This window comes from Polyodon spathula, chromosome 11 (assembly GCF_017654505.1).
Source record: "Polyodon spathula isolate WHYD16114869_AA chromosome 11, ASM1765450v1, whole genome shotgun sequence".
Classification (NCBI taxonomy): Eukaryota; Metazoa; Chordata; class Actinopteri; order Acipenseriformes; family Polyodontidae; genus Polyodon; species Polyodon spathula.
In genome coordinates, this window is record NC_054544.1 from 29,828,763 (window position 1) to 29,900,851 (window position 72,089).

General features: G+C 38.5%; 5 protein-coding genes across 8 annotated transcripts in view; 3 read left to right on the forward strand and 2 right to left on the reverse strand.

Moving 5' to 3' along the window:
- Positions 1-17,891: 17,891 nt before the first annotated feature.
- LOC121323591 (G-protein coupled receptor 55-like) lies at positions 17,892-23,834 on the forward strand. 2 transcript variants are annotated; one of them, XR_005951149.1, is made up of 2 exons: positions 17,892-18,107; positions 19,290-20,341. XR_005951149.1 is itself a non-coding variant. In XM_041264731.1 (2 exons), the coding sequence occupies exon 2, from the start codon at positions 22,518-22,520 to the stop codon at positions 23,424-23,426; it is 909 nt and encodes a 302-aa protein (XP_041120665.1). In that variant the 5' UTR covers positions 17,892-18,107; positions 22,511-22,517; the 3' UTR covers positions 23,427-23,834. The 2 variants fall into 2 exon arrangements, 1 of the variants encoding a protein (XP_041120665.1); XM_041264731.1 differs by lacking the exon at positions 19,290-20,341 and adding an exon at positions 22,511-23,834.
- Positions 23,835-28,561: 4,727 nt separating this feature from the next.
- Positions 28,562-36,816, forward strand: LOC121323593 (lysophosphatidic acid receptor 6-like). The gene is made up of 2 exons (XM_041264736.1): positions 28,562-28,716; positions 35,237-36,816. The coding sequence occupies exon 2, from the start codon at positions 35,246-35,248 to the stop codon at positions 36,302-36,304; it is 1,059 nt and encodes a 352-aa protein (XP_041120670.1). The 5' UTR covers positions 28,562-28,716; positions 35,237-35,245; the 3' UTR covers positions 36,305-36,816.
- An 8,183-nt stretch (positions 36,817-44,999) lies between these two features.
- LOC121322693 (lysophosphatidic acid receptor 4-like) lies at positions 45,000-47,974 on the forward strand. The gene is given in 2 exon segments (XM_041262898.1): positions 45,000-45,763; positions 45,765-47,974. Coding segments are annotated over 2 exon segments (927 nt in total). The 5' UTR covers positions 45,000-45,221; the 3' UTR covers positions 46,150-47,974.
- A 533-nt stretch (positions 47,975-48,507) lies between these two features.
- LOC121323592 (integral membrane protein 2C-like) lies at positions 48,508-56,255 on the reverse strand. Of its 3 annotated transcripts, XM_041264735.1 has the most exons (7): positions 56,017-56,104; positions 54,642-54,745; positions 53,479-53,616; positions 52,076-52,267; positions 51,692-51,802; positions 51,115-51,265; positions 48,508-49,304 (listed from the first exon to the last, which is right to left on the reverse strand). In XM_041264735.1, the coding sequence occupies exons 3-7, from the start codon at positions 53,557-53,559 to the stop codon at positions 49,198-49,200; spliced, it is 642 nt and encodes a 213-aa protein (XP_041120669.1). In that variant the 5' UTR covers positions 53,560-53,616; positions 54,642-54,745; positions 56,017-56,104; the 3' UTR covers positions 48,508-49,197. The 3 variants fall into 3 exon arrangements, with proteins under 3 accessions (XP_041120669.1, XP_041120667.1, XP_041120668.1); XM_041264733.1 differs by lacking the exon at positions 54,642-54,745 and having other exon boundaries at positions 56,017-56,255; XM_041264734.1 differs by lacking the exon at positions 54,642-54,745 and having other exon boundaries at positions 52,076-52,264; positions 56,017-56,254.
- A 3,540-nt stretch (positions 56,256-59,795) lies between these two features.
- The window catches only part of LOC121323338 (calcium-binding protein 39-like), a 15,600-nt gene continuing 3,306 nt past the window's right edge, over positions 59,796-72,089 (reverse strand). Inside the window, exons 2-9 of the mRNA XM_041264343.1 lie at positions 70,028-70,188; positions 67,280-67,444; positions 65,173-65,291; positions 63,329-63,501; positions 63,077-63,132; positions 62,788-62,853; positions 62,289-62,432; positions 59,796-60,520 (exon numbers count right to left, since the gene is read on the reverse strand). Of these exons, the coding sequence (XP_041120277.1) occupies positions 60,332-60,520; positions 62,289-62,432; positions 62,788-62,853; positions 63,077-63,132; positions 63,329-63,501; positions 65,173-65,291; positions 67,280-67,444; positions 70,028-70,141 (1,026 nt within the window). The 5' untranslated portion in view covers positions 70,142-70,188 and the 3' untranslated portion in view covers positions 59,796-60,331. The remainder of the gene's footprint in view (positions 60,521-62,288; positions 62,433-62,787; positions 62,854-63,076; positions 63,133-63,328; positions 63,502-65,172; positions 65,292-67,279; positions 67,445-70,027; positions 70,189-72,089) is intronic.

Genomic DNA, 72,089 nt, shown 5'->3' on the forward strand with positions numbered 1-72,089 from the left:
TGTCATGTTTGCAAATACAAGTTCATTGTTATGCTTGTTTTATTCCATTAGGTGGTAGTTTTTCACAAAGAATGTGTAATTCTAGGTATTATTAATTGTACATACAAACAGAAAGAAATGGATAATGATTGCAGGCTTGGCAGTTTCCTTAAGAAAATAACCACTAATAAAACAGGATGCATAATGTTTCAGCTTATTATTTTCCAATGGAATTGTTCATCCTTTACTGCTCTTTGTCTAATTATTATAAAGTATGAAAACTATGTAGTATTGCTACTTACACAACCATTTAAAATGTAAGCAACATTTGAAAGTGTCATAGTCTGCAATGTAAGGAAATGTACATGGTCATGGGACCTATTATGCGATTGTTAATGTTTGTGTGTCATTCACACTTTGACTCATAGTTCAGTGGTTAGAAACACAAGAGTTCTATAATATAAATGTGTAGTGAAAAATATTAAGCTGACAAATGGTTTTTGATTCAAAAACACTTTATATACAAGAAAGGTATACCTCCAATACAATCATATAAGCATGATATTTAAACTGATTTCGGACAAGGCCTCAGTACAGTTCTTGCATGCGTTTGTATCAGAAAGCACGGATAACCATGGAGTCAATTCGAAAGAGATGAAAAGACTGAGAAAACTTTACAATGTTGGGTATTTATACCTTTGTAAACAATTGTTGACTCCACTCCCATTTGTTTTACTTCTGTACAATGATAGGGGTTTCCACTCTGTCATTGCACAAAAAGGGGGGGCTGCATACCACATTGTACCTGGCAAGGTGCATCCATCTTGTCTTTCAGTTCCCCTCCCCCATCTCACACTATCTCTGCTAATCTCCTGCCTTTTGGTGTTTAGCTCAGACACCCATCTGTGACTTTCAGTTGTGTTAGGCTATGTAAAACTGCACGTAGCTGATTTTGCCAATGGGAAATGAAAGAACTAAAATCGTACACAATACTGTATAGAACCTTAATATAAAAGCATATTAAAGCAACTGAATTAGTAAGCACATTAAAAAGACTATAAAAACACATTGACAAACAATTTAAACAATGATTAAAAATAACTTAACTATAAAAGACACACATACACAATGTAAAACTTACAATTAATAACATCATTAATACCTCATGCAGAAAGGCATCACTACAAATGTTTCCATTTGTGTTGTGTCTTCCATTTCTGTTAGAGGGGCCAGACATTCATCCACTGAGTAAGGCTTATTCTTGGCAGGGGAAAGGAGGCGATTTTCTTGAGAGTGTGAACAGAGGCTGCTCTATAATATACAGTACCCGTGATCGGTAAGTGGGTTTTAGTAGGGATGCAGCATTTGAATATGTATATACAGTTTTGCACCACCTAGAATTTTAAGATAATACTTAATAGTGTTACAGTTTCTTTTTTTTCTTTTTTTTTTTTTTTGCCTTAAGGGGAAATGCTGAATGACCAGTTTATGTAGAGAAGTGTTACCGCTGGATACACAGAGGTTTCATGTGCATTGGGATCTATTGTAGGTAGGAAAGTGTAAAGCCAAGCACTGTGAAGACCCTTCAAAGGATTAATATGGAGTCTAGCCAGCTTTCCTTTTGGGGAGGTCGCTGTCTTCATTGTGTTATTGGGATCCACATGTCGCTGCTCATGCAGTATGATAAAGGGAACATGTACTATATAAATAAATACAAATATACTAAACAAACAATATGGGTTCATTTTAAGGGGTATCTCTCATGGCTTATTGCATGGCATGTACAGCTCTGGCCAAAAGTTCAGCATCACCTAAAATTTTGTATTGAGACATAAATAAATATAAACAGTTGAAATCAAAAGTTTACATACCCCAATGGAAATTTATAATTTCTAGAAATTTCTCAAAAACAAAGAATTTTAGGAAAAATCTTTGGTAGTAAGTTTTGCTTTTGTGGATGACGAAAAGAGTTACAAGAAATAGATGTCACAATTATTTATTTAAGCTTTTTTTTTTTTTTTTTTTTTCAAAACTCCAAAAATGCTAATTCAAAAATGTTCATACCCTGACAAGGAAAATGAAATTAATAGCTAGTTGAGGCACCTTTAGCAGTAATAACCTCTATCCTTTAACCTGTCTCCCCTTCATCTGCACTGATTGAAGTGGATTTAACTGGTTACATCAATAAGGGATCTTAGCTTTCACCTGGATTCACCTTGTCAGTCTATTTCATGGAAAGAGCAGGTGTTCCTAATGTTTTGTACACTCAGTTTATATACACAATATACAGTTACTCCATGTGACCCTTCCTCACCAACTACTCCACGCAACTCCTTGTCCAGGCCCTGGTACTCTCCCACCTAAACTACTGCAACTCCCTCCTGGCCGGCCTCCCTGCGTCCGCCACCTGTCCGCTCCAGCTCATCCAAAACTTCGCTGCTCGTCTGGTGTTCTCTCTGACTCCCATCTCCCTCGCTACTCCACTGGCTCCCAATCGCCACTCGCATCCAGTACAAGACTTTTGTACTTGATGCCTTGACCAGACTGCACCCAGCTACCTCCAGACCATCATTTCTCCCTACACCTCCACCCAACCTCTGTACTAGAAGACTGGCTGTACCTCCTCTATGCTCCTCTGCCTCACCCACAGTGGTGGAAAGACCTTTCTACGGATGTCAGGATTTCCCAGTCCCTCACTACCTTCTGACGTCTCCTCACGATACACCTCTTCAGACAACACCTGGAAAACTCAACTCTTCCCTTCTGGACAACATAGCACTCTGCCTTGAATGCACTTTAACTTATCTGCTTCCTATTTTATTGTATTTACTCCTGCACTTCACCCAATCTGTAGTATCTTGTTTTTCACTTGGACCCGGTTCTAACCCTGATGTAACTATCAACACTGTTATCTGCTCTTGATCTGTCACAATATCAAATCGTACTGTGTTTTGTATTTGCTCTTATTAGGACTGAAGTCATTGTATTTTGTATCTTGCTCTTAATTGTACCGTCGTTCTTGATATGGATTTTATTTTGTATACAACTGTAAGTCGCCCTAGCTAATAAATAAATACATACATACATTAAATAATAATAATAATAATAATAATAATAATAATAATAATAATAATAATAATAATAATTACACATACAGTATCTTGGTTGTAAAACTCAAGCCTGAAAGAACCTCATCAAGTAAGCGCTATGTGGTTACAGCAGACTATTTTAAAACTCACGCCCTGCATGCATTTTGTTAACTATAAACTTCTGACCCCATTGTAACCTGAAAATCCGTTACACTGTGTACCACAACACAGTGTCAGAGTAATATAGCCACACCCAGTGGTCGTTCCAGCCCCTATGCTTTGTGCACATTTGTATTTCACACATAGAAAACACCCTGACAAAATCATTTACATTAATGAGACCATGTGGGCTAAGACTGCCACCTTTAATCCCATAATCATTGAACAACGAATATCACAGTTAAGAAGGATCTTCGAGGTAGATATAGAATTATGAATAAATACAATTCTTCAGGTCCTATTACTTTAAGAGTAAGTAGCAGGATTCTGAAAAAAAAAAAATCACGTTACACATCCCCACATGTTGCTACAGATGTTTAAATAACATACCTGTAAACACACTTTCCTTTCAGTGTTAAGTTTTTACACTTATAACTTTAAAGTCTGTTTCAAAGCTTTTTTCAAAATGTCTGCTCTAGTGCACTGATAGTCTAAGGATTATTGCCCATATTGTCAAACGGGCAATAATGTTATGGTTATTTTTTCAAATCGCTCTTCCTACAGTGATTTAGAGGACAGATCTCAAACCCCAGATCACTAGGGCAGACAATTTGAAAAGAGCTTTGAAACAAACTTTAAAGTTATAAGTGTAAAAAGTTGTCAGGATGTTAACAATGAAAAAAACAATTACAGGTACTCTCTGGGGTGAAATTCTCGACAATAAAGTGCAGAGACAATTTGGGTCACAATGAATAAATACTTTTGAAATGTGTACATGTTGGTAAAATACTAAAAACTTTGTACCCTCTGCATGTATCACTTAGTCATGTACTGTAATATAACACTTAACTTAAACCATAAATGATAAGTATCAAGAAATATTACACTGTGCAGTAACTGATGTAGAGAGGGTTTTGTTTCAAGATATCCTAAAATAGGTATGTTATATAAAAAATAAAAATAAAAACTTTATATAAAAAACAGTACACAAAAAGATATATGTCAAACAGTGCACAATAGGGGCTAAAACACCCCTCTGATTTTGAATGCACAAGGCACTACTTGCAGTGATGCAGTGACTTGGCCATTTTAATCTCCATAGTATTCTCTGAAATCATTCTCATTCCAGACCCAGGGTACACTCCAGCAGTGGGACCTGGTCGTGCTACAATTATAGCCTAGGGTTAGAATACATAGCCCTGTTACTTATTTTTCTTTTACTTGCTGTGTTACTTATCCTACAATAATATATTACGTGTGCTTCTCTGTTGTGTTTATGTGTAGATTAATTGCCATAATCTATTCCAGAAAAAAATTAGTGTTTCAGGCAGAAACTGTATAAAAGTAGACATCATTTTTATTTATTTTTTTAATCCGTGGCCTTGAGATTCCTTGATCTGCAGCAATGGTCATTCGAATATTCAGATAGTTTCTCTGAACTTATAAAAATAATAGTTACTCCTTGCCGCTGTTTTCACGTGGCACTGCTAAAGTCTTCTCTCCTGATTAACCATTGAGCAGTGACACCAAACAAAATGGGTGGAGATTTATGACGCATGTCAAAAAGAAATCTGAACAGACAGTAATACCATTTTATGATTTCCGAACAAATAAACTTGTCTTGCCTTTCACATTTGTATTTCTAATTGTTGGTTGAGCAGCGGCTATGAGCTCATTAAGAGAAACTGAACAGCAATCTGAGCTCACACCTCCCACTGCGATAACGATTCAGGTTTACTCAACGTTTCACCTGGTAAGGACACAGCAATCTGGGGTTCGCAAATTTTAATCCCTGACCTGCTTCTGCCTTTGTGTTCCCACGTGTAATGATGGAAAATCAGCTTGGATTTGTTTGCTGAAAAGGGTTACAAAGCCATTTCTAAGGCTCTGGGGCTTCACCAAACCACAGTCAGAGCCATATTGTCCAAATGGAGAAAGTTTGGGACAGTAGTGAATCTTCCCAGGAGTGGCTGTCCTGCCAAAATCTCTCCAAGAACAAGGCATAAAATCGTCCAGGAAGTCCCAAAGAACCATAGAACAAAATACAAGGATCTGCAGGCCTCTCTCATCTTGACTAAGATCAGTGGATCAATTTTTTTTTTCTTAAGAACTACATATAGTTTTAATATACAATAATATGCAATGTTTACAGTGTAAGATGTGCAGTTGTTTTTCTTTTAGCTGTTTGTTTGTTTTTGTCACCCCTACAGATGATGTTGCCTGGCAATGCCACCTGTGGTAATATGGAACTGTGTTGGGCAGAGCTGTGGTTTTCAGCACATGCCTGGTGAGGAACTGCAGGAACAGAGAGAGAGAGAGAGAGAGAGAGAGAGAGAGACAGCTAGCTAGCTAACTTTACCACCCTTCAAAAGCACATGAGACAGGCAGACAGGCAAAATTGGCCAGGGAGAAATAGTGACTCAGACATGTCTTGGTATCTGAGCATCACGTAGCTCCTATCCTTAAATGTACCTTTGTAAAATGAGGGTCCGGTATATGGTTATGTAGGCCTCATGAAAGTTTCAGTTTGGCCCCCAGAACAGCAACATCTAGCTGAACTGAAACCAGAAAGCCTGATCTCATTTATTCATCAGTATTTCACTGGGTAAACCTCCTGTGTCAGGAAATGTGTCCTGCATAACACAGTAGAGCAACACAGACTACCAGCCTTCAGCTGGAGGAAACCCAAACTGAAAATGTATCTATATCACACGACTCCTGTGTGATTTACACCTACTGCATGGAGGTACCAGGTCAAACCCAAAGCTATGACTGCAGTATGCATGCATGCCCGCAGACCACAGCCCATATCGGGCAAGATCTAAACTGCTCCAGCATATTGACTTGCTGAGGTTAAACACTCTGACTTACCTTTCTACAAGCCACGTCAATGCTGAAACTAAGGTGACGGTTGCACCAGAAGATGTTCCTGTCAATCAAATGATCATATTTGCAGGTGTATTTAGAGTTCCTTCCTGGAACTTTACAGTCTCTCTCCATATATATTACAAATATTAATGCATTTCAAATCTTATGTTTAAGAGAAATGCCGTGATGCCGTGATAGGGTGCAAACTGCTCAGAGGAGCAAGTTTCAGCTTACTTCATGGGAAAATCCATCAGCACTCAAGAGCAGAGCAGTACAGTATGATTAGCATGACAGCTCATTTTTATACTAATGTAGTCACATTCACATGGCAATAAACACTACCTTGAGCACAGGTGACTACAGCAGAGCCATTTTTTGGTTTTAGTTTGAGTCCCCATGAAGTTGATATGTTTTTAATTGCATGTCGGGGATGGGATGAAATGAATCGCTGTGATTGTTCCTTGGCAGGCTATTTTAAGGTGACAGGTATAGGGACACTAAGAGAGCCAATCTGGAGCCTTTCAACAGCATTGTAACCCTCCTGCAGTTCAGTGATCTTTCACAGCTATCTCTGTTAAAAAATAAGAAGACAAGCAGATCCTTATGGATCACAGTTTAATAATTCATGCACAAAATTTATAAAAAACAACAACAACCCTCATAACAGTGATGAGGTAAAGCTGTGGCCCCTACACCACAGAGAAATTAGGCTGTAGACGTTAATCACAACCTGAATTAACCACCGCAGCTAGGCAACTCCTGTATCGTACACTGCACCAGTGCACAACGCGCCATCATTGTGTGCTATCTGCATTACAACAGGGAACCTATTTTATAAAGCTTTAACTTGTATATATATATATATATATATATATATATATATATATATATATATATATATATTATATATACTAGATACACATACCACATGTGTGTGTGTGTGTACGCTATGTGGTGCATGCGATACAGACGTCTGCCTAGTTACTTCTACCCTGCTATTCTGAAGCCAAACATTTGCAGCTAATTATTATAGAAATTTATCAATATAAATATTCATATTATAGTACAATCATAACAACCTAGGTCTGTATGAATATGTCTCTCTCTCTCTCTCTCTCTCTCTCTCTCTCTCTCTCTCTCTCTCTCTCTCTCTCTCTCTCTCTCTCTCTCTCTATACCTCTATTTATTGTTGCTGGTCTTGTTGGATTTGTTTGTAGTTCAGATCCTTTGGTACTTTCCATCAGCATTACAAGTTCTACCAGAGACTGTCATATAGACAGAATAAATATAACCTTTACATATATACAGAATAAATACAACCTTTACATATAGACAGCATTAATACAACCTTTGTAACTGGTGTTGTAATAATTGAACATTAACAGATGCCATGATTCTTATGAACAAGATAAGCTTGACGCTTCAGCATTTAAAACACTGTTTGGTAAAAAAAAAACAAAAAAAAAAACACCGAAGCAGAATTGAGCACATGATGAGCTAGCAGTGAAAGAAGGATGTGGCTAAACCCACAGAGCACGCAGAGAGGCTGTGAGCAGCTTCGTTTCAGGCTTCTTTCCTTCACACTCAGAAAGGGTCCGTTTTGGAACCTGGTTCTTCCTAATAATAACATTTTCTACTTGCATTACTGATCAAATCACTCAACACAAAGTGGTCACTAATTATTACTATGGTTAAAATTCATTTTCTTAATGCATATACCTTTAAACATATGTTTGTTCATTGTATTGTACAAATATATACAAACACAATCATGTCACATATGTTTAACTATTACATAATGCTTTGATGTATTCCGTCCTGTGAATAAAAGGATTTAACAGTACAGGTAGTTTTTAAAAGCCGATGTCTGCCACTCTTAACAGTAATTGTCTGTCACCTTCTCTTATCTTGTCTAAGCTATACAAAACAGGATACAGTGTATATAAATACACCAAATCATTGTTATCAACTAAAGCATGCGGTTTACACAGCTACAGCTAGCATTTATGAAATGAATCATTGTAAAATCCCGGTCAAGGCTCCCAGCAGTATAGATTTTTTTTTTCAACACATACTTGCTCATTACAATCCACTGTAGTCTAAAGTCCCTTTTCACATAATCACTACACAGCTGATCATTATTACAAACCGCTGCTGTCTGTCCTGCTGCCAACACAATCTGTTTCTACAGTTATCATACCAGGTTTGAGACGGTACTTACCTAGCGCAGTTTTGTTGGGTGTAAGTGAGAGGACCTCTGTCCAATGTGTTCTTTTTATTGGTAAATATCAAATAATAATTAAAAAACTAAACACTGCCACACACGCACTTCAATGTATATGTTTTTTAAAACAATTGGCACATGTCTGATGTAAAGGTAACCAACTGCTTACCACACAATGGCACTGACTAGCAACTTGCCACGTTAAGTCATCATATTCAGTTAAAGTAACCCGACCAGCATAGGCACACCACTGCTCTGCTGTTTCCTGCTAGTTTTCTAATTTGACAGCTGCATTTTTTTCCACTCTGCACTTTGGAATGGTTGTCCACTATGAAAGGTCCTATATAAAAATAAACATATTATTATTAAAGTGTCACGGATGGCCAGATTGGTGCGTGTGGGTGGTGACGTCAGGTTCAGGATGCAGCACAAAACAGACTGAAGGTACAGGGCTAAAACAGCGGCAGACGTATTTTTATTAAATAACAAAATAATGGCTGACAGCATACGTTCTCTCCTAACTCTCCTTAACTCTCCTCTCAACTCTCCTTAACTCTCCTTTTAACTCTCTCCTTAACTCTCCTTAACTCTCCTCTTGACTCTCCTCTTAACTCTCTAACTCTCCTTGACTCTCCTCTTAACTTTCCTTAACTCTCCTCTCAACTCTCCTTAACTCTCCTCTCAACTCTCCTTAACTCTCCTCTTAACTCTCCTTAACTCTCCTCTTAACTCTCCTCAACTCTCCTCTTAACTCTCCTCTCAACTCTCCTTAACTCTCCTTAACTCTCCTCTTAACTCTCCTCTCAACTCTCTCCTTAACTCTCCTTAAACTCTCTCCTCTCAACTCTCCTTAACTCTCCTCTTAACTCTCCTTAACTCTCCTTGACTCTCCTCTTAACTCTCCTCTCAACTCTCCTTAACTCTCCTCTTAACTCTCCTTAACTCTCTTTAACTCTCCTCCTAACTCTCCTTAACTCTCCTTGACTCTCCTGTTAACTCTCCTCTCAACTTTCCTTAACTCTCCTCTCAACTCTCTCCTTAACTCTCATCTCAACTCTCTCCTTAACTCTCCTCTCAACTCTCCTTAACTCTCCTCTTAACTCTCCTCTCAGCTCTCCTTAACTCTCTTCTTAACTCTCCTCTCAACTCTCCTTAACTCCCCTCTCAACTCTCTCCTTAACTCTCTTCTTAAGTCTCCTCTCAACTCTCTCCTTTTTTATACTGTGGCTGGAGCCTTAATTACCCATTAAACAATTACCTTGTTAAGGCTCCAGCCACATTCCCAGTGGCTTTATCAAGATGGGGATTTAGCCCCATCCACTCCAGCTAACCTTTATAAGACCAGCTTTTCGCCAGTCTCTATAATAATAATTAATATTGGCGGATGGCTTTCGTCTGTCTACACACACAATACACACAACAACAACAACAACAACAATAATAATATATACATAAATAAGTAAATAGGCACACGGGGAGGGCACTCCATCACAAAAATATATTATTTTATTATTAGCACACTTCTAGAGGTTAACCAGTGTCTGCTGTCAAGACTTTTCCAATAGTTGAGTTTCGGTCAATGTATCTTTTGAAACATCAAAAACTGTTTTTTTTTTTTTTTTTTTTTTTTTTTGCTGATTCTCATTATAGATCTGCGGTTTACTCTTTCTTTGCTGATGGTCTGTATTCTGCAACCGAAGATACAGCAGGTGCCCAGATGCCCTTGAATATGCAAAAGTGGTGTGGCTTTTCTAATCTTCTGAGATTGTTCTAATTTTGCTTTTCAAATGTCATTTGGAAAAATACATTTCAGACACGCAATCTTTAGCTTCAGCCCGAAGTGGTAGGCTGCATTTGTTTTCGGTATGAATCACACACTTTGAAACAATGCTTGGGGTTTTCATGGGAACAAAATCAGCACTGCTCTGCAAGTCAAAGTTGCAATATGTATAAAAACATAATTATTATTAATTTTTAAAATTAGTCGACAAAAAACTAAAAGGTTCATGAATATAAAACAGCTGCATTTTAGCAGTTTTTTTTTTTTTTTTTTTTAAATGCTGAAATCAACAGTATAGCTTTTTCACTCAGAATAGCATTGATGGCATTTGATTTTAAAACACCCACAATCTGCAATAAACATGTCCTACATTACATCTATGTGGGCTTAGAAGCAATCTTAGTTAGAAACCATTCATTTCAGAATTGCAGTTTAAGTTTGTGCTTCCAATTATTATTAAGGAGGCATGTATTATACAGTGCTCCTCTTTATAGTGCTATAGTCAGAAACCATAGTTAAGTTTGTCTTCGCCTTATAAGAAGAATACTAGTGCTAGTGTAATGGCATTATGGGTTTATACTAGGTCTACAGTATAAACACTGGGCATTGACTAACACTGCCAGGGATACAAGCCAGTGTGGGCTCAATAAATTCCATGTTCCCCAAATACAAGCATGCTGTCTCTCCTTCAGTTCATAAGGGTTATATCAAGGCCCTTTTCTTTTATGTGTTTTTCTTGGCTGACAAACAAATCTCTTGCTTCTAACATGGGAATTTTAAAATGGACTGAGATTCAGTTTGAGTGCTTTTAATCTATATACAGTATCATTAAAAAGGTACATGAATTTGTTTGTGTGTGCGTCTCTGTCTGTGTACGTGTCTGTTTGTGTGTGTGTAAATTTGCTTTTGCACAGGACATTGTGTTAACTATGATTTTTTCCATGCAGCACACACACAAACAAAAAGATGAACTTGTGTGGAAAATGGCAGCTGCAGTATGGCTGACTGAAACCATTATTTCCTCTGATTTACAAATAGGTGTAGTAGCAGCAGTATTCTAGTCCTTGCACTTTTCTGTACAGAACAAGGGTAATGATATCATAAGTTTTTAAAAATATAAAAACTACATGTTAACAAGGAGAACACTTTATTTTTCAATGCAACAAGGGCACAAGTGCGCTCTGTGCAGCAAACGAGTTGAGGCATAAAATCAAAAATTTGTCATTTAGAGACAAGGCGATGAGAGAATGCGGCAGGAATGCAGGAAACGGGGGTAGTACTTGGTTAATTGGTTTTCTTAATTTATAATTAAGAGTATTTTGTATATTTTGCATTAACCAAAAATAAAATATAACCTTAACCCCACCCTATCCCTAACACTTTTCTGATACAATTTGTGTACTTACATATATTGTGCAAACATATTTACACATTTAATACATTGTTACTAAGCTTACTGACATTGTAATTACGAGTAACTACTACACGTATTTACTAAGTAACTATGTAAATGCACAGAAATTAGAGACACTTCTTGTAAAGTGTGACAAACATTGGTTTATTTTGGTTCCCTTTGGTTCAGAGGGAATTTGCTGCAGTATCTAAGGCTGTTTTTGAGCGACCACAAAAATAACCAAGGCTAACAGCTCTGTCAACATCATATTTCCTGCACTTCATTTTATACAGTCTTCCAACCACATGGTTAGAAGTTCTGCAGCTTTTACAAGTTGTTTTTCAATGTATTGTCATGCATTATTGACGCTTTGTTGGTAAGAAAACTAGTATACAGAAACGTAAAATAAGAAAAGGTAAGTCACGATAAACAGTGTGTGAGAGACAAACTGGGTGAACTATGCACATGAAAATGACTTGCTCTCTTAAATGTCACAGAGCTGCAGTAAGAGGCCTTGCTCATTGCACCTGCCTCAGTGCAATAGCAAGAAAACCAGCAGCACAGCTTCATTTTGTTACTTTATTATCTTAATTCTACTTTATTATTTCTGTCAAACCAATGGAGAAACGGGATGTGCATTTAGCATATAGACAAAGAATTGCACATGAAAATGTCACTTACTTAGCTAACATTACATGAACATGGTATCTATTAGTTAGCAGTTTCATGGGTATCAACATTCTTTTTGTTTTCCTAAAAGAAATCTTTCTGCTGTTATGAGCCAATGGGCCAGTATTTCAGGGGTATCGATATCTTTTGAGACATTTACAACGTCAGTGTTGATATGCACTCACCTGGTAATGTACTCATCTGGTAATGCACTCATCTGATGGTTTAAAACCAAAGGGAACAGAAACTGTCATTAGAAGACTTTATTGTGATAAATAAAACACAATCTCTTATATATGTTTGTCTTTTAAGTGCTAGATTCTCAAAGTTCTTTTTTCCGACCTCACTTGTTGTATTCAAGATCAATCGTTGGCCTTTAGTCTTTGTCAGGCATTAGATTTTCATTACATAAGTGATGTGATGTGTTTATATTCTTTGGGCAATTATACAAAGATATTTATTGAGGATGTACATGTGCTGCATGATCCACAGAGAGGTTTAGGTTTGGATGCAAAGCTGTGTTCAGACTAGGTTGAAGAAACAAAACCAAGACTGGCTGTTCACACTAATATTTGGTTTCTATGAGCACGGATCTGAGCTGCAGTGCCAGTTTGACGGCTGTTGGCGGTTCTTGTAATTATACCATAACTGATCCATTCCAGTTCAATTACACACCTGTCTAAGCTTAATCATTTGCAGTTCTGTGTTGTGTTGTGTTTTTATGTAATTTCTAGTGACCCCATTTGTTGGGAAACAAAAAAATGTTATAGTACATTTTTGTATTTGTACCTGGTCTGGTCGGAGCTCGGATATAGTCTAAACACAGTTTAAGAATCACCTGAGCCTGTTCATGGTTAGTCTTGAATGCTAATATAACACAAAGTGTAAACCAGAACCCGCCGAAAAACTGTCAGCATTGTTTTTCAGGGCTGTTTCAAGTAATAGCATTTACAGAATTTTAAAAATACAGGAGATAAACAAACAAACACAAACAGGGAGTTGCACTGAGTGTACTGTACTTAATCAAACACTGAAGCTGAATCCCCCCAACACAAATACACCAACCCATGAGTTATTGAAAGACTGCATTTCTTCTTCAACTACCAGAACACTTCAAGTATTGCTGGCAAATTCAAAGCTGTATGGTTACTATGTCTTGAGTCATAAAAGGGCTCAAGGGTAACCTTGTATTTGCATGATGGTATATTTGTGGCAGGCTGTGTGAGGAGCTTTTCCAAGCTCTGGTTAAGCTCCAGACCCTGTAGGCCTGACTCTTTTGGACACGTACAGGTGGCTGTGTGTGCCGGTTCGTGCGTCTCTTTCACAGAAGCAGGCTTACAGTACAATAAAGACCCAGCGTGCAAATTGAACACAGGGACATGGAAACAGCAATTTTACATAGCAAGTGAGAAGCAAGCCTGGCCAAGCTTTTCTTCTTATTTTGTGTCATTCCCAGTGTGTTCATTTACCAAATATCAGTGAGAATTGTACCCTGTTGAAAAAAAAAAGTCTTCGGTAAATAACAACCTACTCAGATATTCGTTTAAGGACTCAAGTCTGCCTTCATCATTTGGTACAACTGTGGTGTAAGACGAACAGTTTAATCTTTCATTTCACGATTGTGTAAAGACCTTGATAAACCTGACCATTAGTGTCAGCATACTGTATATGTACATATGTCCCACTGTATTGACCAAAATACCCATACAATTAGAGACACAAATGCACCAAAGAGACACGTACACACTGTCAAGTGTTTGAATTTCACTAGAGAGCCCTGTATTAATAATTTAAACAGTAGCAGTGTTTGGATACTAGACTTTTTGGATCAATTGACATTTCAGTAACTGACATTCCCTGGATATTTGATTGGGATGCATGGTTCCTGCTGCCAATCCACAGCCCATACTGTGTCCAGACAGTTCTGAATTCAATCAGGCATTGCAGGATTGAGATAGAGGTTGGTCAAATGAAGCCAGTTCAAACTGATCTGTTGAGAAGCATGGCAAAATATATCTATAGAGGAGTGAAAAAAAAAAACATGTGCAAGCTATGTCAAGTCTACTACTAGTAATTTGTGCAAAACCAAACAAATAAAGATTTTAGACACTGTACAGTTATGGCCAAAAGTTTAGCATCACCTACAATTTAAGGATTGGGACAATTAAAACAAACATATATGAACATAAAACCAAAAACAGAGCTAAAAACCTCTCTCTAATGAAACAACGCCCTGGGGAACGAGTGGTTCTGTTCGCTGTAGTCAACATGGATTCTGTTCTGTATATTTTACGGAAACACAGCTACACCTAAATGTAAGTTTAAATTACAGATTGTGCTTAGAAAAAACACCTGCTTGTTGTGTCATGCACTGTCTGCTATCTGTTTTTCTTGTGTGCTGTACTAGGGTTTACAGCTATGACCAAAAGTTTTGCATGACCTAGAACTTTAAGATTGAGAGGGTTAAACAGAAAAAAAAAAACAAAGCTATATGAACATAATACATCATGTGATCAAACAAACTGCAAAATGATATTGCAAAAGTCTACCAGAAGCCATAATCGTAGTATTTCATGTTAGTTTACGAAATGTCACATTTGTCAATTATTCGATAAGCTGGCGGTATGTAATTCAGTGCGTTAACGTGCATTATGCTGCAGGTTTCATTCGACTTTATAAGCAAAATGTGTTAATTCTATAGGGTGATGCAAAACTTTGCCAGAGCTTAAAACTTTTTTTTTTTTTTATTATTATTTTTTTTTTAAAACGCTGAGAACACGAATGATTTAACAAGGCAAGCTTTTTCTAGTAAGGATATTCCTTTTCTTAGTTAGCCTTTCATGTTTACACCCACTAAGAATACGTGTTTTAACCCCAAGAAAATAAGCTTTCACGCATATGTAACGCTTGCCCGTCGAGACAGTGCAGAGCGAGCGCCACAGAATGGACAAAACAGTATGGCCTGACTACGCCACATAGGGAATTTCGCCCTTAGAATTAAAAGACGTCTCTTAAATTCTTTTATAGGGCGTGGAACTGGGATACAAAATCAGGAGCACAAATATGCACAATAACAAACAATTACAACCATCAGACAGCATATAACCACGCAAACATGATGGAAGAGTTAAAAACACCTGGCAACAAATCAACTGTGCAAAAACGCTAATAAATACTAATCATAATAGTAAAACAAATACATCAAATACACCAAACACATCTTTAAAACATGCATATACAAACCAATAGAAACAAATGTGCAAAGTGCAACACATTGCTATTATAATTAACTATTCCATTTATACACACAAAACAAGTGGGTTATCACTGACAGTGCAAATCATTTATCAAGTAATCATATTGCGAGCTGGAGTCTAGTCCTAATACAGGAATTTAACAAGCAGTCATAATAATGATTTACCTTACATGAGTAAAACAAAAATGTACAACAATACAGTACATAAAAACAGAATCAAACAGACAGGGGGTTATCTAAAAGAACAGAAGCTTAAAACACAAACTAAATCGGGGAGAATGGCAGGCTGTCAGGACATTATCAAGAGTGTTTTGGTCCAAGAATAGCCAGCCACGTAATGTAAACAAACTTGCTGTTTTGAAACAATAAGTTCTAAACTAGTCAGTTCATTGAAGGATTTCACAACAACCAACGAAGGCTGTAGCTGACTAAAAAAACTAATCAAACTGGCTTACTCGCGTCTCATACTTAAATGTTACTGCCGCTACTCGCGACCACAAACAAAATCCTTTTAAACACACCGCCATTGCACAGCCGACCAGCCATTCTGCCGCCGTCACGACAGCCTCCCATTCCCTTACATTCCGCTCCCTATTCCGTCCTCCTGTGTCTGCAAGACGAGCCTTTTAAATCATCCAGGTAATAGGAATCCTCATTTGACTGGCGCAGGGATAGGAACGAAAGATAAGAGGGCCTTCTAAAATGAGAACAATGAAAACGATAAGCACAAAGTAGCGCCCTGCTACACATACATGTTTAAAGTGTGACATAAAATGCGTGAAATAAAAACAAAAATGTTACTTTTCGTTTTAAATCTCGGAGAAACTGTTACCAGCGATCACTGCTGCTATCCTTGCAAAAGATAAGAACAAGGGGGTAAAGGTCTTGATATATTAGTACGCTTATTTTTGCTTCAGTGTGAAAAAAAACAAAAAAAAACAAAAAAAAAAACGTTCTCAGTTCAGTTGCGAACGTCAAGTGTACCAAAGTGTCAATTCACTAACTGTTGGAACTCAGTTGGAACTAAAACCAGAAGAATCTTGTGTACAATAGTATTATCGCCATCACTGGTGCACACCTTGAAATTGAAGATGTCACTTCATGGAGACGAAGAAAATCATTCCGTTGCTTCTTCTGCAGCTGTATTAATATTGTACTTATGTTTTAGCTAACTGTGATATCGGATGGTAAACTTTGAAAGGTTTTTTTTTTTTTAAAGGATTTAAAAATAAACCCGCCACATTTAAAACAATCGAGAATTAAGAATATTTAACTATGTCATATATGTTGTATTTGGCGGGCCTATATAATAAACAAATGATAACTTGAGATTTGTTTTCGTATTAGTGCCAGTAGCCGAGAGACTACAAACTCCGGGTGAGACTTTGTGCAAACAGTAGATCCCACAAGAAGATGGTCTCAACACGAAGTAGGCTATAATAATAATACCGAGTTTTATTTCATTCACGCTTCTTAATGCAGTGGTTTCATTTGAATGGTAGTTTTACTTTCATTTCTAAATTCAGTGACATGAATACATGTTAATTAAGATCCGTATTTGTCCCAGTGCTATAAAGAAAACAATTGCGTTGTCTTCGGTTTTGCCAAGATCGTAATATTGCTACTGCATCCTATAGATCAGCTGCATAAGGACCTTTCTACCACAGAATAGAATATGTTTAAAAAATGCATGAGATAAGTGGTTTATGTAAGTAAGTGCAAAACGTTGTATATATGAAATAACATTATATTAAATTAAGGCTGGCAAATGTTAAATTCATATGTTTTTACGTATCATGTAACAAACTGTACAGAGTTTTGTTTTATTTGCTATTTATTAGCTATTAGCTGTTTTTTTGTATTACTGTGTGTTCTCAGTACAATTGCAGATGTGTAATGTGCAAGGGAAGTGTTCTCGGTACACTTGAAAAGATGGAAGTGAACTCAATACATTTCCAAGTGTACTCAGCACACATCCAGTGTGAAAGAGAAACGATCCGAGGAGGTTTCCACTGAAAAGCGCCGAGCACACTTGGTAAGTGTACCGTACTCGGTACACTTACAGGTGTTCCCAGTGTGAAAAGGGGGAAGGCCTGTCACTATTTCTGAGATTTGAAGTGTGGTCTTTCATTTACTCTATGTGTGACGAGTGCTAAAAAAACAAAACAAAACAAAACAAAAAAAAACCCCACTGGAACCCAAATAACAAAGTACCTGTTTTTGCAGCCCGACGATCAGATCAAACAAGAGAACAGATCATTAAGAGGTTTAAATCAGTTTATAAAAACCATCCTCCAGTTTCAAAGTATTTTTTTTTTTTGTCTGAAAAACGTCACGAGACAGAATTCTAATCTTTACAGATATTTCATTAGACCTGTTAACTCTGAGTTAAAGTTAACATTTCAGATTTTTTTATTTTAAGGAAGTGGTTATTGGACTCGCAGCGACTTTGTGACAATCTGTGACAGATCAATCAATCACAACCACCATAAAACCTGAAGTCCCTTCGACACCAGTATTAGTGGCGCTGGTGGAAAGCTTGGGTTGCATAATGCCCTTCTAAACTCCAATTTAATTTTTTTTTCTTCTTCTGAGGAAACGGTTATTGGAAAAGTTGCTACATCAGATGAGAACTCAAGCAGAGACCTTTAGCAACGTTCGTCATTATCTGCCTCTGTGAGGAATCGCAGGTAAAAAATAATCTTAATTCTGCAATTATGTAGTAACAGAAAATCCAGATCTGTTTTTTTTTTTCTGAAATCAATTTAACGGGGTTTCTTTGTATGTTTCTAGTGTAAACCTTTTTTTTTTCTTAGCCCTAATCAATATTAATAATAGCATAAAGCGTTACACCTTAAAAAAAAAGAGAGATTGGAAGAAGAAGAAGAAGAAGAAGAAGAAGAAGAAGAAGAAGAAGAAGAAGAAGAAGAAGAAGAAGAAGAAGAGGTATACTTGCATCAGATTAATAACTGCAACAGAACTGGAAAGGATAATTAAATTCGTCCAGAGAAACAATGCACTGACCGTTCTAATTTCCAAATTAATTATAATTCTTACTGCACAGTAAACAGGTAGTTTACAATGCTCAGGGTAACCGAGGCAAGTGTTCTCTACTCACTCAACAGAAACAAGAAAGTGTTGCGTGTGTCATTTTATTACTAAAACCAAAGATGAGAGTTCAAAATACTACGTATTTCTGAAATCACATGACTGTTAAGGAATAGCTTTATCGTACCTCTCCAACTCACTAAAGATGAACGAGTAGTTTGCCTGTTCTCTGTAGTCAGCATGCATTCTGTTCATTACAATTTAGGGAAACGCAGCTAGATATACGTCTAAATTACTTTAAAATAAATCATGCTATGCAAAGAAATAAACAGCTGCTAGTTGTGTCATACAGTCTCTGTTGTTTCTTGTGGGGTCTACAGCTCTGGCTAAAAGTTTTGCATCACCTAGAACACTAGGACCTAGACATAAAAAAGCAACTACATGAACATAATGTAGATATTTTATTTAACATCATGTCATCAAAGAAACCGCAAAATGAAATTGCAAAAGTCAACTGAAATCCATGCACATTTCATGTCAGATTTCAAAATGGCACATTTCTCAATTTTTGTCAGTTATTCGATGAGTATATGAAAAACTACCAATCGGTATGTAATTCAAAATGTTAACGTAACATTATTCATCAGGTTTCATTCTACTTTATGAAGCAAAATTAGTTAATTCTACAGGGTGAAGCGCTCCTCCCCTTGTAAGAAGTAAATCAAAGAATAAACTAATAATAATAAAAATAAAAAAAAAACAATCACGTCTTTTATCTAGCAAGTCTAGGAGATTGAAACGGTTTGCTTTTCTTTTGTTTTAAGGAAGTGCTTATTGAACACATTTCAGAACCATGACAGCTCACTCACAGTTACTCTGTATCAGGGTAGTCTGTGAGCAGTAGGGTGGCCGGAGCTGGAGCTGGGCATGCCGGAGTCGGAGCGGAACGGAGCCAGAGCTGGGTCAAAAGAGCGCTCCAGAGCTTGGAACAGGAGCTGAGGTTCCGGAGCAGCTTCACTATTCCTGCCTTTCACATTTAACAAATCCTTCCTGAATTATTCAGTTCAACATCTGAATGAACACAATAAATATGTATATAAAATAACTGAATGCAAATACAGAAGTGCTTTAATGTGCATCATATTTCTGTTCAGACGTCCAAAATGATCAACTAAGATCATGTAATCGCTATTTGCAGCCATTCCCTTTTATGTAGTCAGATCATTACATGAAATGTGTAATATATATTATCGTAATACGTATCATACGGTATACTAGATAATGTACTTTATAGAACACGGATTCTATCCATGTAACTATACTGCTGGAACGACCATGGTATTTTCATGTACAGATATCTGCTTAGGATTCAGACATGTATTTGAATATCTGTTAATCTGCAAAACGTTATCAAAGTCATTATAATGTAACACTATTAAAGTTGAACGTTATCCCAGAAGTAAGCAAGTCCTGACTTTACCCTCGAGAATTAATTACAAAACAAAGGATGCTATACAATAGTTACAAAATAACAATCTTCTGTGCATTTCAGTTAAAAGCGTAAAGTATACAATGGATATTTGTATAATAACCCCTGGCACCCCTTCCGCTGCACGCGCAGTTTAATCTGTTTTTGACAGCCAGAATTAAACAGCGGACCAAGGCAAGACTGGCTGTGTTGATCTTCGGTTGTTTTATCCATAGAAATCCCACAAAGTGATATTTGTCCTATTGCTAATTTAGAAACGATTGGCAACTTTTGGCAAGGCTGTAAATCGGTACGAGGCAAAGCAGACTGTGATACGTATTTCTCATTTCTGTCAACTGACAGACAATTTTTCCCCTTAGAATACATTAAAAAAGTTTTTCTCAGAATAATAATAAAAAAAAAAAAAAAAAAAATTCTCAGTCTAAAAGAAAAATACAAGGAAACACACACAACCCGAAACTACTACCAAAACAGAGTGAGAAAAAGGTGAGACTTAATTTTATTTTTCCATAGAGATTGCCCCACTGTAAGGCACATCAACCTAGATCGTTACTTCTCTCCAATGTATTTTCCGCAGTACTGGTACCTTCACATACTTTTGTTGGTATTGTATTAGAATAGCGTGTCAGCGTTGGTGTTTTGCTTCACATATCTTCCTCACGATGACGCTGTGCTGCTTGTGTTTCTGCAGCGTCACTCTCATATTTCCCAGGTGCTTCTTTGTCAGATATTTACAGGTTCTGATCTGCGTCACGTTCGCGCCGCAGCACACCTGATAAAAGCGGCATCTGACTTGATCGCAGGTCAAGTAATATGTCAAGACAGTCCCAGCAACTCCAACACAATATGGCGTGGTTAAACAAACCTGTTGTTCTGATCCATACACATTTTTTTTTATATAATATTATTATATATATATATATATATATATATATATATATATATATATATATATATATATATATATATATATATATATATATACACACACACTGAACAAAAATATAAATGCAACATGTAAAGTGTTGGTCCCATGTTTCATGAGCTGAAATAAAAGATCCCAAAAATGTTCCATATGCACAAAAAGCTTATTTCTCTCAAATTTTGTGCACAAATTTGGCAATTTGAATGCACAGAGATACCCTGACGAGATCCTGAGGACCATTGTCGTGCCATTTGCTCGCCGCCATCACCTCATGTTTAAGCATGATAATGCACGGCCCCCTGTTGCAAAGGATCTGTACACAATTCCTGAAAGATGAAAATGTCCCAGTTCTTCCATGGCCTGCATACTCACCAGATATGTCATCCATTGAGCATGTTTGGGATGTTCTGTATTGACGTGTACAACAGCGTGTTCCAGTTCCAGCCAATATCCAGCAACTTTGCACAGCCATGAAGAGGAGTGAGACAACATTCCACAGGCCACAATCAACAGCCTGATCAACTCTATGCGAAGGAGATGTGTCGCGCTGCATAGGCAAATGGTGGTCACACCAGATACTGACTGGTTTTCTGATCCACCCCCCTACCTTTTTTAAAGGTACCTGTGACCAACAGATGCATATCTGTATTCCCAGTCATGTGAAATCCATAGATTAGGGCCTAATGAATTTATTTCAATTGACTGATTTCCTTATATAAACTGTAACTCAGTAAGGTGCTGTGCACAGGCTAGCCTGCTACAAATTGTTGCATGTTGCGTTTATATTTTTTGTATAGTTTATATATATATATATATATTGTATATATATATATATATATATAATAATATATATATATATATATATATATATATAGCAGCCCCTCAGAATCTGAGACCCATGGCTGTAGCCTCTAAAGCCCCTGCATTAATCCGGCCCTGTCACTCTGTAGCAGGCTGGTCTGTGCACAGCAACACTGTTAGATTTTAAAGAGGTTTCTCAAAATACAGATGTTTTTCTGCTTCATTCTGAGGTCCCTGTTACAAAGCAAGAGCACAGGCAAAGGCCAATGATCAGATAAAGAAATGTTTTTTACCAGAATAAAACCAGCAAGAAATTACACTAGCTTTACTGCCCCTCCCTGGTATTAAGTAGCTTCTTGCTAGTTTTCTATGGTCAAAATTGTTTTATTCTTTTCAGAAGAATAGCTTTTGTAATTATTCAGCCCAGAACATTTGATGCTTCTATAAATAAAATATGACATGAACTATACTAATGAAAAGTGTTTTTTTTTTTAACAACACCATTTCTTACTATTTACAAGAAGTTACTATTTCACATTATAAAAAATATACTGTCTAGTGCTTTTGTATGTATTATACAGTCTATAGAACCACATGGTTCCTATGAGTTTTGTATTGAACCCTTTTTGTGTTTTGGCTCTAACGAACCATATTGACACACAAGACTGTTAAAACCATTAAGAGCTCCGTAACGCTTCAGGTTCGGAACCTTTCTGACTACCTGAAGGTGGTTCTGGTCTAACAATGTGATTCTATATAGCATGTCCCTGAGCCTGGGTAGAGTTCTGCATTGTTACTGCTAAACCCTGATTGTGTGCTTTGTGTTTCAGCTCAGCCATGGAGAACTGTTCCTTTGAGGGTATCGATGCATTTGTATATTCGCTACACTTAGCGGTATACATCCCCATCTTCATTGTGGGAATCACCCTGAATGCACTGGCTCTAATTGTTTTCTGCAGGGTTTTAAAGAAATGGATGGAATCCACTATTTACATGACCAACCTGGCGCTAATGGACTTGCTCCTGCTTTTAATACTGCCTTTCAGAATCTATACAGGGACTATGCAGAAGACCTTTTGCACGTTTCTGGAAACCCTCTACTTCATCTGCATGTACGGCAGCATTTTCACCATTGTGTGCATTTGCGTGGATCGGTACATTGCCATCAAGCACCCTTTCCATGCAACAACCTTAAGGTCACCGAAAAAGGCATTTGGGGCGTGTGCTGTAATCTGGGTTTCAGTGTGGTTGGGAAGCATACCCGTGTATGACTTCCACAACAGCTACGGCAACATCAGCTGTTTTCACAATTTCTCAAATACCATGTGGAACCCCCCTGTGATCATTGCGGTGGAGCTATTCGGGTTCATCATACCCATGGTGCTACTGGTGGTCTGTTCGGTGGAGATTATCAAGACCCTCCAGAAAAAGAACTCCCACAGAGACAATATGAGCAGCAAAGCCTGTGTGCGGATCATCTACGCCAACCTGCTCGTGTTTCTGGTTTCTTTCATGCCAAGCCACTTAGGGATTTTCCTTCAGTATCTAGTCAGAAGAGACGTCATTACTGACTGTAGAGCAAAACAAAACATAAGTTTGTTTGTCCAGGTGTCAATGTGTCTGTCCAACATCACCTGCTGTCTAGATTCGTTTTGTTATTACTTTGTTGCAAAAGAGACTCTCTCAACCAATTCCTTCAGGAGGACCCGGAGCTCAAAGAATACTTCCTTAACTACTGAAGTATGATACAGTTGCTTTTTTTTTTTGGAAAGTAATTGCAACAAACTGATCAAGATAGATTGGTGTTTGTATGGTCTGTGACTGTCGTGGTTGGAAAGTGATCACGCAACTGTCTTTTTTTAAACTGCCAAGCTATGTCTTTCAACCCCTATTTGGAAATCCTGCAAAAAAAAAAAAAAAAAAAAAAACAAAAAAAAAAAAAACCAAAAAACTTTTGCAATGGATCATTTGCATGCCGCAATAAATGAAATAATAAATAAAATAAATGCATACTGCTATCATTCTGATTCTACTATCAACTCATTTCAAGAGTGTGTGCTGCAATAACTTTGTATAACATCCACCCCTGAACAGCTCTGTGTTACATCCCTTGTATAACACTGGACTATCTTACTTTCTCAAAATGATAGTAATATTAACATGCTTTTAAAAACGTTCTTTTATATAGAGTGTGGTTAAACCAAAGGACATGTATTCATTTAAGAATGAATTATTTATTTCTGTCTATAAAATATATACTGTATTTGCAGATGTATGTGTTTTAGAAATCACATTTACATGGACTTTGCAAGCGGCATTTTGTTTTTATTCAAAGTATGAATTTAGCACCCAGGAATTACTTTTATTAGCAATAAACCATGCATTGCTTTATTGCTTATACTCAAATTCAAAGGGAAGTATATGGAGTAAGACCACTTAACCGTATTAGTGCAGACCCTGAGCACCCCTGTACACTGTGTCTAAGCCACTAAGGCACATGAGAAACAAAAATATATTGATCAAAATTATGTGAGGTGTCACCAGCCCACATGCCAAAGACAAATGCCAGGACTTCCTGTAATAAAACCACAAGTCCCGGCACCCCCCCCCCCCCTTCTCCCACCTCAATACTCTACCCACTGTCCTCAGGTTGAGATGCTGTCTGTGGTACAAATAAGGAAGTGCATGTTTTTTTTCTCCCAGTAGTAACATTTTAAAGCATTTGGGAACGTGCTATGTAAGGCGTAGGTTAATGCTACATGCTTGATGTGAACCTGTGTACACCATGCATGTTTATATGTCATGAAGTGGACATGCAGTGTCTAAGCATGTTTGCATACTGTGTAGGCAAGATAGGCCAAAGATATACAAGGGTCTAGAGATGGGAATTTAACCTGTAAATGTTCACCAGAAATGACCACAGTGTGAGATCTTTTTATCCCCCATAAAGTAAAGTTCTAATGAAATGTGGTCGTCCCCCGCCCGATCCCGAAGGTTAGTACATGGAAGTGTTCCGTGAGAAATGAGACGTGTGTGTGTGCGATTCTCTTCAGTGTTGGGAGCAGACAACAAAACCACCTTGTAACATGGGACCACTTTTAAGACGAAACATTTCAGAAACCGAAGGTCTTTCTCAAACCCCAGCGACCGTGGCAAAGATCGTTTTAGCAAGGCGTGCTTATAAACATGATTTCTCTTTGTTCGTTTTTTTTTTTAAACTGAGAATACACAGCGACCTTTCCGTAAAACAGTTGTTTTGTGAAAGGTAAATTTGAAATAACACATCAAAATCAGCTTTGAAGAAACAACACAATTCCTTAAAAGGGTCCCTAGAGTTTTCTGAGCTTGATGCAGTCAAGTATAGATAAACCTTCTGAAAAGTTTCTGAAAAGTTAAGTTTTTTTTTTCCAGTGCAAATCACAGTGTATCTACAAGTAGAGATCCATACTTACACATATAGCTCAACACTTCCATCGACTCCTTCCTCTACATTTGAATTGCGAGCTGCTGTACCTGACATGACTAAAGTACAACTTACTCACTACTGCTGCCCTCTGGTGGACAAGTTATATAGCAAATAGAGAATGCTGCCGCATATGTGTGGTGAGCAATTGGAAACAAATAAGACAAAGGACAATAACCTGTCTTCTACACAGAAAGTGCTGCCTACTGCCGCCCTCTAGTGGCCAGATAAATTACAAAAAAGTAAACAAATAACAAAAAATAAAAAAAAAAATGAGATAATTCACAGCTCGGGGAAAGGTACGCTGACTGGCTGATTTTCATAGCTTAAAAAAAAATAAAAAACTTGCTCCAGTTTTTTTTTTTTAATTAAACAACAACAACAACAACAAAAAGCTAAATAATTTTGCAAAACTGGAACTACACTGGAACAGGGACTCTTAACAACACTGAACTGTAATAGACAGCTTCCGTAATAGCTGAAAAACGGAGTTATATTTCTGGGAAGAGCAAAGTCCAATGCTGGCCGAGGTTTTGCACTCTTTCAGCGGCGCTCCGATGCAAACACTTCTGCTCTCCTCAACCACATTCTTTTTTTTTTACGAATTGGCAGTTATAAGGTAGTGCATATTTCCTGCAGCAAATAGCACCTCTCTCTCTCTCTCTCTCTCTCTCTCTCTCTCTCTCTCTCTCTCTCTCTCTCTCTCTCTCTCTCTCTCTCTCTGTAGTATTAGAAGTAAAATTAGATAATGTACAATATAGAAGAATAAATGCAAATGATAGATTCAATACTATGACGCCTGAAGGTTTAAATAGAAAGGAATAATAGATTATTACATCATTAACTAGGTAGTAAATGACATCACAAACACATTAATAAATTTAAATAGAAACCCGTGATTAGTTACAATGGCATCAGAAGCCTCTAAGTACAAGTTTCAAACACACTTTACCTTGACAAATGGCTCATATATAATGAGACCACTGTAATCCTGCAGTTGGAAAGATGCACGTGATTGACAGCTGGGCACTAAGAGCAGGGGCCACAGTCAAGGACAGTCATGTAGGCAGGCAGCTGCAAGACATCGGCTAACGTCTATCAGCAATTGCAAAACCAAGGGAAAGCAGGCATCTAGAGGAACAGCTGTGGCTGCAAACACCACCTCTCTAAATGTCTTGAATTGCTTAAACTGTATAACATTGCTTCGTTTCATTTATAAACAGCTATTGAAGGGGTAAACACCTATATCAAGGCTCTGACCCTCCTCTATTGATTTCCACGAGATACAGGCAGGCTACACGTCATAGGAACACAGCTTTGGGTTGCAAGTGATGACATAAGCGAGTCTGTGTCATAGCAAGGAATATGTTGCTCCCCAAGGCAACCACAACACGCCACTTAAACTTACAACCGGATGAATAAAGCATCTCTAAACCAGCCTCAGCATTGTATGCTCTTTTTCTCACTGGACGTTTTTAATACATAATTACAAATAAAGAAGTGATACTGAAAACAGGAATAACCACTTCTCAGTTTCTGTGAGAATAGAAATGAAAGAGCTGATGTAGTGTTATAAACTGGTACATGATTACAATGTGGTACGCGTACCTGAACTTGACCTGTGCAATGTTAGAAAGTGGTACGCGGTGAGATTTTGATACCGGTGGTACATTTGTAGTTTCTACAGAAATTAAATCGATATTATGAGGTTATTTTTGGTGCAGAAAAACATCTACGTCACATTCTTGGACTTAACTGCCACAGCAGTATTGTCCGGTCCCTTAACAACCAATACACACTCCTGATTCGCTGAAACAGTACTCCGCTGACCTTCCAACTCCCACCTAATAGGCTCTCGGTAACTGTCACCGATAAATGTAGTCAAAGTAGGTTAGCTACACACGCTGCTGCATACAGGTAGGCTACCGTATTACAGAAAATAAGCAACCGCGATACTTAAAAAATGTCATGTAATAAAACACTGTGCTGGGGATGCTATATCTGCTAAATAAGTTTGCTACACACCCCTTGGTCTCCCCTGAAGCTGTGTACAAAGTAAGTGATTGGACCATTTGGTAAAACGTGTAGCAAAAAGGACTGAGAAAATAGATTAGAAGCCTCGTTAACCCTTAGTTAGCACAGTATGTATATTTCCATGTCAAACCATAAACCTCTAAAGAATTTATAGATGGAATGTATTAATAGAACTATGGAACTATTTAACGACTTGTGAAAACTGCACATGCCTTTATTGTTCCTATGGCTACCTGGGGATTTTTGAATATAGAAAAAGAGCTGCAGATGTAAATAGTCTTGTTAGCTGAATTCTAAGAGGAAAGGCGTGCAAAGCTAGTGGGATACTACGCAACCATATTCTATTCTATTCAGTGTGATCTGGCGACAAATTCAATCAGCTAAAAAGGAGAGGAAGGAGCTCCATGTGACATTCCTGGATTTGGCTAATGCATATGGTTCAGTGCCACATGAACTTCTTTGGGCAGCATTTGATTTTTTCAGTGTACCGATGACAATAACAAATTTAGTGAAAGCCTACTTTGGAGGTTTGCAATTTAGTTTTTCAACTTCAGAATTCAGCACTACATGGCAATGCCTAGAGGTTGGAATAATGGCAGGATGCACCATTTCTCCACTGGCTTTTACCATGGCAATGGAAGTAATCATTAGGGCATCAAAATGGGTAGTAGGAGGAGAGCGCTTGGCTTCTGGAATGCGACTACCGCCAATTCGAGCATACATGGATGACATGACAACCATGACTACAACAGAACCTAAACCTCTGGGTAGGAGAGGATCCCTCATGTCCTTTGTGTTCATCACCTGCAACATTAAGGCACATTTTGACAGGATGTAAGGTGGCTCTTAGCCAAGGTCGGTTTACTTGGTGCCATGACCAGGTGCTGCGATGTTTGGCCTTAGCAATGGACGACAAGCGTAACCTGACCAATAAGTTGCCACATGTTCCATCAAAACATTACATGCAAAAGACAACATTCCTCCGCCCAGGAGAGCAACCACCAAGAAAAGGTGTTAAAACCAATCCTCGTCCCTGACAACTGGAAGCTGCTAGAGACTGGAAAATGCTGGCAGATGTTGGTCAATGGCTTATTTTTCCACCAGAGATTGCCACCACTAACCTTCGACCAGATATTGTCTTGTGGTCTGGGTCAGCACTACTTATGAACGTCATAGAAACAGGTGTGCCTGTGGAAGCGGTTAACAGTGTTACAGAAACCGTGGTCGAACTCTTGGTGTAACTGACTAAGTATAGCAGTTTCCGTTTATTGTAGACTGTTCTACTTCACGCGTGGGAACTGACTCCGTGCTATCTGGGCCGCCTACGAAAAGCCGCGGAGAGATTGTAAATTTATGGGTTTTCTGACACAGCAAACGTCACAAAGGCTGTGTTTCGTATTCACCAGCTAGCCGATAATAAAGCAAATAGATCTTGTATTTTATCAAGGTCATATTTGTTTTGTCTCATATATACCTCGTGTAGTTTGCCTGGCTGTCTGGTTGAACGGGTGTTGAGATTCTCACACGGATCTCTCTCAGGTAAGGTTCCCTTTCAATTCGAAAATAACCAGCAAGGATGGGATTGCTATAGTAGTTTATTTAAACTACCAGATATATTCGCTGTCTTCTTGTTAAAATGTACAAACGTAGGACAAGCAAGTGTACTAAATTAGTCGTATACTTCATAAGTTAGTCCACCTGAACAGGATCACCTCACGTCCGATTTGGTACATTGCGATCATAAGGAATAAAACAAACGGTAGAAAGCTCGCTGAGTATTTTACTACAGGTTCAGAATTCTTAATTCCTCTGTCTAATGATGCCATGGTTTCAAAACAGGGCATTCAAAGTAATTTGTTTCTCAACTTTCAATTCTGTCCTATTAAAGTAACCATCATTGAAATCAGCATTAATGATAAACTAGAGACAATACTACAGGAGACTTTTCCGTTACATATAGATCTGCTGGGGTGGTCTGACACAGGCTGAATAATATGCGAGTTATATGAGGTTCCGTTCATTCACAGTAGACTCATTGTTAGCGGAGTCTTGTATGCTTGATTTGATTTTCATTTTTTCAAAGTCTTTTTTAGTTTATATAATATTCTACTTAACTAAATATATTAGTTTTTTTTTTTTTTTACATCTACTAATTTTTTTTTAATATTTTGTTTAAATCTGCAATACATATAAGTCTATCTATCATCCATTTTCGCTGCTCGTTCACATTCATAGCAGGGGTATAGCCTACATATAAAAGTGCAGTATTGAAACAATAAAAAGGGCACGTGAATACCTTACAACAGTAAGTTTCGCTCGGGTCGATTTTAATGACACGGCGCGGCTGTTGTATTTACTGCCTCCGCATTAAATCAGCAGCATTCATGCTCTTTGTGTTTCTCCCAGCATGGGTCATGTATTTATTAACATTACAAATACCAGAAGCGACCCAAACAGCTAATCCTGAACATTGGTTTAGCAGACCTGAACAAGTGGAACAGGTGAAACCGATAATGAGGACCAACCCGTAATAAGCCATTACAAATGCGGATGGAAATTCACAGTTTAAGGTGTATAGACAAACTCGGACATTTACGTGTAAATTGTAATTACTAGCACGCGATTAAAAAAAAAAAAAAAAAAAAAAAAAAAAACTACATTGAAGATATTGAACCGACAAAATAGTCATAAATATGAAAAAGTATGAAAAAAGCAAATAATAAATATATTAATGATAAAATGGTCAAAATGTTTTTATTACATTAGGCGTGATTCGGGCAAACACATTTAAGTAAAAGCATACCTATAATATAATCACAGTCGACTACATGTATTTTTATGCGCATTCCGCACACGGATCATACCTGTATTTTAACTTGGCGGTAGCCTATTGCTGACACTAAACGTTCAGTTCTAAATGTGTTGTTTATATTTAATACACATTACACTGACATGTCAGGTTAAATTGAATACATAAAACATGCATGCTTTTTATTATTTAAATACACAGTGTCTGAGTGTGTAGCACTTTATTAAAGTTTGTACAATACCATAATGAGAAAACGAAACCAATCTCTCTTCAGAACACTCTGACCTCAACCAGAATAAATTAGACAGAAAGGAAAAGGGTGCCACATTGCTATAGTAGTTTATTTAAACTACTGGATATATTCGCTGTCTAAGTAAGAACACGAAGAACTGCTTAATATAGTGTAAGAGCAATATATTAAGGTATATTATAGCATTAGATAGTGCAATTGTAAATTTTATTAAGGATAGTTCTGTGACTCGGCGAGCGAACCTTACTGAATCAAATACTCCAAAGGGTTCAGAATGAGATTCAGAAGGGTTCGCTTTTCACTGCACTCATTTTTAGACGTCATTTCAGACAACAATGGCGCTGTCCTCTTCTTAAAATGTACAAACGTAGGACGAGCAAGTGTACTAAATTAGTCATATAGTTCATAAATTAGTCCACCTGAACAGGATCACCTCACGTCCGATCTGGTACACTGCAGTCAGGATCTTGTTTAGTCTGATGTAGTGGATGATCCAGCTGTGGTGATTGTCGTCTGGTACACTGCAATCTCGATTAACAAGTGTACTAACTTTAGTCCAAGCAAGTGGACTAAACCTGCTTAATCCGCTAGTTAGACGCATCAAGTGGTTTGGTACGCGCTGCAATCGACCCATGTAGCCTAAATAAAGTCTTTATTTTAAACTGCTTACAAAATTATACACAATAGCATTTTATATATTTAACACATCGTTTTATGTCCATTTATATATATATATATATATATATATATATATATATATATATATATATATATATATATATACGTGAAAACTTAACTTGGAAACCATCACCTTACACCGCTTTGTAACACACACATACTCCATCAAAAACATGTGAAAACGATAGGTTGCGGATGCAACCCCAGTTCCCTGAAAGAGAAAATAACCATCAAGGATGGGATATCGCCCCCAGGCGGTAGGATTTAGCTGAATTTATGTCAAAGCTGCCGATAGGCTGGTGTATGCACTGACGTCTAAGCCCGCCCCCTTGTCGGCTTAGAATACTCAGTGCACGCAGCATCGCGTTCTCCTTTGCTTTCAACCAGGTAGGTATAAGCAGGTAAGTATTTTTCTCTCTGAGAATCAGTTACACACATGTATTAGACTGTTGTACTAGTTTTAGCTTTAAGCTTGGGAAGCTGGCTACTGCACCTTCCCTGAGTTGATTCAGTGTTAGCTTGCTGAGCGATTAAAACTATATTATTTTCACTTTTCAACGCTTGCTCTTTCTAGCGTTTTTATCCGAAGTGTCGGCCTTCGGCCGGACGGCTTTTTTTACATATTAATCTTTTATTAATATTGTATATATTTTGGTTGTTGTCGTGTTTTTTGATCTTTTCGGTGCTCGGTGCACGCACTCGACGCTCGACACTTGGTGCACGTGCCGAGGTGCTAGGTGCGCGCACTCGGTGCCCGACACGGTGCATGCGTGTTGGTGCTCTACGCGCCGTATCGACTATCGGTGCTTACGCACGGCGCTTCGACGCTCGACACTCGGTACACGCGCTGGACGTTCAGTGCGGTGCACACGTTTGACGCTCGATGCGCTGTGTTGACGCTCGGTAAACACGCTTGGCGCTCGGGGCACGTGCTTCGGTGCTTGGTGCACATGCTTGACGCTGGGTGCACGCACCTCAACGCACGCGCCTTAGTTTGGTGCGGTGCTTTACGTTAAGTGCACACGCTCGGTGCTTTGACGCTCGGTGCCCGGTCCACGCGTTTCAATGCTCGGTACGGGTATATTGGTACTCCAACATACCCGGTGCTCGCACTCATTGCATAATGTCCGGCTTCCATAGATGCCTGACTTGCAACTCCAAGTTGCCAGCGTCGGGCCCACATGAGGACTGTGTGGCTTGCCTGGGGCCAGAGCATTCGGCGTCTGCCTTGGCAGACAAAACATACTGCCAGCTGTGCGCTAGATTTAAACTGCGCACTCTCTGCCACAGGGCGAAGAAGGCAGTTGTGAGTCATTCTCCCTCGTCGCAGGCTTCTCACTCCGAGTTCGCCCTGCCTTCTGGGTCGGCAACGCCTCCTCTTAAACTGCCGCTGTCACGCAGCCCGTCTTCCCAGTTAAACACTAGCCGGAGATCTCCAGACACCAGGCATGCTCGGGAACGTTTCCCCAGCCCATCTTCACAGCCATGGGTCTACTCTCCCTCTAGCAGGGAATGCCCACGCTATCATTCACCCCGTAGGGAAGCGGATCGCCCTAGATCTCGTTCTGAGTCACCTCATCGAAGGGATCGATCTCGATCTCCTCGTAGGGACAGACGCCATAGGGACAGGTGAAGAGGAGTTGGACACAGAGTCGGCCTCGCAGCACTCTGAGCAGGAGCCTGTATTGGAGGTGTTGGAGACAGATGATCCTTTGTGGTCAGTAGTCGAGCGAGCAGCTCGTCACCTGGGAGTTGAGTGGCCAACCGTGCAAGAACCTAGCCCGTCACTCTTTGAATCACTGTCTGCACAGGTACATCATACCAAGATGCTTCCAGCATTCCCGGACTTTATCAAGGAGGTGCAGTCCAATTGGGGGGCTTCTGCTTTTTCGGCAATGCAAGGGGCAGACACAGTTGGGTTGGCGTCTTTTCCACCAGTAGACGTTGCTTTTGCCGCTCAGGATCTTGCATGCCCTAACTGGCAATGCAGGACTACAGAGGTGCACCTCAAGAAGGGCTATCTGGCGGCAACAGAGGCAGTCAGGCTATCTAATGTGGTCAGCCTGTATCAGGTGGCGATTATTAAGGACCTCCCAGAATGACCCTCAGCTTTCCTTCGTACTGAGTTGGGTTTAGTTGCCCAATTATTGATCAAACTGGCCCAGTTGAATGCTAGGACACAGGGACGGAGCATAGCTTCGTTGGTGGTGGCTAGAAGGCAGATCTAGCTTTCGCAAGCAAGAGTTAACGAGCCTGACAAGGTTCCCCTGTTAGATGCCCCTATTACACCGGGGCACACGTTTGGTCCGGTGGTGGAGGACATGCTCCAATGATCTGCTAAGACTCAGGAGGCTTCTAAGTAGATGGCGCAAATGTGGCCGCATCTGGGTTTTCTGCCAAAACGTCCACAACAACAGCAGCAGTGGTGTAGGACACCACCACACGAGCCGGCTCGTCCAAGAGGTAGAAAGCCCTCACCTGATAATACTGAAATGCGCAATCAGCCTGTTTTCACCAGACTGCAGCGGGGAGGATGGCGTTCTAGAGGAGGCGGTAGACCACGTCCTCGTGACCCCGTGCAGACCTCTCAGGACCGACCACAGGTCAAAAAGCCCTGAGACACCCAGGCAGCCTCCAACCCACCCTCCACAGCTCCAATTCTGGCAACTATGTACCGACGACATCTGGGTACACAAAACTGTAGCTATCGGTTACAGTCTTCAGTTCCGGTTAACCCCCCCCCCCCCCCCCCACCTTTTCGGGGAGTGGTGGTGACCGCAGTGAAGGACTTCAACCAGTTTTCAGCCCTGGGTATGGAAATTCAAGCCTTGCTGAGCAAGTTCACTATCCAGCCAGTAGACCCTGATCGATCGAGCAAGGGTTTTACTCAAAGTACTTCCTGGTGACCAAGAAGGACGGCGGGTTCTGCCCTATCTTGGATCTGAGGCTACTGAACAAATACCTTCGGGTGTTACCGTTCAGGATGCTCACGCACCGACACATCATCTAGTCTGTCCGGTACGGCGACTGGTTTGCACACCGTGGACTTGAAGGTAATAAAAATGTAATAAAAACATTTTGACCATTTTATCATTAATATATTTATTATTTGCTTTTTTCATACTTTTTCATATTTATGACTATTTTTTTTAATCGCGTGCTAGTAATTACAATGTACACGTAAATGTCCGAGTTTGTCTATACACCTTAAACTGTGAATTTCCATCCGCATTTGTAATGGCTTATTACGGGTTGGTCCTCATTATCGGTCTCACCTGTTCCACTTGTTCAGGTCTGCTAAACCAATGTTCAGGATTAGCTGTTTGGGTCGCTTCTGGTATTTGTAATGTTAATAAATACTTGACCCATGCTGGGAGAAACACAAAGAGCATGAATGCTGCTGATTTAATGCGGAGGCAGTAAATACAACAGCCGCGCAGTGTCATTAAAATCGACCCGAGCGAAACTTACTGTTATAAGGTATTCACGTGCCCTTTTTATTGTTTCAATACTGCACTTTTATATGTAGGCTATACCCCTGCTATGAATGTGAACGAGCAGCGAAAATGGATGATAGATAGACTTATATGTATTGCAGATTTAAACAAAATATTAAAAAAAAAAAAAAAAAAAAATTAGTAGATGTAAAAAAAAAAAAAAACTAATATATTTAGTTAAGTAGAATATTATATAAACTAAAAAAGACTTTGAAAAAATGAAAATCAAATCAAGCATACAAGACTCCGCTAACAATGAGTCTACTGTGAATGAACGGAACCTCATATAACTTGTATATTATTCAGCCTGTGTCAGACCACCCCAGCAGATCTATATGTAACGGAAAAGTCTCCTGTAGTATTGTCTCTAGTTTATCATTAATGCTGATTTCAATGATGGTTACTTTAATAGGACAGAATTGAAAGTTGAGAAACAAATTACTTTGAATGCCCTGTTTTGAAACCATGGCATCATTACACAGAGGAATTAAGAATTCTGAACCTGTAGTAAAATACTCAGCGAGCTTTCTACCGTTTGTTTTATTCCTCTGTGAAAATGTGCCTTGGCTTTGGCGCTTGCTTCAAGGCATTGTAGTACCCAGTGTATTTCTTTTTCTTGAGGAGGTGGTTTTATGAGTTACAGTAGATTATTAACAAAGAAATGATACTCAAAGATCAATGTTCTTCATGATGATTCATAATGATAACGAAAGTAACTCCTGACAAAACTCTTTGACAGAAAATTACCGGCAATTACAGAACAAGAAGTAACGCAGTGTGCAGCTGATCTAGTGCTTTGCTCATTTGCATGACATCTTTTTACAGATCCTCAGAATGAGGGACACCGTGAGCATTGAGGTTCAGCTGTTCCAGCTCATCGTCTACATCCCAACATTCAGCTTAGGCCTGCTATTCAATGTGTCAGCTCTGTGGATTCTTCTTTTCAAGATAAGGAAATGGACAGAATCGACAACTTATATGGGAAACCTGATTTTCAATGACTGTCTTTTGCTTTTCTCTCTGCCGTTTAAAATGAGTGCCTACAATACAAAGAAACCGTGGGGCCTTGGAAGACCCTTCTGCTTGTTCTTGGAGAGCCTGTATTTTGTTAACATGTACGGGAGCATTTTGATCATAATGTGCATTTCTGTAGATCGGTACATTGCTGTAAGGCACCCCTTTTTGGCAAAATCTCTCAGGTCCCCACTGAAAGCTACGCTTGTCTGTGCTGCAGTGTGGACTATCATTTTTGGCTCAAGTGTGGAAGCTTATAAATTGCATGATGTTCACTTTAATGGCACTCACTGTTTCCATAGCTTTTCCAATCGCACCTGGCAAAAGGTACACTTGGTTGCCATAATGGAGACCCTGTTTGTTGCTAGTGCCTTAATTATGACCCTCTGTTCCATTGAAATAGTAAGAGTCATAAAGAGAATAAGAAGAGACAGTTTGGAAGTGCAAAAACAAAGCAACAATAAATCTGTTAAAATCGTCCTTGCAAACCTTTTTACATTTCTGATCTGTTTTATACCCTATCACATTGCATTGCTTTTGTACTTTTTAGTGAAGCATGGTACCATTCCTTCCGATTACAGAGAACCCCTGCGCAGCTTTGTTCAGGTCAGCCTGTGCTTGACCAACGTAAACTGCATGTTGGATGGAATTTGTTATTACTTGATTCTTAAAGAGAACTGGAAATCCACTAGAGAGGTGACAGAGGCAACTGAAAGCTCCAGTCTGAAAGCTCCAATCAGGAGTCTCCGAGTGGCTCACCTGGTAAAAGCACGGCAGCGTGGTGTGCATGGTGAGTCATTGAGTCAGGAGAGCACAATTTTGCACCCAGGCTATGCGAAGCCACTGGTCTTCACTGGAGATTCTGGAGGGAGCTTCTAATCCTGTGGGATTGGGACGCAAAACCGGAAAGGACTGTTTCAACTCATCGAGCTACAGCCAACCCTACCGGCCACCTGCAGGGCTGGCCTTTGTCTTCCTGAGGCTGGTAGCTGGCTGACGTCCGCTCTCCGGTTCCTAGCTGTAAAAGAGGAAGCGGGCTTGGTCGTGGGATCGGAGGATGCCCACTGAGCCTTCAGTTCTCCTGCGCTGTGTGGAGGAGTCCTGCGGTGAGGTGGAAAATAATTGCACATTCTGAGTGAGAAAATCGGGGACAACATAATTAGTCATTCTAAAGTTTAAAAAAAAAAAAGGAGAAAAAAAGATAGTCATAGCCTCTTCAGACCTCAGTGCTATGGGATGACCAGATCTGTATTGTGCAGTACAGTGTATAGACGGTGTAGGGGGCTCTGAAGAGGATCTAACTGAAGCACATGTGAGGAAGGCTACACTGGGGTCTTTGTGCAATTTACGAGAACTGCAAACCAAAACCATTAAAGTGATTTGATGGGAGCTCGGCTTAAAATGATAGTGTGTAAATAAAGTTTGATTATATTTTTTTGAAATTGATATGCTTTACATTACTGTATAAATTAAATTACAATTTATTTAAACATACAATGTGTCAGTTTTTATTTTCATAGATTGTATATTGTGTAAGTCTTGACAACTGTATAGTGGCATGCTAGCTGCCTACAGTCACATTTGTAGCAGGACTCTCAACAAGATTTCCAAATACAAAACTGTGCCCCTGTCAGATTTCATTTTGATTAAGGGTTTCCATCTTGCTCAAATAACAATCACGCACACTCACACACACACACACATTGCACAAATCTCCAGCTAATCAATATCATTACCAGAGGAGTGTGAGCAAGCATGCCCACTACTTCCTAAGTATTCTCTGAGACTGAATGCTCTCTCTGTGTTTGAAGTGGTACTGTAGCAGGTGGTTATAGTAAAGTGTGCGATTTAGAAGAAGGGTCTACAGTACTGTAGCAGAAGGTTATAGTAAAGTGTGTGATTTAGAAGAAGGGTATACAGTACTGTAGCAGAGGCTTGTATACCTAGATCTAAAACTGTAGTACTTGAACTTCACACCAAACAGGCTATAAATACATGTTCTTACAGAACTCTCTCTCTCTCTCTCTCTCTCTCTCTCTCTCTCTCTCTCTCTCTCTCTCTCTCTCTCTCTCTCTCTCTCTCTCTGAGGACTGTGGGAGGGGCTTGTGTAAAGCGAGTGGTGTGTACTGTGCGTGAGTAAAACTTTTACTGAAGTTATATTCATTTTGTACACGTTTAGCTTTATTTATTTATTTATTTATTTATTCTTCCTTCCTGATTTGGAGCCGTCATGGGTTCCAAATCGGGAAGTTTTGGGTCGCTGACCCGTAGGCATGGCTTTAAATGTATTCCAGACAGTTCAGTAACAGTGGAGGAGTGTTTGTTAGCTGTCGGGGAGAAAATAGGGTATGGAAATATAAACTGTGCTGCAAGAATGAATAAAGCCATCGTTGTTTTTCTTAGTAGTGAACTGTTAGTGAACAGGATTGTTGAAGAAGGTTTGTATATCAAAGAAAGTTTTGTCAGCGTTTTACCTTTAGCTTCCCCTGTCACTAAAGTTATCCTTTCAAACGTCCCGCCTTTCATTAAAGATGAGTTGATTATTAATGAGCTACTAAGATATGGTAAAATAATGTCCCCAATTAAACCTATTTTACTCGGTTGTAAAAACCCAGATGTTAAGCATGTCATGTCTTTTAGGAGACAAGTTTTTGTATTATTGAATGACCCCAACTCGTCTATTGAAGTTGCGTGGACTTTCAATATTGACGGTAGTAATTATGTTATATTTGCCAGCACAGAATCAATTAAATGTTTTCATTGTGGAGGACAAGGACACCTTAGAAGGGCTTGCCCTCAAAATAGTAATAATACTGAGTACAATAAGGCAAAAGAACCAGCAAGTGGGGAGGACGGAGTCTCTGAGACAGCACCGGGGGCTGAGCAGCAAATGCAGCCGCCAGCTCAGACAGTGAGACCCGAGCCGGCGCCTCGACTGAAGCGGGGGATCGGTGCGGAGGTCAAAGAAAACAATAAAGAAACAAGAGTTGAAACAGTGAATACCCCAGATGACGCAGGTTTTCAACTTGTTGAAAAAAAGAGGAAAAGACGTGTGGCCACCCCAGGAAAGGTAGCTGAAGAAGGGCAGTCTGTCTGGGACTCTGAGACGCTCTCTCAGGGCAGCGGTGCTGCTGCAGCTCAGAGCTCTGGGACAGGAGATCAAGGTAAAGCTGGATCTCAGTGTAAACCTGCGATAACCCCGCGTTCAAGGGAGAAGGGGAACAGCAGCGCTGCAGTTCAGTCCAGCGCTGAGACAGCCTCCAGATCAGAGGACCTGTTGCCGGATACAGTAGCTGTGGATGACGCTGAAGAATCCGAAGAGGAGTCGGTGATATCGGAGATGGATGATGGAGGAGAGCTCTCTGACTCCTCGGTGCTGCTCGATGAGGCTCTGCCCAACCCGTCTGGTAAGAGTAAAATATATCCAGTTGATACAATATCAGCGTTTTTAGATAAAACCAGAGGGAAAAGGGGAACTGATTTAACACAATTCTTTCCTAATATCCAGCTGTTTATCTACTCTGCAAAAATAGCCATGAGAAAAGCTACGTTAGAGGAGCTAGACCAAAAGAAACGGTATCGTTTAAAAAAAGTAATAGTGTCTGCAAAAAAAATATTGAATGATAACAAACCGAAGACATATTAATGGATTATTTAATAAGACATTTTAATATAGTTTTTAGTAGTTTGTTTTTGCTTTCTTTATTTCCTATGGAACAAATTCAAATAGCTACTTTTAATGTAAATGGTTGTAGGAGTGTCAATAAAAGAGCATGTTTATTTCATTTTATCACACAGAAGAGAGTGAATGTGATGTTTTTACAGGAAACGCATACAGACAGTATGAATGAGAGTGAGTGGCTGAGCGAATGGAAGGGGCGGGGCGTCTTTAGTCACGGTTCTAATGTCAGTGCTGGAGTAGCTGTGCTGTTCTCCCCAGGGCTGCAAATAGATATTTTATCAGTTAGTGAGGAAATCCAAGGGCGCCTTTTAAAAATAGAAACGGTTTTTAAGGCACTGAGATTGTTTTTATCAATTTATATGCACCAAATGAGGGCAGGGAAAAAGTTTTATTTTTTAAAAAATTAAATCAGGTTTTATCTAATTGTAATCCTGCACATATGATTTTAGTGGGGGGTGATTGTAATTGTACAGAACATTTTATCATGGATAGGAATCATGAAGAGCCACATCCCCAGTCTTCAAAAGAATTGTCTGCTGTTTTAAAAGTTCAAAGCCTGGTTGATGTCTGGAGGAATTTATATCCCAGAGTAAAGCAGTACACTTGGGTTAAAGTCAATAATAATAATCAGATATCAAAAGCGCGATTAGATAGATTGTACTGCACTAAACAAAATCTTAATCGGATTTTTAAGAGCAATATCATTCCCACTATGCTGTCTGATCACCACTGTGTGTTACTTACTATTTGCCTGCCTTCTGCTGCTCCCTCAAAGTCATACTGGCATTTTAATACTAAATTATTGGAAGACAAACAGTTTTTAGATCTTTTTAAAGCATTTTGGGTCTCCTGGAGGCAGCAGAGTATGAAATATAGTAGTATACAACAGTGGTGGGACATTGGAAAAATACAAATTAAAATTTTCTGTCAGCAATATACTTTAAATACAACCAGGGTTTTGAACCAGACAGTTGAAGAGCTTGAGAGAGAGATATTGAGAATAGAAACAAAAATTACTCTCGATAGTGATGAAAACATCTTCCAGTCTCTGAGAGAGAAAAGAGAAACTCTGAGCAGCCTACTGGAGGAAAGAGTGAAGGGGTCCCTCATCCGCTCTCGTTTCACACAGCTAAAGGACATGGATGCACCCACCAAATTCTTTTTCAACTTAGAGAAGAAGGTGGTGGAGAGTAAGCAGCTGTTTTGTGTGCGTCTGCCCTGCGGGAAGGAGGTGCACAGTAAAGAAGATATTAATAGAGCAGCTGTGCTTTTCTACACCCAGCTGTTTAGTGCCGAGCCCTGTGATGAGGAGCAAATCGCTTTACTGCACCAGGACCTGCCCAAATTGTCTCAAGAAGAACAGCGCCCCCTAGAAGCCTGTTTGACAATGCAAGAGCTGACGGAGGCAGTCACTCAGATGTCACCAGGAAAAGCCCCTGGGATTGATGGCCTTCAGGCAGAGTTTTATAAAAAGCTCTGGCCAGTGATTGGGGAAGACCTTTTCCGGGTTTTACAAGAGTGCATTAGAGAAGGAGAGCTGCCTCTGAGCTGTCGTCGGGCTGTGATTACACTGTTGCCAAAAAAAGGAGATCTAAAAGAACTAAAGAATTGGCGCCCCGTCTCACTTTTATGTTCGGATTATAAAATATTTTCAAAAGCCTTGGCCAATAGACTGAGGGAATGTATTCACACCGTGGTTCATAAAGACCAGTCATATTGCATTCCTGGAAGGACAATATTTGATAATATCTTTCTAATCCGAGACTTTTTAACTGCTAGTAATCTTTTTAATCTTGATTTGGGGATTATTTCTCTAGATCAAGAAAAAGCATTTGATAGGGTGGATCACAAATATCTTGTTAAAACATTACAATCTTTTGGTTTTGGGCCTAATTTCATTTCTTTTATTTCCCTGTTGTATAAAAATGTTTTTGGTGTTTTGAAAATTAATAATAGCTTGAGCTGTCCGTTTTCGGTGTACAGAGGGATTCGCCAGGGATGTTCCCTATCAGGCATGTTATATGCCCTCTCTATTGAACCTCTGCTTTGTCATCTTAGGAGAAAGCTGGCTGGTCTGAGAATACCTGTTACACCTAATGCTCCTCCAGTCAAACTGTCTGCCTATGCTGATGACGTTAATGTCTTTATTACCAGTCATGCTGATGTGTCAGCACTGAGAGACAGTTTGGACATTTTTCAGAAAGCCTCACTGGCCAAGGTGAACTGGGGCAAGTGCAGCACATTCCTGTCAGGGGAGTGGCGTGGAGCCGGCCCCCCGACGCTACCTCAGCCATTGCGCTGGGGGGGGATTGGGATCAAAGTTCTGGGAGTCTATTTGGGAGAACGACAGTATGAATTCAAGAACTGGGAGGATTTAGCAGAAAAGGTTAAGGGAAGGCTGCAGTGTTGGCGGTGGCTGATACCTCAGTTGTCATACAAGGGAAGAGTTGTTGTGATCAACAATCTGGTGGCCTCCATGCTGTGGCACAGGCTGGTGTGCCTGGATCCTCCCCCAAGGCTGATAAATGACATACAAAGAGTACTATTGGAGTTTTTTTTGGAGTGGCCATCATTGGCTAAAGCCAGCTGTCTTGTACCTGCCCCCTAGTGAAGGGGGTCAGGGGTTAGTGGATGTACGCAGTCGTGTGGCTACTTTCCGGTTGCAAGCAGTGCAGCGTTTGCTGTTTTTACCTGAGCTAAGCTGGAGAAACATCGCCTTCTCTTTCCTGCACAGAGTGAGGGAACTGGGCTGGGATTGGCAATTGTTTTTAATAAATCTATCTCAGCTAGACACCAATGAACTCCCAGCCTTCTATAAGAACATGCTCAATGCCTGGTGAATGGTGAAGGTGGAGAGACTGGAGGATTATTTGACCGTAGGAGCATTGCTAGAAGAGCCTTTATTTTTTAACTCCTTGTTCCCTGCAGATGGTTTCCAATCTGGGGCGTTGTGCTCTAGTTTTGCAAAGGGGGGCATTACAAAACTAAAAGATTTACTGCAGGTGAGCATTGGGAGATGGACAGAGGTGGAAAGCCTGGCCAAACAGCTGGGAATTCACTCACTCAGAGTACTAGAGAATCTTTTGAAAAAGCTCAGAGACTCTTTTTCCCCTAGGGTTACAGAGATGTTGAACCAGGCTCTGGGAGGCAATGATGAGCAAGAGTTGGCTTGCCCTTCCTTTTTAGTGTCCCCTGCTGTTCCTGAAAACCTTGGGGAAGGTCTGTACAGTATTGAGAGGCTGCAACAGCTTCCTGCACACTCTTCTGGAAAAAAGGAGCTGTACAGACTCTGTGTTAAGGTGTGCCATGTAAATGCGCTAAAGACACTGCCTGATACCAGTTGGAGAGCTCATGTGGATTGTGTAGGTAGTACTGCTCCGGCCTGGAGGTCTTTATATAAACCGCCTGTACCTAAGCATTCAGGAGATCTACAGTGGCACATTCTTCATGGCATCATAGCCACTGGGCGCCACGTCCACCGTATTGACCCTGCGGTTAGTAACGACTGTGTTTTTTGTGGAGAGGAAGAAACACTGTTTCATCTTTTTACTGACTGCAGAAGGCTGGACCCCTTGTTTAATGCTATTGCTGAATTGCTAATTTCTTTAAATGTGATTTTTACTAAATAATTATTCATTTTTAATTTTCCTTACAGTCACAAGACACGATTTAAAAGTGCTTTAATTAATTTTATATTTGGGCAAGGAAAATTAGCGATCTGGAAAACCAGGAAAAACAAGCTGCAGGGGTCGGGAATTTATAACGCTGAGTTAATGTTGAAATTGTTGTTGAAAACAAGGATTCAAATTGATTTTGTTTATTTTTCTTTAGTCCATGACTTACAGAGTTTTCAGCAGCGTTGGTGTGTGAATGAGGGATTGTGTGTGCTGGGGGAGGAGGGAGAGCTACAGTTTTTTGTGTGAAATAATCTGGATGTGCATGTATATACAGATTTATCTAATTGGGGGAATATATATATATATATATATATATATATATATATATATATATATATATATATATATATATATATATATATATATATATATATATATATATATATATATATATATATATATATATATATATATATATATATATATATATATATATATATTAGATCTGTTTTATATATAACCTTGTTTATCTTTTAAAAAAAAAAAAAAAAAGGATGTTACTGTGAATTGTTAATTATTTTATTTGTTTTTTCAAATGGTTTCAATAAAGGACCCTTAAAAGTCAAAAAAGTCTCTCTCTCTCTCTCTCTCTCTCTCTCTCTCTCTCTCTCTCTCTCTCTCTCTCTCTTTTTTTACCTCAAATTGTGATTCGCACATATTTTAGCACAAGAAGGAAACAACGCAGCCACTAAAGTTATCAAACCGATAACAACTTTTCACTCAGTTTGATTTTGAGTTTTTTTTTTTTATGAGATTTGTGTGAATTCAGTAAATGTGTAGTTTCTCTAATCGTTTACAATAATAATTTAAAAAAAAATCCTCTTTGATAACTGAGTGTTCTGCCCTTCTCTTATCTTTCCTGTCTATCAGATGATGAGATTAATTTCATTGTTTTATTTTGTTCAGAGCACAACTCTGGTCACAAAACTTCCTTATTTTGGTTTCTTAATCGCTGAAGGTTGGGGGGCTTGGGGGAGACCAAGACCTCCCAAAAGTTTTAGGTTCAGGTTTAAGTCCATTTTAACGTTTGATCTGCTAAACCAGAGATTTTACAGATGGTGAAGTCGACAGGATTCAGGCAAAAGGGAGAGAACAGCCCTTCAGTCCTTACTAAGCAGTTTTAATATCGCTGTTCTTTATAAAATGATTATGTATAAATTTTGTGATTGGCTGAACAAGTTCCCATGACTGTGCAGTAAGAATTGTCAGTCCAATAAATAAAAAGAAAGTCAAATTAAAAAAAAAAAACAACTATAACACTATATGATACACTATATATATGATATAATATATATATATATATATATATAGTATATATATATATATATATATGAAACAGTCCTAAGGGACTACCTTCCTACTAAGGACCTTCTTCTAGATATATATATAAATAGATATATATATATGATATTATATATATATATATATATATATATATATCATATATATTTTAAGCAGAAGGCCATTAACCACCCAGGAGGTGCAATAAGAATGGTCTTACTACACACCCTGGAGTGGGTTATTTCGTGTAAGCTGAGTAAATATTTCTTGAGGCCTCTGTATCTCTTGTGGTTCAGATTTTGCATGCGAAAGGGCAACACCAGCTGATGCACTCATTTCCAGTTACAGCTTACGTAGTTCATACATAACCACAAATCACCCAGCACAGCAATGCCATTAGCACACAGCAATACTATCTAATATTCTCCTCCACTAGAACTCAAAGAAATGATCTTTTAACCCTTTAAGCACCCGTGACAGAATAGCCTTTTCTTCTCGGGTCTTCTATAAGCTGCTATAAAAACCGGAGCTTGAAGTGGCAGCAATCTTCATAAAAGTTTTTTTTTTTTAACCACTAAAAACGGATTGGTACAAATGTTTGCACTGGTGACAGCGCTAATGATAAATAAAAGGGTCAAAAGATTCCACTTTGTGTTTTGCTAATGACAATGCTGTTGTCTCTTATTGTTACTATCGTGTATTCTGCACTTTCCACTGTATTTAGTGTACTATTTCATGTATTATGCACTTTCCACTGTATTTGATGTACTATTTTCATGTATTATGCTACTGTCATGTATTATTTACTTTCCACTGTATATCATATTTTATGCATTTCTCTATTTGAAGTATTATGGAATTTCTTGTATTTTCTGCATCTTGTAAAGCACTTTGTGATGATGTTCCACTCTGAAAGGCGCTATATAAAATAAAGATTGATTGATTGATTACACACTTTCAGGTTTGTATCTATAAGGAACGGTTGTAAATGTTCCTTATAGATGCACTCATCACAGTCATATTAACTTAGATATTCATTAATGATCAGGAACATGGCTCAACCCTTTAACACACACCCTCTTCCTGTCAAGAGACTGTGAAACTCTTACCGTACCGCAAGCATTACCCTAGAAGAGAACCAAGTGCAGCTATAGCAATGGAAAACATCACTTGTCCACCATTTGACTCTTCTTATTTCAGATACTTCCTTTTCACTTTGGTGTACAGCATTGTTCTTATGCTAGGTTTGCCCTTAAATGGGATTTCTTTGTGGATTTTCTTCAGAAGAATGGGGCTCCATTCTGTACCAGCCATTTACATGGCCAACCTAGCACTGTCTGACCTTCTCTTTATCATTTCTCTACCTCTGAGGATCTACTACTTTGCAACAGCTCACTGGCCATTTGGAGATGCCATGTGCATGATACCAGGGACATTGTTTTCAGTGAATATTTACTCCAGCTCCTTCTTCATCAGCTTGATCAGTCTGGACCGGTTCCTCGCTGTCGTGTATCTGTTGAGGTCACGTGCTCTTCGAACCCCAGGGTTTGCCAGACTGGCCTGTGGGATGGTCTGGCTGTTAATTCTGGCATTAGGCATCCCCATCGCGCTGAACCACAGGACAAATAAAGATGCCTGCAACATCACCCGCTGTTTTGAGTCTTATTCTGAGAACAACTGGAAATTTGGATTTGTTATACTGTCTCGTGACAGGGTTTGGAATAATCGTTCCGCTTGTGATCATCGCGTTGTCCACCATGCTGGTGATAAAGACTCTGCACACCCGCAGGGTTGGCTCCACTGTGTTTAAAAAGCACAAGATCATCTGGATGTTCATCATGAATCTGCTCATGTACGCCGTGTGCTTTGTGCCCTTTCATGTTGCATTCATACTGTATGCTTTACATAAGCTGAAGTACCTCCAGTACAATTTCTTTGATGCTCAAACAATTACAATGTGCTTAGCCAGCGTGAACAGCTGTCTGGACCCCCTCATTTACTATTTTACTGCTGATGCTTTCTGGAAGAAAAAGCATGAGGACACAGCGCCGACATCAATGAAAACAGTATTACAGAAACAGTAAGCATATTACTTGCAAGCTTATGTGAGTTAATGCACAGTTCCACTCGGACGCAAATGCTTGACATTGTTACTGGAATAGCCAGGTCAGTCTTGTGCAATGCTAAGAGACTGCTACTTAATTGGACTGCTTCTAAACGTGATATTAATTGTACTTAATGTGATTACATGGGAGCTAAATTAGCATTTTACTCCAGGAGAAAAGGAACTGTCTTGTTTCTAAGACGATTGTTTTGTTTTGTTTATTAGTTCATATTACAATTAGCGATGACGAAACAGCTGTTTCTTATATTTTAAACCAAATGATCATCTCTGTCTCATTCAGAAATATCATAATAGGTAGATTAGTAGATTAAAACTTTGATTATCCAAACTTCAGTTATCACCCCCTGACCCCAGTTAGTTTAGATATTAGAGGCGGTACTGTTGTATTTTATTTATTTTTTTCCACTGCATGTTTTTAAAGATATCATGGAATGCTTAATGTGACCCAGAGAGTAATGCTACAGTTATGCTTTCTGCTTAGGGAGAAGATGATGAAGAGAATGACGGGGAGGGGAGGGATATAGTTAACTAAGCATAAATTATATAGAATGCATGCTGCAAAGCACTTTAGCAACTTCTCAAAAATGCATCTGGACTGTAAATTGTGCTCCACCTCTTTCCTCCACTTTTATTTACAGGCTCCTTCTCTTATGGTAATATGCCACATTGTGCAAGCTCTGTACAAAGTTTCACTTCCCCCATAGCTGAGAAGGAAGTGGTTTATTTTGGTTAACCCTTTAACATTTTACTAGTTTGCATTTTGCACCATCAGTGTCAAACTACTGCATATGGAAAATCTATTTTGACTATTTGACTTTCTGGGCTTCAGCTCATGTTGTCTTTTCCAAAAATAAAAATACATTCTTTATATAATTTAATGAACTGTAACAAAGTCTATACATTTTAGACTCCGGTTCCTAGATTAGATGCAACTTCTGGTATTTGTTAAAATGGCTAGCGATGCTAGATAATGTTCTGCAGTAGTAAGGAAGTTTCACTTTATAAAGATGCTATCTCAGTGTGACACAGACTGATTGCATGCTTCTTTCCAGTTTATTTACAATCTCATCTTATCCCTTCAGTTGCAGGCAAGATAGTCTAATAAGGACTATTCATTTAAGACAAGGATTTTGCAATCTTAAATAAAAGAACAATTTTAAGAAGAAGAAAAAAGTATTTGAAGAATGGGCTCAAGATATTAATTAACTGAGAAACAGAAGATATTATTGAGATTCTAACAGGAGTGGTAGAGTGTTCACTCAATACCCAAGTTGTTGTTTTTTCCCCTCTAATACCTGTTTTATTCCACATGATGTCCATTATTCTTCCTAAATGATATGAATGCACACAACATCCTAAAGTATGAAATACATTTCCAATACCCAGCTTCAGTTTAAAGGCAGACGACAAAGCACAGTGTGAAGTGGTTTCACCTTTATTCAGATACGCCCTACTAGCAAACTAAATATACATATCGAAGAGGTGACCATATTACAGGCATACAATGTTTTTTTGTTCCCTTATGACAACAATTACTTTAGAGCAACGCCGAACCAAGGCTTTTCGTGGTCACATAAAACAGACGATAAAGGCAGGATTCGGAAAGGTAACACACATGCAGTCCAAAATTAGTTGATTTAAAAAGTAGGCGCAAGGCTTACATTTCAAGACACTGGTGAATGTGTACAGATATTCTCACCTCTGCTATACGAGAACTGATAGCATTGCTGACGTAATGTGACAACGGGATTCAAAGACGAATTAGGACTCTCCCTATATATATAAAAACTGCACTTTGGCTGTAAGCATGCTGGATTGTTACTGCAGCTGTTTTACAGGTAATTATTACATATGTAACACAATTTTTATTCCTGGGTAGTAAGTGTTATTTCCTAATTGCTTATGCCTCAGAAGTATAGAAAATGACTATTATTCCCCACAAACTTTGCTTTTGTGACCAGGACAGTGATATTTCAAAATATCACTATTTCCAATGGAAAAGATTTAGAAGAGAGTAGTTTTTAGAGATTTACGATTATACTGTAAATACAGTATAATCGTAAATCTCGATAAACTACTCACTTCTAAATCTTTTGTAGTCATTTTTGTATTACTTTAGTATAAATACATGTTAATTTGGATTCATATGTTGTTTTTTTCTGACTTTATGTGAACGAAAAGACACACATTTGCCCGTTTTCCTATTGGAAATAGTGATATTTTGAAATATCACTGTCCTGGTCACAAAAGCAAAGTTTGTGGGGAATAATAGCCATTTTCTATACTTTTGAGGCATAAGCAATTAGGAAATAACACTTACTACCCAGGAACAAAAAAAAAAAAAAAAAAAAAAAAAATTGTTACAGTGTTATTAATGTTTTTTTTTGTAAATCACAGGTACATATTTACAGGGCAACTTAACCATCTGCAGCAGATTGTCTGAATGCTTCTCTTTTACACTGATTCAGTCATCAGCTTCAGGGATGGAGATAAGACTCCTATTGCAGAGCAATTTAACTACAAGCGTGTTAGCCACAGTGTACAGGTAACAAGCTCAGATGTGTCTGATTAAAGGCCTAGTAAAACCAGGAATGGATCAAATTGTTATGCAAGAAAATATGTTAATTGATCAGGAAACAATGCTTTTCCCTCATTTGTAATCTGTACACTTTTTTTTCACTTAGCTTGTTATTATATTAACCTCATGTCGCTGAATGACACTTTGCTACTTGTTGCGTTAACCAAAGGGCAGCTTTAAAAAGTCCTGTGACGTTTCCTGGGGTTTACTTTCACACACTGTATAAATACAAGCCTTGTAATAGACTGCAAGTTTAAGAGTAGAGGGAAAGGCATCCATGTTCACTACCTACCAAAGATAAACTGGAGCTGTACAATACAGCGTCATAACTGGGAACAGACTGTTTGACACTTAAAAATTGAACGTTCAGCTTTACATGTAAGAAGAGAAGGCTACAGTGTGCCGAGGTGGCGTCAAGCAGGGTAATGCTCATTGCGAAGGTCCTTTGGCCTGATCACAGATGAGAGTTTCCACCACAAAGGTGTTCTCAAGGTGCCGGATGCTGTGGCAGTTAGGTGCACCACGCTTCTCAATGCCTGTGGAAAGAAATGGAAAAGCACAGAACTGGCCATTAAATATGTCTGCAGGAACCAGGCTTATGGGGGGGGGGGGGGGGGTGAATGGCTCTTTAGCTAATCTCCATTTGTGAACCCTGGTCCTTGTTTCTTTTTTCAGGTCGAAAATGTAGTCTTTGTTCAAGACTGAACAGATTAAATTCTTTTAGCCTGTCTGCATATGACATGCCTTTTACCAAGAATAATTCTGGTCGCTCTTCTTTGCACTCTTTCTAGAGCAGCAATATCCTTTTTGTAGTGAGGTGAACACAAAATTCAAAATAAGGTCTTACTAATGCATTGTAAATTTTAACATTACTTCCCTTGATTTAAATTCAACACTTTTCACTATATATCCAAGCATTTTTTGGCCTTGTTTATAGCTTCCCCCACATTGTCTAGATGAAGAAATTTCTGAGTCAACATAAACTCCCTAGATCTTTTTCATAAATTCCTTCTTCAACTTCAGTATCCCTCATATGGTATTTATAATAGACATTTTTATTGGCTGTGTACAGTACCTTACACTTTTCTCTATTAAATGTCATTTGCCATGTGTCTGCCCAGTTCTGAATGTTGTCTAGATCATTTTGAATGACCTTTGTTGCTGCAACAGTTTTTGCCACTCCTCCCACTTTTGTGTTGTCTGCAAATTTAACAAGTTTGCTTACTATACCAGAATCTAAGTCATTAACATAGATTAGGAAGAGCAGAGGACCTAATACCAATCCCTGTGGTACTCCACTGGGTACCACACTCCATTTTGAGGTTCCTCCTGTAATCAGTACTTAATGTTTTCTACATGTTAACCACTCCCTAATCCATGTGCATGCATTTCCTTGAATCCCTACTGTGTTCAGTTTGAGAATTAATCTTTTATGTGGGACTTTTTCAAAAACTTTCTGGAAATCTAAATAAATCATGTCATATGCTTTGCAATTAACAATTGTCCCGATGTTGCATCCTCAAAAAAATCAAGTAGATTAGTTAGACACGATCTCCCTTTCTTAAAACCATGCCAACTGTCTCCCAGGATACTGTTATCATATAGGTAATTTTCCATTTTGGATCTTCTTATAGTTTCCATATAATAGAAGTCAGTCTGATTGGTCTGTAGTTACCTGGTTCGGTTTTGTTTCCTTTTTTGTGGATCGGCATTACGTTTGCAGTTCTCCAGTCAGTCGGTACAACCCCTTTGTCAAGAGACTGTTGCAAGACCTTGGTTAGCGGTTTGTAAATAACTTCTTTCATTTCTTTGAGTACTACTGGGAGGATCTCATCCTGCCCAGGGGATTTGTTTATTTTACAAGCTCCTAGTCCCTTTAACACTTCTGCCTCTGTTATGCTAAAGTTATTTAAACTGGATAGGAACAGGAAGGTTGTTATAATATTGGTTATAATAAAGGCTGTTGGACAGTTTCTCAAGCGCGGTATACCAGTAACATTACAGTACAGCTGATAAGAGGACCTGTCACAACGTATTACAACTATAGCTGACACTGTTACACTACTACAGACAAACATCGAATATGTTATTACACAAACTGATGAACGCTTGGCAATGCAAATGTTACAAAACGTTGGTTGCTAAAACCCAAAATGTCACGCAATTTTTTTGCTTTCAGTTATATTCTTCATTATTCTTTGAGGCTATTAGCGAGGCAGGAAGTGCTCTCTGTGGTGTATGTCTGGCGCAGACTCAGAGACCTTTATGCTGCTGGTCAGCGATGCAGCAGCGAAGCTGTCCCGAATTTCAGCACACTGCACAAGCTAATCAATCAGCATTTCTTACGTCGTCTGCTGCTCCTGTGCTTCAGCCTGTAGGTCTCCTTCCTGCCGCACAATCGGTCAATGAACACCCCCAGCTGTTGCACACTGTAGACCTGTCCCACCACGACCATCTCCTCCTGGATGATGTAGGTCTGAGGGAGGTAGGTTCCCCTCTGTGGAGACAGTGGAGTGGGTTTCAATGCTGTACCAAACTCACCTTTGCAATTTTCCTTTTTTTTTTTTTTACTCAAGGCAAAGATTCTCAAAGTGATTTACACTGCAATGCCAAAAAAAAAAAAAAAAAAAAAAAAAAGTGCAATTCTCATTCTAAAACTTCTACTCACAAATTACATTTACAAATTCCAACTTGTTTATTTTCAGTATAGTGGGTCCTTTTCTGAAAAATAAATCGAATAGCGCGAATGACAATTGAGAGTAAATCGCTTGGAGAAAGTAACCCAAACTGTTTTTACACCAGGACATAATGACTTTGTGTTGGTTCACTATACTCTAATGCAGTCTCCTGTGCTTGTTACCTTAAGAGAATAGCTCACAGCTCTGGGCATGTATCACCAGCACTGTTCATACTCAGAACCTACCCTGACGTTAGCCAGCAGGTCCCGGAGGTTCCGTGGTGGCATCACTATGGAGGTATTGAGTTCTATGACGTAGCACTTATCCAATGTAATGTCATAATAAGCTGTCAAACCCTGAAAGACAAAATGAACGGGGGACATCATACCAGTGCCTGAGCATCATGGCTTTGTCTCCTAAACCAACCAGGAGGTTAATTATTTATACTGTCCAGAGGTTAGAACAATGTGGCATTTTGTTACCTGGCAATGCTGTCAATCATGTTACTATCATAGACAGCTGCTGAATTACAGTTCAAATAATGCACAGTTCGTCGTGCATAACAGCACAGCAAACTGGCAGAACGCTGTTTGCACAAGCGCACTTGTGGTACCATTACACCTGCTCACCCTGTGGAAGTCGTGGATAATGTCTGCCGCGTCACTTCCTCCAAAATGAGGCACCGGGACGTTAATCTTCTCGTAATTGTCCTCCAGGTTGATCTCCACGCTCTCCTCTAGTTCTTGCCGTCCCCTGACAGGGGCGTAAACAGTGCCTTCGTACAGAACCCTGCATTGGAACAAGTTCTGCCGGGGAAGCTGCTTGGAATGAGAAAACAAGACGATACAGAGCAGAACTGTCAAGATATTGCAGGGTCACATTCACCCATAGAGCCATATATTATTAGTGTGGCTGAGAGTTCCACCTGTGCACAACTGAGGTCAGCAAGTCAGGCTAACATTTCAGTCAAATTCATTAAACTGCCAAAACTTCAGTTTATTTAGACGTGGCTAAACGTTAACGATTTAGCAATGCTAATGCCATCACAACTGTCAATGCATTCACAGCAGTCTGGTATAACTGAGACTTATTGACTTAGGTAGGGGCGAAATTACAAGCATTATTGCAGAGGGAGTATTTTTAACATTAGGTAGATAGAGTACGTTTACAATTAGGCGTGCTTAAAACAGAGTACAGCGCACAGTCACAATAAAGAGTCAAGAAGTGCAGTTAATATATTTAATGACTGGTGAAATACAACTCAAAGCTGCTGCAGTATGACCACTGTTCAGTCAAATCTTTTCACAAAACAAACATTAAACTTTAAAGTGCAAACCAACATCATGAAAAACCACATGTGAAGGTTAAAAAACGCTAAAATAAAAGTTGCTGCATTAAAAAAAATTGCAGTGTCCAGTGTGAGAACACAACACGAAATAATAAAGTAACATCCTCTGCAGCACTATAGCATTAAAATGTTCAATACAAAATGGTGCCCAAAAATCCAAAGTATGGATTGTAGCGTAACAAGAAAGCATATCATCTGAACCGAAGCTAACTCTAACCCAGAATCACAATGCACAAATTCTAGTGAGTTGGGATATTTCCCCACAGGCATTAATTGCACATGCTTATTAAAAACCGGAAATTACTGGTGAAAATTACTGGTGACTTTCAGCTAAAAGTTGGGGTGGGCTGATTGCTCAAACCAGGGCTTTGACGTGACAGGATCCGGTAATTGCTTTCGAAAAAAAAAAAAGCTTCTTTGCATGTGGTTAAAGATTGAGACATCTTCAGAAACAAGCTCTACAAGATGATTTTGAAAGTGAACAGCATAAGAATGTACTCTTGCTATTTACATTTTCTCCATATTTTATGGATGTGTATTAGTATTTTGTATTAGTATCTAGTTAGCTTTTATGCTTAATCCATTATTTTATTTTTGTATTTTTTAGGTTGTTTTAGGAGTGGCCACTAGGGGTGTGCAATTGTGATTTGTGCCCCCAGACTGTTCTTAAGGGATGTCACTTACCTGATTGATGTAATAGTATCTGTAGAAATATATGGATGCCAACACTAGACCTGACATTAACACAACAGAGCCAAAAGTCATGCAGCAGAGCCCACCGACAGCAGCCTTCCGGCTGCGCACCGGGACAGACAGCTCCTCCTGCAACAAAACATTCAATTACAGAACAGCAGGGGAACACAAACACAGAGAATTCCACTGGTTTTCTGTTCATAAAATCAGAAAATAGGGCTTTTTATGCAATAACGAGAAAGCTCTAACAGGGAAGCAGGGAAAGGGTTTTTAGAAGCAGAAGCTGAGAGACTCAGCGATGGAGATCTTTCTCAAAGGAACGCAGCGACTTTAGTGGTATGATGCAAACAAAAAACAACTCAGGTTATTTGTTGTCCTGGATGTATTTCCTATGCACTTGCTGCAAGCTGGGTCCTTGGTCGTCTTTTTCTAATAGGAACTGACCATTACAGCTACTGGACCCCACACATTTTCTGTATTGTATCTACTACAGTGAATCTTTTTCTTGGCCTAACTTACACAAGCTTGTTTACATTGTCTATGATGCAGTTTCAACTTCAGCCACATGGCTGCCCTGCCCTTTGACCTTTCTAAAACACCATATGTAAACAAGAGCAGGCTACTGTCTACAGTGTGTATGTAGAAGTATGCATGACCTTCTCCACACATTTCCATTCAGACTAGGGTGACCATCCAGCGTGCCTCCAGAACCCTTTCACACGGTACGCACATGAACCACACAGATGAACCACATCTGGTCTCTAGACTCTGCATCAACATGTTGCAAAATGTTTCAGTCAGTGCTGCGTTTCTGTTCTTTCTTGAGTTTCCCTTTCTAAAAATGAATAAACACAGCGTGCCTGGATATATATATATATATATATATATATATATATATATATATATATATATATATATATATATATAGTGACACACCAGAGTAAGTCTGCCACTTGCAGGACCGTTTCCACTGTCTTCTTTGGTGTAAGATAGAATCACAGGACCACAGAAATGAAATAAAACAGCATGGTGTCTGTATTTATTTGTACCAAACAAAACAAAACCTAAACAATCTCCGTCAGGAGATCTGACTTCACTCTCTCTCTCTCTCTCTCTTGTATCTATCTTATACACTGGGTAGCTAAGCTACTTACCAACTTTAAATCTGTTCCTCTGTATTTGTTTTTGTCTTTTCCTTAACTTCTCCTTTCTCCACAAAGTCTAACCGCAACCACCATAAGCCTCCCCCAGCTCGACCCTGAACAAAGGAGATAATTTCCTTTTATTGTCAACCAGCCCAGCCACTTACAAAACTAACACCTCTTAAACACCTGCAGCTGTGCTGGTTTACATTTCACTTAAACCATATGTACTCCTGGCCCTTGTAGTTTCTTTGGTGGCTGCCATTTTTGTAGGCCCTATTAACTACTCCTCCCGCATTGTCTCTTGGGAGATGTAGTCTTTCCCTGCTCAATCCGGCACTTTCCGGTGCCCTGGTCCTGTATAGCATAATATGCTAGGACCCACATATCTACCATTCGTGACCAGCCCACGTCTCTGGTCATAATAGTGTAAAGCCAGGCATTGCAAAATAAAGTGGCAGGGGTAGTGCTGAAAACAGATATGCTATGGTTTGACTGTGGCGCTAAACTGTAAGATTGTGTCTACGGATTCGGGGCAAATGCCGTCCCGGAGGCATTAAGCTCGGGACTGGGTCTTGATCTTTACATTTCGTGACTGTCCTGCCCAATTAGGGATGAGTGGTGACCCTAATCCAGACAGTGCATAACATACTTTAGCCTATAGTCTCACCTCAACTCCTGATGTGTTATTTCCCAATACAAAAACATAATTTCACTGTACAATACAAATGTCAAAGGTGTGAAATACAGTATTGTTTTTTTCTCCAAAAACACATTTGACAAATATAATCTGTACAAAAATATACTATATCAAAAACCAGTCGTTACAACTAGCATATGCACATGACATGAGAAACCATGTTGTTGTTGTTTATTGTTATTATCCATATCTTTGTTTTATAATTCACATTTACTGTAAACATCCTTTTACATAACCTCTAGTCACCGTTATACTCCAAACCACAGCGAGCTGACGAGAATATGTAACATCTTCTGTACATATAAATCCAAAATAGCAGCCGATGTTTTAATCACATGAACTAAACCGCTCCTCTGCGGACAACCTTATGAAACAGCGCTGTTTACCTGTCTCCTGCAGTGTTTCCGGTAAGCGATTGTCATCATTGCATCATATGTAACAACGCTACTGGGTTTTTTTTTTTTTTTGTTTGTTTTGTTTTGTTTTTTTTAATGCTTGTATAAAACATTATTATTTTGGGATATAAAACACTAAAAGTTTCAACAAACGCTTTAGATCTGGCGAGGTTGTTATAAAAAAAAAAAAAAAAAAAAAAAAAAACAAAACAATAATAACAATATTACTTATTCCGGGATAATGAAAATAATTTTGTGTCCAATAATGTACGTATTGGAAAGTGTATCTTACGTGCTGTTGTTGAAGTGGTACCAGTATCTCGGTTTTATCTGCATCTTTTTCATCCTTCTCAGATTTCTGTACAACACCAGACGGCTGAAAAGTGATCTTCCCCATTTCTGTGTTTGAATGATTAGACGTTCCAGCAATTTGTTTTTGTTTCGGTGCGGTAAATACAGACTGAGCCTTCACTAACACTCCCCTCTTTTCGCTGTTCCGCTCTCCCTCGAGTATTGCTTCCTGGCTCTGAACTGCAGAAGTTTTTTTTTTTTTTTTTTTTCTCTTCTCTTAAAGACACAAGATGATTTTCGAAAGAAATCAGTAAAGTAGTCTCTCAACACTTTGTTAGCAATCTGAGCGTCTCATAGTAAACAGCTTTGTCGATAAACAGCTTTAATATAATAATAATAATAATAATAATAATAATAATAATAATAATAATAATAATAATAATAATAATAATAGAGTTCCTTGCTATTTCAAATCTTAAATATAACCCTGAAAAATATTTTTCATATTGATAGTCCAATAAGCACTTTGCATATTAAGGTCTAAATGTGTCAATTAGTCCAGAAATTCATTTCTGAACTATTGTGTAATTTGTATGTATTGTAGTAATACACACTATGTCACAAAACCTTTCAGTAGTTTGTAAAACATTTAGATATTATAAAACATGTTATATGTTGCATGTTCTCATGCGTTGCTACAACTGTTTAAGTAAAGTGTGCGTATTGTTTTAATTTCAATTTTTTACATCTTGATCCCCTTTTTTCACTTTTAAATTGCAACATTCCCTGGCTTTTTCCAGGATAGCTCAAAGATGGCTTGGCTCGCAATTTTCCAAACTACATTTCCCATCATCCTCCTGGTCACTGGTAAATCCATCTCAAGTTGGATGAAACCAGATTTGATGCAGACAACCTAGTGTTCAATGCAGCAGACATCACAAAAGGGCATCTGCTGGTTATGTTTATAGCTCATTCCCTGAGACATGGATTATCTGGTACTACTTTAAGAGACATGGAAGATATGGAAGGGGTGACTTGGCAAGGCACAGATGGCCAACAGCATACTTCTGAAGTTCATGCACTGGCATGTGTAGGTGACACCATGGCTCGTTCAATGGCACAGAAGTTTACGCAGTTCAATGGTACCTATGGTTGCAGCGTCTGCTTGTCAGAGGGCAGAGTCGTTCCTAAGGGAAATGTTCATACAAGGTTGTATCCTCTGGTGGATCCCTTGCCAACCTTTAGAACAAAGGAGGGTACTATAGAACATGCTGAAATTGTAGCTGAGAGAAATGATGGCACAGCTGAAATGGATGTGAAGGGTGCATGTCAACTGATGTTACTCCCCTCATTTGATATAGTCAAAGGCTGTGTGCCAGACTATATGCATTCAGTCTGTCTTGGGGTTGTGAGGCAGTTTACACATACATGGTTTGATCCTAAATCTGCAAATAAAGAATGCAGGAGCTCTTTTACAAATAAAGAGTTTATTAAAGACCATTAAACCACCAAATCAGATTAAGCGTGGGAAGCTGTGGGAAATCCAGCCTTTATCTATAGACACAAATGAAAAGCATCTTGACCTTTTCCATGCTGCACAGGCTGTCCCTTGCCAAATATTTTAATATTTTTTTGCACGTCAGAAGTTACTGAAACACTCAAGCAGAATTTTAAAAAATACTGCAAGGGAAGCTTGAGATCTTTTCCACAAGCTTACAGCGAGTAACCCGCACACTCACTCTGCTAAATATGTTGAATCGGATGTGCTTTCCCTTGAGAAAGCTGTATGCAGAAAGACGTCTGCTCATGAGAGCGGCATACAGAGCAATCCAGACGTTACAGCAGACCTACCACTTGAAGAAATGATTCTGGTGTACAGGTGTTGCATCATTACCAAAAGAGTACATACAACTCATAGCTATGATGCAAGGTTCAAGGACAATTCTGTAACTTATGCAAATATTTCACATGGATTAATTAACTTTTGTAAAAGTGAAAAGACAGTGTCAATGGGAGATTGAATGTACATGTTCTGAGCTTCTCAATTTTTTTCCCCAGAAGTTGCAGAGATCATGAAATCAAAAAACTAGGCGCTTGTAAAAAAACAGAGATAAAACATATGTAAAAATACCCATGTTTGAATTTGACTCAGCTGGATTCAGACTTGCAGTACCACTATGAGATTCTGTCTCGAGTCTACCTTGCTGTCATTTTTGAATAACTAATGTGGTTTGAAGATGATATGGATGCCAATTACTAAATTAAAAGGTAACAAAGATTTTGTGTGTGTGTGTGTTTCATGTTCCCATGTGTAGCTACAACTGTTTAAGTACGGTGTGTGTACTGATTTAACTTGTTTCCCTCTCTTAAATTGCGGTATTGCCTGGCTGTTTCCAGAATAGTTCAAAGATGTCTCAGAACTACATTTCCCATTATTCTCCTGGTCACTGATAAATCCATCTCAGTTACTATGTGAGCAGGAGGATGATGGGGAAATGTAGTTGAGCAGGAACATATGTGATCCCATGTGAAGCCATCTTGGAATAAAAATAAAACACAGAAAATAAATACAAAAAATAAAAAAAATAAAATCAATTTATTCAGAATTTATTTATTTTTTTCTTTTGAAGGGGTGGGGTTGGGAAGCCAGATTGTTTGACAACAATTGTAAATTTCTTTATAGATTATTTATTTATTCTTTTTTGCTGTATCACACAACTGCAAAGCACTTTTTAATACAAATTCAATTTCTTTGTTGTCAGTCTCCGACTCCAGTACAACAGTTTGGTGAATATTCTTCAGTTATCCTTTTAATTTGCTGAACATGGGGTTATAAACATATGCAATGGGAAATACCTTTTATAGCTTTACAATTTCATAGTTTCTTTTTAGCTTAGAGATATTTGACAGTACCTGAATCTTTTTACATTACATGCTCTTTTTTGCACCATTTTATTTCACATTTCAGGAAGTAGGTCTAGGTAGAAAGCATGGGGCTTTCTAGTGAACACATTTTGTTCATTCATATTCAGTTACATTATGTCAGGGGGGTTCCACAAAATAGGAAATTCTTTTGTGATTTTTTTATATATAGTTTGTATTTCTAGTCTAAACAGCACTGAGAAGTTGTTTTGGAAACTGACATTTCTCCTACAAGGTTTATGGCAGCAAATAAAATGTACTTGAGATATATAGCATTTCATTTTGGGATGTTTTTTTGGCACCTTCATTTTATAAATGATAGTAAAGAAAAAAAAGAGTATATTTTGCCAGTCTTCATACATATATAAGACTGGCAAACATGTAATCTGGTTCTGAAACTGGTAAAAATGTGCCTCTTTTCATTATAGTAAAATGACCCAAACTGTGCAATACATCTGAATAGACATTTTAAATACCTTATTATTGCGGAAGTGCTCAAATGAATGCATCTTACAACTCATGTGGCAACAAACAATTGTACTGGAATCTCTAAAATGTCTCATGTTTAGGATATATGATAAATAAATAAGCTCAACCACTGTCACTGTTTACTACTGGAGAACTTGACATTTTTCTGAAGGCCAATTAAAATCATACAAATAGTATATAAATCAATCTGCTTGAGTTGGGCTTGGTTAGAATCCAGGTGGATGAGGTTTTAGTTCTTAACATTAACCTGTCTGGAGTGATGGCACTTTCTTTAATGCTGCAATACTTTGCAAGTAAATGAACATTTTATGTGATTTGCAAAAATATTAATCATACATGCGCAGTCATGTTGGGGGGGGGGGGGGGGGGGGGGGGGGGGGGGGGGGGGGGGAAAAAAAAAAAAAAAAAAAAATCAATATTAGGTTAATAGTTACATACTAATCAATAACATTCATTTGCTGTACAAATTAATTCATATCTTAAGCAGAAATGAGCTGTCTAAGGAGTTATGTACAAAGGAAACATCTAATGAAATGCAAAAATCACTACTCTTGCTACTTTTTGAAAATCTGTTCAATAAAAATAAGCAAAATTAAAACAGTTCAACTTATATATTGTCAAATCAACACCTGCAAATAATTCCATAAAGCAATGAAGGCAAAAAAGGTTGTTTTGCATTGTTTGAATGACAAAATACTTCAGTAATAAGTCCACATTGTGTTCTAATGTGCAAGAAAGCAACAGTTTTATCTTGAACCCCAAAAAATATAAAATTAAAAAAAAAAAACATTAATTGAAGAGCAGATTAGCAGGAATACTCCTCATGAATTGAAGGGTGCTTAATGTTCAATATCTAACAGTAGTTGCTGATTTTACGGCTGTAGTTTCGGTTAATAAATGAAGGTTTACGCTTCCTGTGGTGCTGGTCTCTTCAAATCCCTGATTTGTTTCACCAAGTAGGTCTTTTCATCATTGAATTGTTCATCTTCGGTCCTATCATTCTGGAACTTGCTAAGAAACTCAATAAGTTTTGTTTGATTCTTCAGCAAAATATCCAAGATAGGCTGGGTCTTGTTGGGATTGGCTACAAACACCTGTAAAAACAGCAAAATCAGAAGGGAAAGTGTAACAAAATTATCCACATAAAAAGCCAAATGGATTTTGTTAAGATGATCATTTTGCCGATAGGTAACATGGAAACCAATTGGATGAATAAATGGTTATGCCATCACGGTTAAAACAGTATCACATGAGTCAAACAAAGGACTTTCTTGAGACTGGTGCCCTCTTGTGGCTGTTATGAAAAAAAAATGCAGCAACTGCTGGAAACATCTAGTATCAACTTGTGGCAAAATTCTCTTCAGGCAAAACTGGCTACTGGAAACACATTTGACTGCATTTGACTGTATTTGAAAACTTATCCCAATTTGCATTTAGTGACACAATTTGAATATACACCGAGTGTACAAATCATTAGGAACCCCTGCTCTTTCCATGAAATAGACTGACAAGGTGAATCCAGGTGAAAGCTATGATCCCTTATTGATGATGTAACCTGTTAAATCCACTTCAATCAGTGTAGATGAAGGGAAGACAGGTTAAAGAAATACTTTTAAGCCTTGACACAATTGAGACATGGATTTTGTATGTGTGCCATTCAGAGGGAAAATGGGCAAGACAAAAGATTTAGGTGTCTTTGAATGGGGTATGGTAGTAGGTGCCAGGCTCGCCGGTTTGAGTGTCAAGAACTGCAGCACTGCTGGGATTTTCACACTGAACAGTTTCCCATGTGTACCAAAAATGGTCCACCACCCAAAGGACATCCAGCCAATGGCAGTCCAGTGGTTGAAAACGGATCATTGATGAAAGAGGCCAAAGGAGGCTGACACGAACTGTGCAGAGAAACAGACAGAACAACAGGCTACAGTTAGTCAACTGACGGTCTAGTACAACAATGGTGCCGAAAGACCCATAAAAGAATGCACAACTCGTTGTACCTTGACACGAATGGGGTATGGCAGCCGACAACCTAACAGAGTTCCACTTCTTTCAGCAAAACACAAGAAACTGCAGTTGCAGTGGGCTAAGGAACGAAAATACTGGACACTGGAGGATTGGAAAAACATTGCCTGGTCTGATGAATCCTGGTTCTTGCTGTTTCACGCTGATGGGAGGACTAGGGTATGGAGAAAACCACATGAGTACATGCATCCATCATGCCGCGTGTCAACATTGCAGGCTGGTGGTGGTGGTGTGATGGTGTGGGGTGTGTTTTCATGGCATACATTGGGCCCCTTGATAAGTGGAGGAACGTTTGAATGCCACAGGATATCTGAACATCATTGCCAATCAGGTGCATCCCTTCATGGCAGCAGTGTATCCATCTGCTAATGGATTTTTTCAGCAGGATAATGCCCCATGCCACAAGGCTAGGATTGTCCAGGAATGGTTCCACAAACATGGCAGTGAATTCAGCTTACTGAAGTGGCCTGCCCAGTCACCAAATCTCAATCCAATTCAGCATCTGTGGGATGAGATGGAACAAACTATTCAGAGTAGCGATCCACTACCAGCCAACTTGACACAACTGTGGGAAGCACTGGAGTCAACATGGACCCGCATCTCTGTGGAACGCTTTAGACACCTTGTAGAGTCCATGCCCCGACAAACTGAGGCTGTTCTGGGGGCAAAAGGGGGATGCAACTCAATATTAGGAAGGTGTTCCTAATGTTTTGTACACTCACCGTGTGTGTGTGTGTGTGTGTGTGTGTGTATATATAAATAATACAAGCACAAGCACACACATGAACAGACTAGTTTAATTGCTCCCATCTTTATTCCCTGAGAAATGCTGACTGCTACCTTGAAGACGTGGAAGGCCTCAAACTGGATATTGCGACTCTTGTCTCTCAGAAGGTTCATCATTAATTTCAGATTCTCTGGCTTGCTGATGTACTTGGTCATAATTGTGAAATTGTGTCGATCTAAAAGGAGTTCTCCAAGCAACTGAAAAAAAAAAAAAAAGAAGAATGGGAACTTTAACAACCAAACCTGTTTGTTTACTCATTCACTGAATGAATTAGAAAGCATTATACAAGTCAAATCTTTCCTCAATTATAACCCTAAATGAACATGCATTCTTTTCTCACCCCCAGAGACAGACTGCCGCTCCACACAGAGATGTGCCAGCCTGTCCCGTGTTTTGAACGTAATCTTACACCAGAGTGGTCTGCTGGATAGAAGGAAGCAGGCTGGATCCTAGAGTTCAAATCTCAGCCCAACCACTGCCTAATGGTGTGTCCTTAGGCAAGTGCCACACAACCATACAGAAGACTTGAGAAAAATAAAAAGATTTCAGTACCTTCAGAGACTGCCTTTTTGTCACATAGTTTTCTGAATGGAGTAGTTTCTCATATTCACTAAAGAACTGTTATAAGAAAGAAAGAAAGAATACATTTAACATCACTGCACATACAGAGATTACAATACACATTCAACAAATGGGAAAACTAATGTTCACATTTGAGTGTGTATATATATATATATATATATATATATATATATATATATATTTATATATGTAATATAGTGACGTGTATGTCTATGATTAGACAGTATTACAACAAAATATATATATCTCCACTACTTACTCTGTCATAATGTTGTTCCAAGAATTCTGCACTCAGTGGCTTGTGCCTTGTAAAAAAAAAAAAAAAAAAAAAAAAAAAAAAAAAAATAAAAATAATTGCATATCAGTATTTCAATGATTATGTCCATAATTTTTTTAAGGGGGAGTATATGTTTTCAGTAATTCTAAACACTGCACTACGTATCCATGTAGAAAAGGCTTAAAACACACACATTGTCTGCACCAAACAAACAAAGCTGAAATTTAAAAACCCTTACTTTAAACGTGGCAAATGCATCAGACGCGATATCAAATGTTGACAGTTCCACGTATCTGAAGAAATCGTAGAACTCCTCAGAGCAAAGGATGACTTTTGCCAATGGTTCGTGTCTGATGCATTCCCTCAGCATTATACCACAATTCAAAGCAATTTCAGGTGATTCATAGCTGTGGAAATAAAGATCAATAAATACAAAAATCATGAGATTGCTCAGTTAAAAGAAAATAACAAAAGGTTATATATATTGTACTTTAAATACAAGTATTTATGGAAACCCAGATTTGCAATGTGAAATGTCTGACAACTAATATGAAACGTACAAAGAGAGGCATATTATTGAACTCTTAGACAAGAGCGCCATCAAACCAGTTCTAGATAAGTTTATCAGTCATGAAGGGGAATGGTGGTTGGCATAACACTAAAACAACAATTACACCAATTATGCATTGGGATTTAAAAAATAAATTAATTACACAAATTGTGCTTTTCACTGATGAGTCAAATATTGTCAATCAATGCCATTTTAAGATTGACAGGATAGCTGTATGACTAATTAAACTAAACAGCTACAGTGATGTTTGGTTCGAAGTTCATGCAACTAAAGGCCTGCATTTCTCAGACTGACTGTACTCGGTTACCTACAGAAGTAAGAGACGTTCATTTTAATCTTGTTGGAATTCCAAACAGACTGCTAATGTTTGAAAAGATTACTTACACATGGATTACAACTGATCTGAACATTGAGGAATTGTTTAAATCTAGTGTGAACAAAAAATACACTGAAAAAGCATCAGACTGAAATCTTCAGATAGCTACAATTTTATCATCATTTATTCATGATTTAAACATGGAGGTCGCTACCTCCATATACCTCTAAATTACGATACACTTGATAACTTACAATGTCTTAACAAGGTTAATCAAAACCGTCTCTTTGGACAAAGATTGTAAAATCCAGTCATCTTCATATTCCGGCAGATTTTGACACCAACGTGCTATATTTTCCTTAGCAAGTTTCATCACAATTGGATAAGTGGCTCTCCATGTATAATGTAAACCACTAAGGTGTGCCATGCAGACATATGATACGTATCTGCCAGTGGGGGTGAACATACTGGACAAGTCTGTGAAGTCCCCTCCACAACTTTGCAAGTTTTCTATTATCTAGATTTCTTTTGTGACTTTTCTATAATTCTGAAGATAAACAACTTGCCTTTATAAATTAGACTTTCCTGTTTCTTTTAAATTCACACACTTATTTGGAGGTTTACCTTGGATTTTAAAAAGCCTTTTTTTTTTTTCCTGCCACCCCCCATCTGCGACACAAATAAAATCTGATTGTTAAAACAAAAATAAAAGGTTTCTGTTAATTTTACATTTGTTGAAGTAAATAGTTTTAAACAGGCTTTTCAACAACAAGCTAAAATGGTTGGAATTACGATTAAGAAATTATCTCTGACTGTGCCTTCCGTGGCATTCTCAGCAATGTGGAATGCCTAGAAGATGAAGATGTAGTTTTTAAAGGCTGTAACACAAGATGTGACATTGTGGCCTTGTGGTAGGACATTGTGGTTTCAACGGAATCAAAGTGGGGGGGGAAGGAAAGCAAGAAAACAAACAGCAAATCAAAAGCAAAGTTTTGAAAATGCCTTTACGCTAATGAAATGGGGTTTTCAAAACATTTAATGATAATTAAGTTTATGTCTACACATTTAAATGTGTCTCTTTACCTGTAAAATACAGTAGCACATTATTTTACTAATTTCAATTATAAAAAAAATACCTGTCACAGGCATCCCAAAAGAAGAAAAAAAAAAAAAAAAGACATTTGTACACACCCTTTTAACAACATGAAAAGTATATTCTGTTGGGTGCAGACGTATTCTACTGTAGGGGTTCTTGTGCCAATCTGTCTTCTAAGAATGTTGTTGAAAATCTGAGCAACATCTTTTTTACCCTGTGGCAAAGAAGAAAATAAAGTTATAATGCATATTGTCAATGTTACTGTGACACAGGTTCTTAGACAGTTGATAATGCTAAGCCATTACAACAAGAGCCACAGGCACATCAGGAACAGCTGTCATATAAACACCATCAGTCTGTGTATGCACAGATATAACATGCAAAATAAAATCTGCCTGTATGTATCCCCAGATTCTGAAACACTAAATAAAATTGTGCTACATAGTGTCTTTAGCAAGTTTCTTCATATCTGGATACACTGTATGCTAGACAGGCTATATGTACACTGTGGTCATATACCATTTAAAATCATTAAGTAATTAATTAATTTACTACATGCCTCACAATGGATTTCAATTAACACTGAAATAGATGGAAGGCGGCCAGCAATTTTTTCTACATTTTCTGAATACAGTTTGCACAGTAGACTTAGAACATTTACACATCTTTAGAAGATTGAAATCATCTGCAGAGTTCAGAACAGGACTTAAAAGAGGAAACCTCAATAAACACATGGAAGACTTCCCAGAATTACATGACATTTTCTTTTAAATATAGACCAGAAAGAGGAAATAAAGACATTTAAAAAAACAACAAAACTAGGAACTACTAAAATATTAACTTCAAAGAAAAAAAAAAGTGTGGTAGAGCAAGCACTCAGTGAAAACATTATAATAAACCAGGAGGTTTACTTTAGTAGAAGTAAAAAAGTAATAACTTTGAAGTTAATAATGAATTACAATAAAAGAGTTTAAGGGGTAGATGTACCAAGATGGGTCAGTCGCAGTGCAAACATATCGTAGTTTGCATCTTCATTACGACAATTCGCAAAGTGCACATTTTGTCATATGTACGCAGAAAAAATATGTTAATGAAGAGAGTCGCAATGTACTAAATTAAACATTATTTGCGTCATCTTAGCAAGATACCTTGCGAGAGTTGTGCGACATTCTTTTTTTCAAATAAAACAGCGGTAGTTGAGTTGTGGTTTGCTGCAGCAGAGGGTGCACGAAGGATAACATCTATACATGCAAGGGTGCAAGAAACAAAATAACATTGTTTTTATTAAATGTAAACGTCATCTGTACAATGCATTGTGTTCTGTCTTCATTTTACCTATTTTAACACTGTTATATACATAAAAATGAAAGGCAGTTTAACACCATCAGATTCTATAGTGGGGCCCCAACCTTCACCCAAAAAAAAGCTTTTCATAATCATACAGTAGCCCCTTCCGAAACCGGACATAAGGAGGTATTGGGTTTAAAAACACAATAAAATCGCACACACATACATTTATAGTGCTCAATGCATTTTAAATATTAGTCATTGCGCTGAAATAACACTAATGTGTTTTGGGTAGGCTACACATTACATTATGTAAAACTATAAATTGGTGTACAATGGGAATAAAAGATTATTTTATATTGAAACTAAATGATTTCAGAGTTTTTTTTTATTTTAATTATTATTTTTTAAACTTGGTCTACTTAGTAGCCTAGACAATTAACACACAATAGATCACCGTCCTACACAGATGCTCAGAATGAGCTGGAGGGGTTAGTGGCACATGTGTGCAGTCTGTTGCTCACAACACGCTGGGAAAACCAGAAAAATGTGTTTAAGAGTTGCGAGTACACCCTGACTTTAGTGAAAATTAGGTACTTGGGTGTTTGTCTCAAAAATACATTGAGCACAACTGGCAACACATGAGAAAAAGCGGACTGGGAAATGCCAGCAACAATTGCGTCTGTTTAAATCATGCTTTCAAAAGTTCTTAACAAACTGATGCAATTGTAAGTGTCGCAACTGCCTGCAGCTTTAGTACATCTCACTACAATATTTTTGATCCATCATTTGCTCTGTCTTTGAAAATCTAAAACCTTTCTTGCAATGACATTAGCATTAATGAAGTGCAGCATGGGCAGGTTATTATAGTTCACACGCTGTGACCAACCACTCATCTGTTGGGTTTCGCCTCACCTCAAAATCAATGAGTTGCAAATCTGCTATTAGTGTGCTAAGGAGACCGCTGTTGTACAGCTCCTGGGCCAGCTGAGCCACTGCTTCTGTCTGAGGCTCCTTTTCGTTTGTGCCATACAAGATCTCCTTCATGGCCACCAAGTTCTTTGAGACTTCTTCAGTTGCCTAACGAAAGATACAAACATTAAAACAAAAAGTCAAACAAACAGAACTTTAACATTTTGTTTCCTTTAAACGTGTATCCCCGACTGAAACACTTCTTCTTCTTTTCCAAAGTACACTTTAAAAGTCATTCAACAATGTATGCCTTGATAGAGCAGAGATTTTTCAATCAAAACAAATCAAAATTATTAAATGGACTTCTTACTGTAGGTTACAAAACTAATATTTTTTATAGGTGATTTCACACCCTGATTAACACTAATCTCGGATGACCTAATGTTACCCTAGACCAGTGCTGTTCAATTCTGGCCCTTGAGATCAATTCCAGTCCTGGTCTATTTCAACCAGGTCCAAAATTAGTTAATTGCCTCTTAGCAGGTTCAATTAACTATTTTAGAACCAGCTTGGAGGAAAAACCTGGATTGGACTAGATCTCAAAGGCCAGGACTGAGTACCACTGCCCTAGATCAGTGCTAATCAAGGTCTGTGAAACAATCTGACAGTGAATCTATAGGGGTAGATTCACAGAACCTGGCTAACACTATTCTTGGACTACCTTACCGACATATAACATTAAGTAGCCCAAGAATAGGGTTAAACGGAGTCTGTGAAACCTTAGGATAGCGTACTTTTCAACTCAGATGCACAGCATTGACCTCTTCTTTCACAGCATTAGAACCCTTCCTTTGAGATTGCTTTTAATCAAATCAAAGTATTACCAATGTGAACCCTATTGATTAGTTTGATTGCCCGGTGCAAAGTCTTTTGAGGTTAACAACTCCGCCCCCAGGTGCCCTTTCCACCACCAGGTAATTGTAAATCACATCCTGCATGTGGAGGGCGATGAGAAACGAAATAAACATTAACTGATAGAAGTGCTGTTTTATCCATCTTCTCTCTCCCCGTTAAGGAGAGTCTCTTGGCCCATGGCAACCTCATAGCAACGTTCGTTTTGTCCTCGCGCTGCAATTCCTCTGCACAGCACGGAGAGGAATTGCGCCTTGTGGCAAGGAGGGTGGGGGCACCATTTTGTAAAGTGCGAGGGGTTTGAGAACAATGCAACCCTCCAATGGACTGCAATGAAAACATGATAAAAGAGTAAGGCAAGAAAGAGGTTAGTTCCAATCCTTTCAACAACGCAACACTGGCACAATGGCTATTATTGCCGTTCTTTCAGCGGCTGTCATGGCACACATAGCAAAAGCTACATGCTACTGTATGTTGCATGCAATATAACTGCCTGTTTGAAAAAGAAAGAAAGTAATTTTAACAAACCGCAACAAAACAATAACCCAAAAGACTAGCCATTTACCCATCAGCCTTAAATGCCTCTCATGAGGCAATGGTCAATGTCTACATACTCAGCTTATAGTATCTGTAACCGAACATTACAACAATACACAAATGCTTAACCTTTTCAGGTTCCACAATGCAAGTCTTTTAATTATGTCTTCCAATGTGCCCATGACGAGAAACCTCTACATCCCTCCCATTGCTAAAAAAATATATAGCTGTACATAATGAAAAAAAGAAAAAGGTCACAGCCACATTTCAAGAGACCACCGTCTTAGAATAACTTACTTAAATGTTCATTTCCTTTAAATAGTCAATCAAAAAAAACAACCACAAAATATTCTCCTGTCCACATAATTGCTGACAAGGATCTTTTTGTTTCGTTTGATTTAACTGAATTAAAGTCATGCAAAGGCAATTTCTAGAAGAACAGACAACAGTTCTAGTGATCTTAATCAAGCAGAAAGGCTCTGAAGTTAAACAGCGTATAAAAAGCTAATGTATGTGCAACCAAAACACAAACATGCTGCTTTCCAACAGCTCAGGCCATCAGAACACTGCTATAAACAGAAACATCAGATTTAAACCAAAAACATGTTTCTAGACATACTATTGTACACTTCATTTGTATTATTTGAGAGCTGCAAACAAACACATTTTACAAATCACATGACCTTTATCACATGATAAAGCATTAGTGTCCCGGTAGTCCTATGGATTCACTGGAATGTAATCCTGCATTATACAGCCAAGAACCGTAAACAAAACAAAAAAGTGGTGAATATAATAACAAAAGTAGTAATCCAGCCCTTGGTGTGCACTGGAAAAAAAGCCACATCTATTTCTACCATGTAGTAGACTGTACTTCAGAAATGTCACCTTTTATGAACAGTACATAGCCATTGAGATGGGCATAGCTGATTTATCCAGCATCTGTGAGATCTTTAGACATGAAGCATGCTGTAAGCTTGATAAGCAACATGAATGGTTATCTGGCATAGAGTGCAATTACGTACATTATTATACATGTTTTTGCTCAAAGAGCCAACTTCCCAACATTTCATTTTAAATCTAATGCTTTGTGATATCATTCACTATGCCACGAATGATGCAACGATTCACCGTTCCTTTCTATTTAAACCTACAGGCATCACAGTAACTTTATCCATTTATTTTCTTTTATTCTTCTATACTGTACATTATCTAATTAAACTGGTTCTAAAAATCACAAACTTGAGGTCATCCATGGTGTGTGTCTGTTCTGTAAATATATAACCCACAACATTATGGTACCTTTTCTGCCTTTTTATCTGAGATGTCTTGTTTTTCTAGTACTGCCATGCTGTCCTTCAGGTGTTTAACAATGTCTGCAGGAGACTTGTGGGACTTGCCAAACGGGAATGGCATGGCTGCTGCTTCAGTTGGGCCTCTCTATTGAACAGCACTTTGTCTACCTGAAAAAAAATACAAAGGGTTACAATTACCCAGTACAAGCAGTCATTGCACAACAAAAGGTTAATCAGTTTACAGTCACTGGAATGCATTTTTGTGCGTAAACTCAAAAACCCATACATACCGGCATCAACAACATAACTAAGAAATGCGGACAGCTACAGCAGATTTTGGAATGGGTACAACTTTGCTACTTTGTTCACGACTTTACAAACCTCTGAAATGGAACCAAAGTTAGGTTCCCCTCCGTACACATCTGTGCTCTGGCTTTGTATAAAGCTATACATTGCTTATAATCTATTTTCAGCGTGTGCTCATCTTTGATGACAGTATGTCTTTGTTCACATTTATCATGCTCTCTGTGCTTGTGTTTACTGTTGAAGTACCAAAATAAAAGGTCCACCAAGATGACTCATGAGCATGGTCACAGCAGCACAGTATGGTAAAAGATGCTTTTTAATGTTCTTGTTGTTGGGTGCACAGTTTTGCTTCACTATCCTGACAAATAACAGCCACTACGGCTATGAGGTTGTACTGTACAACCATCCATTTTGTAAAATGTTATACTGCCTATAAATAACAGCTATTAAGTTAAGCGGTACAAGTTTTTATATAGTAACTATACACCAATTAATAAAACAACGACAAAAAAGCATTTACACTATTCTCTAAATTCTATATTGTGATATTTGCAATCATGTGCGTGCATTTGAATTAATGTGTTTGTCGTGTTTAATTTTTAGTTTTAAGTAGTGAAAGGTTAATGCAGTACTGATGATTACAAACTAGTAGGACCAATTCAAATGTTCATTCTATTAAATGCATTTATTTTTAAATGCAGATATTTGTAACTGAATTCAAGATGTCTTAATATTGAGATCTCTAATTCTTGACGACACTGTCATTTCACATATTTTAAGTTGCTCATTTGGTTTCATTTTAGGATTACTCCACCAAACCTTTCTTTTATCCATAATCTTCCCGGTCTCCATTAAACCTTCTGACTGACACAATCTGTACAGACAGATCCACAAGATACAGATTATCCTGAAACATCAAAACAATCATTACTGAATGCTACAATTCTAAGCATATACACAATTCAGATGAACAAGATACGCTGATATTGTGCATATCAATGCACATCTAAATTGATTGGCTACGTGTTGCAAGCTCCAAAGGCTAAAAGCCAGCTTTGTTATGGGACTAGAACCATTTTTTTCTTTATGTTACAATTGGATTTTAAGAGCTGCAGAGCTATACCGTTTAGAATTGAGGTGTTGGCAATAGAGGGATTTTATAAATTGAAAAATGATATACAAGCGGATATACTTGCTAAATACAGCCGATGCAATACCTGAGCAAAGGAAGTCCTGATTTACTAGCACAATAGAGACTGGAAATCTAAGTGCAAACACCTTTAGATTCACCAGATACTGCATTGTCAGGATACAGCAGCAGACTACTGGCACTGTACATGCCATGCTGGCCTAAATGAACACAGTTAAGAGCCTTAGCCTTTGACAGCCCAGCCCACAGAGCTCCATATTCCTAAAGCACCCACGTTCATTACTGCAGGATAATATGGCACACTAAGGAATAATCAACCTCTATAGCATCAAATTCATTTACACACATCTCCAAACGAAGTCGCTGCTGTCAGTAACACAAACTTAAACAATTGGTTTCCCTGCGTTCTGGATCACAGTTTCTCAGAAATCTGCTTTTACGGGCCTTGTCAAATTGCAATGTGTTGCTTTTTCATAACGTAGTACAGCAAGCGTTTTTCATAAAACAAAAACAAACTATCAGATAAATCTACCGATCTCAGCTACAAAATGCACACTGCTCTCTGGAAAGGTGCAGAACAGCTGCAGGCACAGGTTTAAAGGCAAGCACGGAC

Bases quoted from the DNA above. Each gene is read 5' to 3' on its own strand.
- LOC121323593 (XM_041264736.1), top strand. From the start codon at position 35,246: ATGAGGGACACCGTGAGCATTGAGGTTCAGCTGTTCCAGCTCATCGTC.
- LOC121323591 (XM_041264731.1), top strand. From the start codon at position 22,518: ATGGAGAACTGTTCCTTTGAGGGTATCGATGCATTTGTATATTCGCTA.
- LOC121323592 (XM_041264733.1), bottom strand. From the start codon at position 56,121: ATGGGGAAGATCACTTTTCAGCCGTCTGGTGTTGTACAGAAATCTGAG. The intron at 51,266-51,691 runs GTAGGTTCTGAG...CTGTCTCCACAG, and splicing joins ACCTGCTGGCTAACGTCAGG to AGGGGAACCTACCTCCCTCA. The intron at 49,305-51,114 runs GTAAGAAATGCT...TTCTTTCCACAG, and splicing joins GCACAGGAGCAGCAGACGAC to GCATTGAGAAGCGTGGTGCA.